Source organism: Vicia villosa, unplaced genomic scaffold (genome assembly GCF_029867415.1).
Source record: "Vicia villosa cultivar HV-30 ecotype Madison, WI unplaced genomic scaffold, Vvil1.0 ctg.000879F_1_1, whole genome shotgun sequence".
NCBI lineage: Eukaryota > Viridiplantae > Streptophyta > Magnoliopsida > Fabales > Fabaceae > Vicia > Vicia villosa.
In genome coordinates, this window is record NW_026705396.1 from 120,804 (window position 1) to 184,852 (window position 64,049).

At 33.7% G+C, this 64,049-nt stretch overlaps 2 protein-coding genes across 2 annotated transcripts; both read left to right on the forward strand.

Annotated features, from left to right (window-relative positions):
* The first annotated feature begins 25,193 nt into the window (after positions 1 to 25,193).
* On the forward strand, positions 25,194 to 26,297 carry LOC131631870 (uncharacterized). The gene has a single exon (XM_058902641.1). The coding sequence runs from the start codon at positions 25,194 to 25,196 to the stop codon at positions 26,295 to 26,297; it is 1,104 nt and encodes a 367-aa protein (XP_058758624.1).
* A 6,946-nt stretch (positions 26,298 to 33,243) lies between these two features.
* Positions 33,244 to 57,940, forward strand: LOC131631869 (rRNA biogenesis protein RRP5-like). The gene is made up of 40 exons (XM_058902640.1): positions 33,244 to 33,532; positions 33,648 to 33,850; positions 35,464 to 35,604; positions 35,713 to 35,883; positions 38,420 to 38,507; positions 38,621 to 38,739; positions 38,839 to 38,961; positions 39,499 to 39,570; positions 39,902 to 39,994; positions 40,844 to 40,957; positions 41,084 to 41,206; positions 42,405 to 42,590; positions 42,728 to 42,802; positions 43,029 to 43,165; positions 43,845 to 43,979; positions 44,363 to 44,508; positions 44,594 to 44,659; positions 45,762 to 45,868; positions 46,015 to 46,095; positions 46,204 to 46,278; positions 46,360 to 46,461; positions 47,275 to 47,443; positions 47,545 to 47,693; positions 48,297 to 48,380; positions 48,478 to 48,578; positions 49,288 to 49,426; positions 49,819 to 49,893; positions 50,168 to 50,318; positions 50,770 to 51,394; positions 52,752 to 52,812; positions 54,200 to 54,345; positions 54,422 to 54,605; positions 54,881 to 54,979; positions 55,239 to 55,606; positions 55,703 to 55,879; positions 56,512 to 56,608; positions 56,693 to 56,848; positions 56,928 to 57,158; positions 57,234 to 57,317; positions 57,407 to 57,940. The coding sequence occupies exons 1-40, from the start codon at positions 33,364 to 33,366 to the stop codon at positions 57,512 to 57,514; spliced, it is 5,730 nt and encodes a 1,909-aa protein (XP_058758623.1). The 5' UTR covers positions 33,244 to 33,363; the 3' UTR covers positions 57,515 to 57,940.
* The last annotated feature ends 6,109 nt before the right edge of the window (positions 57,941 to 64,049 follow it).

Genomic DNA, 64,049 nt, shown 5'->3' on the forward strand with positions numbered 1-64,049 from the left:
CGGAAGCCTATGGTGCACCTGCAAGTTGGTGGACGTTGGATCTGGCATTTGAAGATCTGACGGCTCTTGTACGGAGGCTGTATGGTGGGGGCGTACACAATGGCTGTACTGGATCTGAAAGAAAACTATGGAAAAAATTAAAAAGCGTTACCCTGGGTATCGAACCCTGGTTTTGGTTGATCAACCAAGTGCTCCTTCACCAACTACTCCAAATTCGCCTGCTGAATATACTTTGATCCATAATTAATAAATATTAAAAACAAAAGCAAATGAAATAGTCAAACTGTGGGGCCCAGTTATCCTGTCTAGACCAATCATCAAGAGAGAGAGGAAGCTCTGATTTTGACCATCCAATGGCGTTGCCCACAAGTGCCACGCATACCAGTCAAAAGGTCCACCATCTTCAACCTTTCGCCGGCCTAAAACAGCTGCAATTTTACTACCATTTTGCTACGGTTTCTGGGCACGAAATTCGTAGCAAAGTATCTAAAAAAATTAAAACTCAGAAAAACGTGTTAAGCGAAATCAAAAGTACCCAGATCCACTGAATTGACTGCTACGGAATCAACGGTGGCCTTGGTTTGAGTTCAAACGGCCTGGAATATGGGATCCGAAGCTTGGCAAGTATGAACCCTTAAATATGGTGGTTTACGATTTAGGGCCTCAAGCTCCGAGACAGTACGTTCAACCTGCTCTACTTAGCCTCATAAGCTTATTAGAATCATTAGTTCACGATAAAACATCATAACAATGCCATATATGAAAGTCACAATATGAATGCATATGGAAACCGTAATCTTTACATGATGAACGTAATCAAACTTAGTTTATGATCTCACCTTACCTTGCCATACCTCGGAAGTTGATTGGTGTGATTGGTTGTTCTTGAATCCCCTTCAAACTCGTTCTTTTCTTATGCCCTAATATTGAGATTTTTGGAGAGCTCCCTAGGGCTTTGTGAGGCAGGGTTTTTTCGTGGCTCTCATGGCTGTTGTGTTAGGAATATATAGCCCAAGCAATTAGGGTTGGAAATAAGGATTTGAATCATGAATTTTGTGAGATAAAATATTTGAAAAATTCGATTGGAAAATCACCATAAAATCTTTCTATAATTGATTCAATCTCCAAATATTTTATTCACTTGAGCCCCAAGAATGGTTATTTGATTGAAAAATTAAATCATGCATCAATTTGATTTTATTTTATTTTTCTTTGATTTAAATTGAATAAAAACTAAAAAAATAATAAAATAGAAATCCAAGCCAAGTATGAACGAATTTACATGGTCTTCAAGGTGTTTCTTGGACCTTCATATGATCCAAAGCAAAGCCCTACAATTTAATTTATTATTTTTGGTATTTTACCCAATTTATTTTGTATTTAAATGAATAAAATTCAAATAAATAAAAATAAAAATGCCAAAAATATGAAAATGGTTTTATAGGTCCTTATTTGGGTCATAAGTATGTTTGAAGTCCAAAACTTAGGCCCATTAGTCCAAAAATGTGAAATTACTCAATTAGGGTTTTGTGCATTTCTTGAAATTTAACCAACTTCTGGAGATCATAACTCACTCAATTTTTAACCTATGAAGGTGTTCTAGGACTTTTTGGAAAGCCCAAGATGTCCTCTACAAGCCACTTTGGAACATATTTTTCATTTGGAGATTTTATCTTGATGATATGGCTCCTGACAAAAAACAACTTTTTGCGATCTTCTAGAAGGACCTGTAATGTTTTGGCTCATATCTCCCAAATGAAGCATTTTTGGCCTTGGCTTGTGAGAGAAAAAATTGTAGAGAATTCAATTTCCTTCAAGATAGGCTTTGGTTGGGAAATTTTTGATGTTTTATGTGAAAGTTATGGCTGGTCAAAGTTGGGTTGATTTTCTCCTTAAAAACCCTAATTTAGAAACTTAGGTTTTTGATGATTTTGGAGCTTTCTTTGATGCATCATGATCAATCCTTGATCAAATGATGAATGATACTTCATAATGGGGATGTTGACCAAAAATCAGAAGTTTTGACTATGATTTGACCATAGTTTGACTTTTAGGTCAACTAGTCAATTATTGATCGTTCGGGCCATTAGGTGAACAATCTTTTGAATCAGAGCTTGAAAAGTGGCATGAGGATACTTTGAGGCATATGAGAGGTTATGAGGTCCACTTGAATTGTCAGAACTTTATTTTTCTTGAAGGGAAGCAAAAACCCTAATTATGGGTTGTTTGTTTAGGAGAGTGTGCATCCACTTAGATCTTGAGTTGTTGATACTTGGATGAGCTTGAGTATAAAAATGTGGTGGGCAAATTTTGGGGTATGACACTCTTGTTGTTCATGTCTATAGGGCAATATTTTCTATCTCGAAAAGAACTAATTGAATGGGAACTTTCGCTTTCGCGTATTCAAAACCAGATTTACTCTCTAAATTATACCATCCATTGTCACGGTAAATGGCGCTTATCGCATTGAAGAAATAAAACATGTTTTTAAGTAGTTAGATTATTTACTATTTGAAAAGTGATTTTGATTGGAAAATAACATTTTAAAGGGTTTCTGGTGTTCGCATTGGTAAACCGTACCTTAAACTTACAAACGCGTCCGGAAATGGGTTTAATAGTATTTTATTAAAATATTTATCTTCCTAATTAAATAGCAAATGGCTTTCGCAGTCCTTGTCAATTAATTACTAATTAACTTAATTTTTTTGTACCAGACGACTTTCAATCTTACCCGACTTATAAAGGGTTCTACTTTCGTAACAACCGACAAAATTACGTTTAGAAAAGTTATGATTAAAACCAAAACATCTCCAATAAAGATTTTTAATTAAACAACCATTTTGTGTACCGTCAAATCGATGGTCCTCACATCCCAACACTTATAATTTTAGTTAGACATAATTCTAACATAAATTAAGGTGGTTGACTCAATTATGCGATAAAAAACATAGTAAACATAAAACAATTAAAAGAAAGGTAGAAGATGAATATGCGATTAAATAAAAAGGTGATAAAGTAAAGATAATGCAATTAAATGAAGAACCTACTCCGTAGAGACTTTAATCTGGTACAACTGAAATAACTTGAAAATAACTTGGCTGAATGTAGATAACGGTAAAATAATTGCTTTCAAATAAAAGTGCTCCATTCTTCACAGCAACAAAAGTTTCAACATTGTTATAACCATCTGTGTGACGGATTATACCTTTTAATCGGTAATTTATGCTTAGAGTTGTGCTAAGGTTGGATAGCCAAAAAGGAGAATCTAAATGACTATTTATAATGGAAAATAAAACCTAAAAGGGTGGTGGAGGTTGTTGAATTCGTGTGAAACAAAATAGGAGAAAATTGAGGGAGTGGGCACACTTGGCCAGGCCCAATTCAACTGCAGTGTGTTTTTGCAAGTAGTGACCACCACACCTCCATGGTAAACGCCATGCTCTTAAAATGGGCAAGACTTGGTCTTCTAACCATTGAGACGTGGACCAATCATGGCCACCTACATGGTGAATGCCATGGTGGTCGCCATGAGTGCAAACTGCTCCATTTCCTCTGTTTTTCATTTGTTTCGCTTTGTTTCTTCACATATGACTCTTAAATAGCAAAATACTTGAAACATACATAGATACCAGCATAAAAGTGGAAATGTAAAACAAAATGATAATAAAACATGCACAAACTGAGTCAAATAAACGGTGTAACTATGTGTCATCAGACTCTCCTGCACTTGAACCATTGCTTGTCCTCAAGCAAAATAAAAGTAAACAGTGATACTTAAAACAACTTTAGGCTTGAAGACATTTTTGCTGACAAAATCATATCAATAGGTACTAAATTACAAAAATAAGAGCATCGTAATAACACATTTTGAATTTTTGTGGGCATAAGTCTCTCTCATATACAAACCAATCTGAATCATGTCATTATGCTTAAGCCTAACACTCATCCTTTTTACATCCTTTTTCATTCAGGAGCAATCACATTAAGCTCGTTATCCGTACATACTCATAGCAAGGTGGTCGGTTAGTGATTTTGATCTTTTTGCATGGGGCTCAGGTACTTTAAGAGGTGTAACCCCTTTGCTTACCCTATCGTAGTTGCGGGGGATCGGGCCGTAATCTGCCTTACCAAGTTCAACAACAGAAACATCTGAACCAAGTCTAACAACAAGTTTTTCTCTTTTTATGTAGATTTCACAACTGTTTGGTTAAGTGACCATGTGAAGGTCACCCAACTTAGAGGACGCATTCCCTATTTTCAATTAGTCATAGTAGAGAGGAAAAATTAAGATCATTCACTTATATTCATCGGCTTCCTTACGTAGAGCATGCTTAAACCAGAGCTAACTGCTAAAATAAACTACTCAAGGACATTGTTTTTGGGTAAGAATTTAAGGCTAAGGCATAATGATTATCCAGATCTATTTTTATAATTAAGAGACTTACAATGATAAAACAATAGTGATATTTTAGGAAATTTCCCAAGTTTCCATAACCTGTCCTAGATTTGTCTAATAGCCCACAAATTTAAAAGATACATTGTTTCTTTTTGCAAATCTTTTCATTATGGCTCAAGAAAAGGAGAATATTCAATAAACAACCATAAACCATGCATAAAGACTTCGTTATGGCTCAAGAAAAGGAGAATATTCAATAAACAACTAGAAACCACACATAAAGACTCGACAACACATGCAATGACTCGATAAACAAACTAAAAATATAAAAGATGCTAGAAAACAATAAATCTAAACTAGAAAGCAGGAAATCTAACTAGAAAGCAAGGAAAAGAAAACAATAAAATTCCTCCCCCACACTTAAACCAAACATTGTCCTCAATGTTTCGATAAAAGTGGAAAAAGAAAAAGGACATGATGAGAAGATCAAGTCAAGAAATCCATCTTTTTATTTTATGCAAATTCAAACAAAAGCAAAAACATTAAATTAAAAAGGCTTAAGGAAGAATTATCTAATTCTCTATTTGAGATTATGGAAAAAAAGATCATGATCTTCAAACAAGATTCAAGGAACTGAAAATGGTCCATGAATCTGTTTGTGAAGAACACAAAAGGCTTAAGGGAGAATTATCCATTTTTAATGAAGATTTTTTTCTTGAGGATGAAAACTCAGCCTTCAAAAGCATGAGTTCTAAACCTGAGAAGGAAATTCCTTCAAAAGCTTCTGAGAGTACTGATGATGTCTTAAAGAAGTATGACAAATCTTTCAAAAAAATCTTAGCTATAAGCATATGTAGAAGCATGACGGCTTCGATGATCTATGGCATTAGTAGAAACGGGACCAGAAGCATTAGTTATGATTTTGATGAAGAATTTGATTCTAAACAAAAAGCTAAACCAAATGTGCTCTACTCTCATTTCTGCTGGTTTTGTGCCTAGGGAGAAACTTCCTCCTAAATCTAAGACAAAACCAATAGCTAAACCTAGTAGCTTTAATTCTTGTAAATATGTTTACTCTACTCCCAAATCCAAAGTTGTAAAAAAAATTTAGGAAACTAACAAGAAAGCAACCAAGAAGTTATGAGTACCTAAGAAACAAATAATCTATATTGCAGATATCTTTAGCAGCAAAGTTAAGACACCAGTCATGGTACCTGGACTCTGGCTGCTCGCGACACATGACGGAAAGAATACATATGTTCCAAAGCCTGGAACTTAATCCTGAAGGCATCGTAGGTTTTAAAGGTGATCAGAAAGGGAAGATCATTTGAAGGTGTGAAAAACACTAGAAGGGGGTTGAATAGGGTTTTTAACAAACAAAACTTTGATAAAAAATAACTCCCCTATTTAAACAACAAACTTTTTACTCTTAATAATAATTATAAAGTACAAGAAGGAAAGAACAATGTATGTTTATACTAGTTCACTTGAGAAACCCTCAAGCTAGTCTAGTCCACCCGTCAAGGTGATTTCGCCTCTCTCAATCGAGGTCTTAATCCATTATAACCAAACTTATTACAATTGCATGGGCAGCCGCCGATGACTAACACTACACAAGCTACCTGCAAGTGACTAATAAAATAATGCACAAGCTATCCGCAAGTGACTAACAACAATGCACAAGCTACCCGCAAGTAACTAACAACAACGCACAAGCTACCCGCAAGTGACTAACACTCTTTAAGACACACTAGTTCTAAACTTCCCAAGAATACTGACCAACAGATCTCTTGAGGAACAATCAAACAACAGTTTGAATAAGAGTTTGTTTACAGATAAATGCTTCTACACAAGTTGAATGTAAATGATATTTCAAATTCTAGACTTAAGAGAATGAAGCTTTGAACAGTCTTTCAAGAATGGATATGATCGTGAATTAGCATCTTTATTTTTGAGTCTTCAAGCCCTTTATATAGCCAATATGATAATATATCTGTTGGAGGGCAGTTCTCGAATTTCTAGAAGTTTGGCGGCTTAAACATAGTGGGAGACAAGATAGTACGCAATGTTCGTCCTTTCATAGTAGTGGAACGAAACATTTCACTTGAAGATGCAGGAAAAAAAAACAAGAAACCTGAATACCAACTTTTCACTTGAAGGCACAGGAACCGTATGCAAACTATCTCTTCTACTGAAGGGACTTGCCACTTGCTAAGCCTCTGCTAAAAATAGGGATCAGCTTCTTCTTTAATCAAGGACGCTGCGTGAGAAAAGGAACTGAATGCAAACTATCGCTTCTGCTGAAGGAACTTGTTATTTGCTGGGAATTTTAATCAACAACTTTACCGAGAATCTTTACAAGAGATGCGAGCAAGTTGGATTCATAATAGACTTCTCAAATAAAGAGATGACATGTGTTCCAATAACAAGGAGTTCACAACCAACTTCTCTAACGCGAACATGCCGGAGAGATGCCATTTGAAGGAAAGGTCCAAGGCTTCATCTGATTGGATGTGAATCAAGAAGTTCACAAAAAGCCGCTCTGCTGAGGACAAAACCTGAGAGACTACCACTTGTTGTGAAGATAACATTGATATCTAGAGACACACAAGCTGCTTAAATAAAGAGGCTGCCATTTGTTATCAATCAAAACATGCTAGGGATAATACAAGTTGCTTAAATTTAGAAGGTGCCACTTGCTGTTAAGCACAAATTTCAAGGGAGTGTAGTAACAACACTATTGGGAAACAAATCCTTCATCGGCTGATAAGGAAAATCAATCATAAACAGATTTTCTGCCAAGGAAAACAAAATCCTGAAGAGGTGCAAAATAAATGCCTTCTCAACTTAGGTTTCTCAGCCTAGAGAGGTTCCAAAATACGGTTGCAACAAACCAAAGTTCAACTCCAGGAACAAACTGGAAAGAAACGGTCAAAGAAGACTCCACCCAATGAGGAATGAGCTCAATTGGGGTTTAGTTCCATCACGATAAACAAGTTGGGGAGGAAAACTGATGCAAAATTCTTCCACAAGGAACAAACTCAATGGGGAATTAGAAAGGATAAACACTTTTTGCTTAAGGTAGACACTTTATTTGGAGAAAGAACACACACTTTGGGGATAAACAACACCAAAAAGAGTGGATAATGCATAAATGAGCATGAGTTCTATTCAATTATACATGATGTATGTATGTATGAATGAACGGATGTCGTGCATATGTTGACAAAACAAACACAAAGATACTAGGAAGTGATAAGACATCACAGTATAACAGATACTCGACGAATCTTAATAAGTTGGAGATATCAAAGGAAGTCCTCCTGAAGACCTGTGCTGGGAATACTGCCGAGGATTCAATTGGAGATAAATAGAGGCCATTGAAGGAACAGAGTCCTGCTTCCAAGGCTCAAGAGAAATATACTGACTTAGGAGAAGACCCAAAGTCAAACTTCAAACATCCATAAATCCATTGAGGGGATAATAACATGAACTCTGCGGCGAGAAAGTGAACACTTGCTAGGAACCAAGCAAACTTCCTGGGAATTATCAACCTCTGAGAGGGATTACCAATCATCAACTTCTAACAAAAGGGATGGGAAACATCTTCTTGCAAATTCTTCTATGGGGGATCAGAGAAAATTTCCTTGGAGAAAATCACCATTCTGAACTTGTAGGGAAAATAAGAAGTTATCATCATAGCAAAAGGTTAACTTGCGGAAGATTTTAGTTCAAAACTCAACACGAGGTGACGGAGAAAACACAACAGTCAACAGATGTCTTACAAATTCTTAGTAGAGGATGACATACTTTGGATTGATCAAGGCGAAGACCTTTGTACTACAAGCTACTGAGCTGATCAAGGTAACTTTTAATTCACAACTTATCCCATACTGTATGGCCTATGAGAGGAATTGCTTCAATAGGATTCATGGATATCCTTGGCATCATAAAGACTTGAAATAATTTGCCCCAGATCAACAGATTCTTGGAGAGATTTGTCGAATCTCGATGTAACTGCCCCAGATTGACTGCACTTGACACATTCTTTTACTCGACTGAGTCTTCAAGATTTCCCCATAAGGGTAACCAAACTTGTAAAAGCAACATATTGGAATGAAAACAACTTGCCATTGACAATGTTTTAGTTTTCTCGTTGATGATCATATGTAAACTTCCTTGATGTCAAACAAAATGTTTACAAAATGTTTATTCAGAGAATGATAAGTCTAATGCAACAATTATGTAAGTCTTGAAGTTTTATTGAAAAGATGTCGCAAAACCTTGTGAATGAATCGTTGGTTAGGGTATGACATTGATTTTTGTATGCATATGATACCAACACAATTTTTCAGCATAACTAATGGGAGCCAAGAACACTATCTTGTTTGAAGTATGCTTTCAAAATAAACCCTGATTCAATTAGGACCTTTGAGGGTTGTAACGTGGCCTGGTTCACGGTTTTTAGAAAAATATTTTTAGGCTCAAAGTTTATTTAGCCCACCCATTCTCCGTGATGTTCTCCAGTCCTATGTTCAGTTAATTCAACATGAGTATTCATCTCTCAAAAATATTTTGTGTTATTAAGAGTTCAATGAAACTTTATTGGAGTAGCGGTCACCCTTTTGTCTTCTTATTTGCATTCACACATATTTGTTCTTTTTGCTGAGGACTTTTTCTTTTTCTTTTATTTTCCCTAACTTTTTCTTGGACTGATTCTTTTAAATTGGTCATCCAGCGAGATGCTCTAACTTTTGCCTAAGTCACTTGTTTTCAAGTTTTTGACTTAGCGAGCTTTGTCTTTTTTTTTTCTTTTTTCTTTTGATTTGAACAAATCGTGTGACATTGACTTTGTTTTGACTTGTTGAGAGGGTAGTGACTTCCTCGTTCCTTGGCAGATGAAGGATAACCATTGGGGTTTAACACTTTCCAGCCTTTTGATGCGTGAATGACAACCATTATGGCTTCATATATTCCAACCTTTGATGTGGATATGACATGATCGACCCTTGGATGCACAATCCTTTTTGAAATCTGAACACTTGGTTAAATTAACTAAAAACTACCCTGCCCCAGGTTAAAAATTAGGGTTTTTAGTTTAGAAAAGAAACTCCTACTTCAAGGCTCAAAGGGGTTAACAAGGGATTATCTTCCTTATATCTCTAGTGTTTGAGAATTTGAAACAATGCCTGTACATCATCAACAGAGTTTTATTCAAAAGCATACAACCATAAATTTATGTTTTTTAGATCATCATCCTCTCTCCAATCTCTGTCTAAGCGAGAGTTTGGCAAAATCAATTGGTATCATAATGCAGAAAAACAATTTAATATGAGTGAGACGAATGGATTACTTCAACACAAACATTATCATTGTATTATCATTAGCATTCAAAAACAAACAAGTATCTACATTCATACAGTGCATTGAAAAAAAAAAGAAATATTACAAATGAAAATCAGTAAGAATACTATAAAATTGAGAAGGCTCTCTCCATCTAGAATTGTGCTGAAGGAAACATCTTTCAAACTTGAGGGCTACCATCAATAGAGATTTATTCATGCTTTGGCAAAAAATTGACTTGAACATTAGGACCAACGTCTTCAAATGACAAGACACTGTTTCTGACCAACTTTTGAACTTTAACTTTCAAAGAAAAGGAACCTTCCAAATCATGCCCAGGAGAATCCTGTTGAAAAGCAAAGAAAGTATCATCCTTATATCGATATGGAAGTTTTTCAGGAACGACTGGCCGAGCTCGAACTTGAACCAAATTCATTTGCAAAAAAGAAGGATACAACTCTATGTATGTCATTAGAATTGGATCAAAATTCATTTTCCTCTAATTATTGCCTTGCTGATTTTGTTGATGAGATTGTTGATGATAAGTACATTGTTGATAATCTGGAGCAGCAGGAATTGAATTGGACACAAGGATGATGGAGGCAACACACTAGTATTGATGACAATTGTTTCTTCCTCTGGTTCTCTTCTTAGAAAAGTCACTACCAAACTTCTTCACACTACTAGCTGAGCTACCTTCTTCAGATAAATGTCCCTTTCAGACACCTTCTTCAAGAAGCACTTCCACATCCACCTCTTTATGGAAATCATTAGGTGCACTGACTACCATCCTCCTAGGAAATAATGAGTTCAGAGTTTCTAGAAATATCTTTGCCATATTCTCTTCCCTTATAGGAGGATTGACTTGGGCGACAACTAAAGCTTCAACCTGAGTAGTCAGATGCTCCATACCGGTCTTCAAATTAATCACCTCTTTACGGAGTTCAAGGAACTCTTGCTTAATGCTTTCCATTTCTTTTTAGCACGAGTGTTGTACTGATGTTACCAGGAGAAAGAAAATAAGGCTCTGGAAGAATCTCAGAAAGCAGGACTAAATGCAGAATGATGCATGGTATGCAAATGATTTGTTTTTATTATTTGAGTTTCAAGGAACTTAAGATATTAAATTTTAAACACTCAAGCATGAAGATAGAAAGTAGATCCCAAATTGGATCAAAGCGTCACTCAAGTTATCATCAAAATCAATCATCCATTTTGATGGATTAGAGTTTTCACCCCATCAACACCCAAGATCCATTGAATTTGATGAAACTTATGATGTTTACAAAGAAAGACCTCTAAGTTCCTTGAAAACCAAAAGAAAAAGAGTTTTCATGGATGTATGAATGCATGGTTTATGCATCAATCACAATCAAGATCACACATATCACACAAACAAGGTTCAAAGGTTCGACGTCACGAGCATGGAGTAATGGGTCTAACCAACCACAAGGTGAGTACTAAGGTGTTTTAGTACTTGTAGAATGAGTTCTAACAAAGTTCCCAGGGTTTACATTCCATCTTTCAGATATTATCAATTAAGCAATTACTTACCAACCAATAATATTCTCAAGAGAAACTCGCCCGAGTGTAGTATCGCGTGACAACTAATTAGGTCTACACCCAACTAGTCTCTGCACTACATCCTAAAAGGTTAAGATGGGTTAAGGGGTTCTAAGAAAAGCAAAGAAAGCATCATCCTTATATCGATATGGAAGTTTTTCAGGAACGACTGGCCTAGCTCGAACTTGTACCAAATTCATTTGCAACGAAGAAGGATACAACTCTATGTATGTCATTAGAATTGGATCAAAATTCATTTTCCTCTAATTATTGCCTTGCTGATTTTGTTGATGAGATTGTTAATGATAAGTACGTTGTTGATATTCAGAAGCAGGAGGAACTAAATTGGACACAAGGATGATGGAGGCAACACACTAGTATTGATGACAATTGTTTCTTCCTCTGGTTCTATTCTTAGAAAAGTCACTACCAAACTTCTTCACACTGCTAGCTGAGCTACCTTCTTCAGATAAATTTCCCTTTTAGACACCTTCTTCAAGAAGCACTTCCACATCCACCTCTTTATGGAAATCATTAGGTGCACTGACTACCATCCTCCTAGGAAATAATGAGTTCAGAGTTTCCAGAAATACCTTTGCCATCTTCTCTTCCCTTATAGGAGGATTGACTTGGGCGACAACTAAAGCTTCAACCTGAGCAGTCAGATGCTCCATATCGGTCTTCAAAGTAATCATCTCTTTACGGAGTTCAAGGAACTCTTGATTAATGCTTTCCATTTCTTTTTAGCACGAGTATTGTACTGATGTTACCAGGAGAAAGAAAATAAGGCTCTAGAAGAATCTCAGAAAGCAGGACTAAATGCAGAATGATGCATGGTATGCAAATGATTTGTTTTTATTATTTGAGTTTCAAGGAACTTAAGATATTAAATTTTAAACACTCAAGCATGAAGATAGAAAGTAGATCCCAAATTGGATAAAAGCATCAATCAAGTTATCATCAAAATCAATCATCCATTTTGATGGATTGGAGTTTTCACCCCATCAACACCCAAGATCCATTGAATTTGATGAAACTTATGATGTTTACAAAGAAAGACCTCTAAGTTCCTTGAAAACCAAAAGAAAAGAGTTTTCATGGATGTATGAATGCATGGTTTATGCATCAATCACAATCAAGATCACATAAATCACACAAACAAGGTTCAAAGGTTCGACGTCACGAGCATGGAGTAATGGGTCTAACCAACCACAAGGTGTGTACTAAGGTGTTTTTGTACTTGTAGAATGAGTTCTAACAAAGTTCCCAGGGTCTACATTCCATCTTTCATATATTATCAATTAAGCAATTACTTACCAACCAATAATATTCTCAAGAGAAACTCGCTCGAGTGTAGTATCACGTGACAACTAATTAGGTCTACACCCAAATAGTCTCTGCACTACATCCTAAAAGGATATTATGGGTTAAGAGGTTCTAAGGTCCTCAGCTTTACAGACCCAACTAAAAATAAGAGTGCTTTCATGACTGACTCGTTCAACACTATCACCTTTAACCAAGCCATTCTCCACTGAGTGGTGGGTCTCAAGTCAGTTCATTAAGGATTAACTCCACATAAGCCAAAATGACTATACCACCTCTTATCTTAATGTACACTCAATCCTGGGTATAAGACTTATCTCACACATGGGATGTTAAGCCCTTTATCACCAAGCGCCGAGAAAAAGAAAAACAAACAAAGCAGACAAACTGCAAAAGCATACAATAATAGATACAAATAACAATATACACAAATGACAAAACCAGGCTTAACCCACTTAGAGGACTACTCCCCAGTGAATTTTCCAATTTTCTGTAGCGGGAAAATTTTGAGACCAAAGCCATTGACTGAATTGACTCATTATTTTAGTGAAAGTCTCCACCGCGCTTTATTGTTTCCAAAGGAAAAGGGAAAAGAGCGAAATAAAACCCAAAGATGTTTTTTAAAACAAAGCAGAGATCTTAGGTACGGGGGTTGATTATGTGAGGCATAGGAACCTTTTTGAAAATTTATGTAAAAAGAGTTGTATGCAAAAGAAAGTTTGTTTGATTTTAAAATTATGCTCGATAAGATGTTACATCTTGTGCCTACATACCTCCTTAGTGAAATGGAGAAGTCAGAGCAAATGTAGTTCCACTTAAAAGGGAAACAAGAGTTTGTTTTAAAATCGGATAGACACTTTGTCGTCTCATAGGAGAAAACTCAGCCAACCATACTTGAACATGAGAACAAGTGAATTCTTTGTGTCACAAGTGAAAGAAGGGCTCCAACTCGGATAGAGATCGACGAGTATGCCACGAACTCTTTCAAGTGGAAAATAATCAACTATTTCAATCAATATCAAGGGGATAGGGTATTACATCTCAACTATGACGATTACTCATGCCTAATCTTTAGAGAAGTATTTTTAAGATAAAGCCACAAATGGCAAAAAGATTTTTAAGAAAGTTTTTATCAAGAGGGTTTAAAAAGAGTCTTACAAACATAAGAAGGTTTTGAAAAAGGGAGATGATTTTGGAAATTAAAGAAGATGAGAGGAGATGAAGAGACTATTCTAAAGTATAAAATAAAAGATAAGGTAAAAGAAAAATCTAACCCAACAAGAAGCCAACACTTGACATAAAGGAGTCAAGGTTGACTTTCCATCCTTTGGATTAACGAATCAAGCTAACTCAATATCAAGTACCAGATGAAATAAGTCTCATATGAACATAACATCTCTATATGTATAACTTGCACAAAGCTTTGGAAATGCACCATAAGAACTTGAGACAAAAAATGGGCAGAGTAACAGTTGCGTTCAGATGAATTTCTTATCACAATGCCTTGGAATTAACCATCAAGGACTTTCAAAGAATCACCTGCATACACAAAGAGAAATAATCCAATGTCTCTCCAAGGACTTCTAGACAAACAAACATAATACAATCAAAGTATCAAGAAATCAAATGAAAATCCAAAGTGCTAGGGTCAAGATTCTAAATCTAAGTCCGTAGGTCCAGATCTCTAAAGTGCTCAAGATAGTAACCAATAGTCCAAGAGAGCTTTAAGTCTTGTATGGTTCAAGTTGATTATTAGTGTTTTAAGAACAAAATAAAAGTCCAAATAGACAAAGAAAAAGTGCATAAGCATAAACATAGGTCCAAATGGACAAAGAAAAAATGTACATAAACATAAATATGATAATGAATGAGAAATAGTAGAATAAAGCATAAAATAAAGGCAATATAATAAAGAACATAAAGTAAAGTTAGTTGTTAATTGTCAATTATTAGTAATTAGTGATCAATGGTGAGTGATTAATAAACTTGGATTTAAGGTCAATGAAAACTCATCAGAAGATTGATAGAATCAAAACTTATACACGATAAGCTTTCAAAAATCTTGAACCAATTGCCATACAATCTCTGCCATTTGATCTGTTTCCGATTCGAGACAAATTTAGCGCTATGTTAAGCAATCGCCAAGTAACTTATATAGAAGTCACCATACAACGAGAGCGGTCAATAACAATTTATGTGTTTAAGAACAAGTTAGAGAGATGACATAGAAGATCATCCTCCTAAAACTTGCAACACATGTAAAACAACAAACAAAAACAAAAATGAGATTTAGATGAAGAAGGAGGGGGAAGAAAACTCAAACTATCATTAATATCATTCATCTAATATTATGGATTTGGTTCTTTCAAACCTATCAACATCCTATATCCAATGATATTAATGAAGTCAAGTTGAAGAGATCAAAGAATTTTTCACCAAAAATGGATCACCAAAACTCAACACAAATAAACAAGTCAAACCATATTTTTGAGATTTTTATATGTGAAAATAAAGATAGAAATAACAAAAATGAATCAAAACTTCAAACAAAAATAAATAGAGATCACCATAGGTCATAAACAAATTTTCAAGTGGTAACCAGGTACGCATATACTAGTAACCGATTACCACTGAACCAGAGTCAAAGAATCACATTTTTATGCTACGAAACTCAATCCAATCCACCTAAAAACACCATTTTTAGAGCAAAACAATTTATTTTTATTCTACCACTTATACACTAACATCATCCATCAATCTAACTCAATTCACATCATCAATTTCACCAATTTACACACAAAATGCATAAAAAATTTATCAATAGATAAAACCCCATAAAGCAAAATAGTGATAATTCAAGATCACACAACCATGGAACCTAATCACTACCGTTCCTCATCATTATGCAACCCGTTATAGAGTTAGAACCCCACCATTATCTTGGTATTCCTAGCAAAGCTTCTTCACCTCTAACAATGGAGCTCTACCTTCTTCATCCTCAAGCCCTAACTCTCTTCCTCTTCTCTTTTTAAGTATTGTTTGTTCTACCTCCAAGTCCCTAACTTCTCTTATTATATATTATTATTATTATTATTATTATTATTATTATTATTATTATTCCCAACTAACTAAAAAAATTAAAATCCAAAACTAAATAATTATTAAATTTTATGATTACTAACATTATTTAATCCATTTAATTTAAATAATACCAATAACAACATTCTCCCACCACCCTAATGTTTCTACACATTTGCTCACACACCCCAAACACTTCTATTTTTACTCTTAAGGCCACTACCCCACACAAAGGTAGCTCAAAACATCAAAACACCAATAATACCATCAAATAAATCATAACCCACAGATTAAAATAATAAATAAAATATTCAGGGTGTTACAACTCTCCCCGACTTATAATATTTTTGTCCTCGAAAATTCTCTTGATACTAACAACTCCGAACACTTCGATTACCACTATACCAGACATAATGATAACACAACACGATTCAACCAGATACACATGCTAATCACCCAACATCTTCGCAACCTAACATTTAACAAACATAGAAACCACTCAACAACATTTCAACGTAACAACATTCCAAAGTAGTAATAACAACACACACATAGATTCGCCCTCGGCTAGTCAGGTGTGTTCTCCACCATATAATAATCATTAATATATCACCTTTATACTTGGATGTGCAACATTATTGATAAGTCATCACATTATCATCATAACAACATCATCAAAAACAAAAACACATACACAATGGCACTCCCATGTCCATGTATGTCAATTATCAACAAAATATCAACAACGTCATTCATATCGTCATATCATCTTCATAGTGACATCAACATAATTAAACTTCGTCATAATATATAGTATTACTCATTATTCCTAATAATCATCAACCAACCAACAACCGCAACAACCAAACTATTATAACAGCACATAACATCAATCCAATATCAACGTTTATTTTACGATCACAAATACTTCACAACGAACACATTCAAAGTTAGAGATCACACCACACGATCTTACAATTTTATAACACCATGATATCAATAATCCACCAATTCAACATGTAAACAAATACATCTATTGACATAGCAGCAACACGAATAATATATAAACCTTTCACATATCACTTCCATTATAAAATGTCCAATGGTCTACATCAGTCCTGCAGGCTTCTATCGTTAACCCTTGACTCCTAACAAGTCACACCATATAACAACTATGTCACATCAAGCTTCAGCTGCGCCACTCTGATCACCTATCTCAAATCAATGTCCTCATTTGATTTTCGTCAACTACCAAAACTACAAGTTTCACATCTAGCTTCTGGATCTCTTTACTATCCGCCAGAAAATCATTGCTCACCATTGATATCCTCAATCTTCCATTATACAGGGTTAGCTCGCATACAACTCAAGTCTCCGAACTATTGAATAAGTCATAATTCTCTCATATCCATTTTCTTGTAGGTTCACACGAAATGGTGAACGACCATCCTGTAACTCGGTGAACTGACTTTATAATCGGAATGTCGCGGTTAAGCATGAGTCGCCACCGACTTTTATTTTATCCAATCGGAAAGGCTAAAAGAACAGGAAAGACCTTTTTGAAAAGATTTTGAGTTCGGGGGGTAAGTTATACAAAGGGAAGGTGTAAGGCACCCTTTGCATCCATGGTTATCCATGGGCTCTTAATTGCTTAGCTTACTTTGTTTGAAATGTTTGATCTATTTGAAAAGCAGTGTGCGAATAGTAAAAGATTTTGTTTAAGGACTTTAGCTTGTAAATAAGCGTAGCCTTGTTTGAAATTGTTTTGAAATAGGAAGTGTGAAAAGTAAACCTTTGAAGAAGAACTTTAGCTTGTAAATAAGCGTAGTCTTTTGGAAAGTATTTGAAAATTAGCGGGAAAAAGAGTTTTGAATTTTGAATTTGAATTGAGCAAGCAATTAAGAGCAACTTACCCTAAGTTTAAAAAATTTGTTCTTTTAGCTTTTCGAGGCGAAAGGATCTATCCATACCATAAGAGGGCAGGAAGCCTTTCAATTGGATTTGAAGGGTCATCGAGTAATCGTTCACCACAAGACTATCCCATGCCATAAAGAGGGCAGGTAGTCTAAGGGAAGGATGTAATAGTCATTAATCTTTTTAGGCATCATGCGAGGATACCTTAGCAATTGGGACAATCATCATGTTTTTACCGAGGCAACTTCGAGGGACAGAATTGATGATAATGAACTTAGGGCAACGTTTTGTTTTGCTTTAGGTATCCTCGGAATCGAGGGACTTGACTATTTAGTACACTTAAAGGCAACAAGGCAACAGGCAACAAAGGCAACCAGAGGGATTACCCTAAAGGTGTGTGGGTGCAACATTCACGTGGTTAACTTCGATTACATTTATCTTGTAGTTAGGTGATCTATCGCTTGATTAATTAATCTTGTCACACCCTATATTACTAACCACGCAGTAAAAATAATGATACAATATCACAATTTAAGTGCCTTCAAGGCCAAACAATACAACCAGTAAACAGTTACATAATAATGGGGGAAGGGGACAATGAAACCAGCGGATCCCTTAATAGGGTTTGACATAAGTAATAATAAAACAAGGTTTTAGGATTACCGACATTCGTAGCTCTGGCGACTTGATGAACCTTTGGCTTTGAATGATGAAGGCTGATGGGCGGAGGTTTGCCTTGAGCAAGAAACATTGACTTTTATGAGAGGCGTGGCACGTAATCGGAGGATCTTGAAGTATCCCTGAAAATAGCACAAAGAAAAGGAAATTTTAGTGTATGAATGTTCTACAAACCCTTAGAAGGTTTGCAAACCCTGAACCTAAAAGGTTTGTTTAAGAAAACTTATCGTGACCCACAAGGTTTATAAGGCATAAAATGCCGTTAATGTAAAACACCTACCAGTAATCCTAAAAACTACTAAAGTTTATAAATGACTCGAGGTTAACAAACCAAAAGAAAACAAATGGTCAATATTATATATAAAGATAATAATTTGTCGGTTTAAAAATAAAAATCGAGTTTAAAAATAAAATATTTATAATATTACTATATAGAATTAACTCATTAACATTGATAGAAATAAAAAAACTTAATCTTTATTAAATAGAAAAAAAAGTATTTATTAGTATGTAAAAAGATTTAGAAAAAATAATAGTTTGGGTAAAAAAAATATAACAAATAAATAGTTAAAACCAAATTAAATGATAAAAAATAAAAACAATAAAAGAAAAGGAAACTCAGCTGGGCGTGTGATCCGGTGTGTTGCCTTCTTGAGGGTCCATGATGGGAATTCACGCTGGGACCTTTAGATCTGGAATTAAGAAGATCCAATGGCATGAACTGGCAGGTGTATCACGGTCCTATGTAGCCTCAGCGCACTGGATCATGCAAGCCATTTGTTATTATAAAAAATAAATAGAAACGGGGGCCACTGGGATTCGAACCCTTGCCTCGAGGGTCACCAATGAAGTCTCTCACCACCTGCACCGAATTGCTAATTTGAAAGAATAACATCCAGATAAATATAAGTAGCAAAACAAAATTTAAATGAAGAAAGTCAAAAGCGCTGCACGTGGGGCCCATGGCTGGAAGGCGGAACGAATCAACAGCGGAGAGAGAAGGGTCCTTTGTTTGACCAGCCAATTGGGATAGGAGGGAGGAATAAAATTTTTGACCAGCCACTAATGCTGCAACATGCGCATAAGCCAAAAGCCTCCTTACTGTTCATCTTCTTTGTGGAGCTCACCTGCGGATTTTATTGGGAATTTTCCTGCGGATTTACCCGCGGAAAAATCCTTCGAATCCCTGCAAAATCAAAAAAAACTCCAAAACGATATTAAACTAACGACATGGGCGCCCAGATCTACCATGTCGAGTCCCCTGAATCCAATGGTGGCCTTGTTTTGATCAGAAACACGCTACAACCATGAAGACGCGAGAGAGTTTCCTTTATGCCCTAACTATGGCAAATCTTGTCTCTGACGTCAAACCTCCAAACAAATGATTCTAAATGACTCTAATCATGGTTATGAACACATATATATGCATAGAATTCATTTAAATTGCATGTATTAAGAATTTGAAATTTGAAAAGTATGAACAAACCAAGGAAGGTGGACACGCAGGTTCTGAATCGTGAATGGCTTCAAGAATGACTGGGAATCGCTGCTGGTATCCTCAGGAACACGCTGCAATTCTTGAGGTTGTTTGAGATTGGCCCTCGGAGAAAATACGTTGTACCATAGCCTTTGAGATATTTTATTAGCTTTCAAACCCTAGCTCTTTGGCAGCCAATTTTCGTCCCCTTTGATGTGTGAATGCTAAACTTATATATGAATGGTATTAGGGTTTGAAAAAGGAACTTGAATCATGAGATTGATGAGAGAAAATATTTGAAGATAATTTGATTGGAAAATCAACATAAAACTTCCATAATTGGCTCAATCTTTCTTTAAGCAAAAATATTATATTAAATTGACCCCCAAGAATGGTTATTTGATTGAAAAATCAAATCATGCATCAATTTTGATTTTATTTTATTTTTCTTTGATTTAAATTGAATAAAAACCAAATAAATAATAAAATATAAATCCAAGCCAAGTATGAACGAATTTTGCTAGTCTCCAAGGTGAATCTTGGGCCTTCATATGATCCAAAACAAAGCCCCATAATTTATTTCCTCATTTTTGGTATTTTACTTAATTTATTTTGCATTTAAATGAATAAAATTCAAATAAATAAAAATAAAAAGCCAAAAATATGAGAATGGTTTTATACGTTCTTATTTGGGTCACATATATGTTTGAAGTCCAGAACCTAAGCCCATTAGCTAAAAAACACAAAATTGTTCGATTATGGTTTCATGCACTTCTTGACATTTGACCAACTTTTGAGCCTCATATCTCCTTCAATATTGATCATGTGAAAGTGTTCTTGGATTTTTTAGAAAGCCAAAGGAGTCCTCTAAAGGATCCTTTTGGTTTCATCTCAATTGAGTCTACCATGTCCAAGTTATGAGCTTTGAGAAAAAATGACTTTTTGCGATCTTTTAGAAGGACCTGTAATGTATTGGCTCATATCTCTCAAATGGTGCATTTTCAGACTTGGCATGTGAGAGACAAAATTGTAGAGAATTCAATTTCCTCCGAAATGAGCTTTGGATGGAAAATTTCTGATTTTCCATGTAGGAGTTATGGCTGGTCAAAGTTCAGTTGACTTTTCCTATAGAAAACCCTAATTTAGAAACCTTTTGATTTGTTGATGATTTTTTTTATCTTTCCTTGATGAACCATGATCAATTCTTGATCAAATGATGAATTATACTTCAATATGAGGATCTTGACAAAAATTAAGAGTTTAGACTTTATTTTGACCATAGTTGACTTTTTAGGTTAACTTAGTCGACTGTTGACTTTCTGAACAATTGGGTGACCAATCCTTTGAATTGAGACTTGATACTTGGTATGAGGATCATTTGAATCATATGGGAGGCCATGGAGTCCATTGGAGGCATCAGAACCTGACTTTTCTTTGAGAAAGAGAAAACCCTAGTTGGAAGGCTGTTGTTTAGGAGAATGTATACTCAGTCGAGTATTGAGACTTTGATATTCGAATGAGCTTGAGTACGAAAATGTAATGGGCAAATTTTGGGGTATGACACATCCTCACGATAAAACATCAATCACCTTTCAACCTATCAAGCTAGCAAAATAGAATATCTTATCCAACATGATTCTGTCTACTACCAACTAGAGATTGAGGGTGATCAGTTCCTCAATTTGTCAATAAATAGTCGATAACCATAATGAGGTATAAATCATCGTTACCAAACTATAATAATGTTCCTTTAGAACTTGTACTCAAGTCACCTAAACCACCATAATCCAATAATCTCCAATGAGGTTTACAATTCTTTCACATATTCCTTCTTAGTCGATCATGTCGAAGAGACACTGTAACACCCTTCTAAACCCCACGAATATTCATGTAATATTAAGAATTTAAATCAGAGTAATTCATAAAAAGGGTGCAACATTTCTTCATAAAACTTCTTAATAAAAACATCCTGCTCCGTAACACGGGTTCTCAAAATTTATACTTCAACATCTCAGAGATATAATTTATTCAAAAACATCTTTATTAAAATACTTCTATTTAAAATGTATCGTCAACTTCATAATTCATAAATATTGTTTAAATCATTTTTAAAACAAGATAAAACACTTCAAATACATCATCATCAACATATAATTTAATTCAAACGATCCCCAATGACCCGATGTTACATCTATCAGAGCAAGACCCTCTTCACTGCGGAATAAGAACTAGACTTCACTGAGGACTATCTCAAACTTCCACTGCTATTCTTGAGTACCTACCCATTTCCCATGGTAGGGGAAATATCAGCAGAAAGGGTGAGAAATCACAATCATTATAAAAAGTGTAAGGAATAAATATAGTAGGACAACAGTATATTCATATAACCCACTTATCAATACACATATCAACATTTACAACATGATCACTAGAATCAACCTAATCAACATAACCAACTTCAACTATAAAATCATCATAAACACCTTCATCAACTTCAACAAATATACATAACATATTCAACTTCTTCAACATCAACATAATCATATAAACAACTTCATCAACATAAACCATATAAATAACTTAATCGACTTAATCAACATAAAACAACTCCATCAACTTAATCAACATGAACAACTTAATCAACTTAATCAACAGAACGACTTAATCACTTCAACAAACCCATTCAACATAAACATCATAAATAATATGACACAACATGCGACTCAACTATGCATATGCATGTGGTAGCATCGGAGTAAAACTCCCAATTTAAACATATGCCAGGTTATTGAGGCATTTTCAACTTAATCAGGTGCCATCAAGGTCAACTTAATCGGATGCCATCAAGGCCAACTTAAACAATGCAATGTATGCGATATTATGAATGACATATAATCAACAATATCAACAACAACAAATGCAACTCAGAATAACATAATCAACATTTCAACTTTGGCTATTTAAGCCTCCAACCAAAACTTGCTCATAATTAGGACAAAACAACATATTCAACTTACGAGAAAATCCACACATTCCCAAAACTTAAGTAAAATTACGCACGGAAAGTCGTATCGATTTACCAAAAATTATGCTACTGGTTTTGAAAATAGTTTTACAAGATAGAAAATAACTTTAGCTTTTCAACGGTCCAAACCCGAGTTAAAAGTTACGAGTTTTCTAAGTTTTCGAAAAGCGCAAACACCGACATCATACACTGACACAACAAAACCTCATTACACACCAATTAAATTTATTTTTAGAACATGAAACTATTTTTTTAAGAAAATACACATTATTGGCTTCCTAGCGCTTTGAACGGGGACTCAAACGGACTTACGAATCAAAAGATATGAATTTTTGAAGTTTTCTCCAAAACCAGATTTTTGCCCAGGAACAGCTACGGGTTTTATGCATCTTTCCATTAAAATCCATCCAATTCAATTATTTTTCATGAAACAAACACATATTCATTCATACCTAACATATAGTAGTGAATTGGAACCCTAAAACATGAATTTTAACACATTGATTTTGATCCCAAATCTCAAACCCCAACATACCAAATCCCTATAACTCAATCCAAAACTCCCCAAATCATACCAAATCAAATTTCTTCATTGAACCAATTCCATACATAGATTATACAACAATCCAAACAAGATTATAACATCAATTATGATCAATTTTCACAAATTAACTCAAAACAACAAACAACCAAAACCTAACCACAAAACCCACAACAATCTAAACCTTATACCAATTATAATAATCAAGATAACTCCCCTTACCTTAGATTGATGAGCTTTTTCCTCTTCCTCAATGGGTTCCTCCCTTCTTCTTGCCCTGGCCTCTTCTCCCTTTTGCTCTCACTTTCACATATGATTAAAACTCCCTTCTCATTCTCTAATTTTTTTTCTTTATAAAGTCCCTCATTATGGATTACCTCTTTTACCCTCACTTACTCTTCTACAATTGGCTATTTTTCCCTTATTATCTCTAACACCAATAATACTCCATTCTACTAATTAAAAATAATTATCTTAATTATCTAAAATCATTTAAATAATCATCATAATTATTTCATTTCACTCTACCCCACAACACGTCACCTCAAGACATCATATTCATCAAAACACCACAGAATTTCACCAATAATTCACGATTAACACAATAACTAAATCCACTAAATAAATAGTCTTATATAATTATAATATTATTAATAATATTATTTCTACAACTTAATTAATTAATATTCTCCGAAAATTAATATTATTTCTAATATTAATTTCTCCCGACTAAATCGACTCTTTACCCGCTTATCAACTTATCAGCTCAAACAACAAATTCAACAATTATTCGGAAAATACTTAATAATGTTTCAAAATATATTATTCCTAATATAATTTTACGACTAAACCGACTTAAATACCGACTTAGCAACTTAAATCACCGTAACACAATATCAGCCAATAAATCACGAATAAATAATTAAATATTTAATTCAATAAATAGTCCAATATAATAATATTATTTCTAATATTATTCCTCTGATTAAACCGACTAGTTACTCGACTATCAACTTACCAGTTCCAATCAACATATTAATCCAATTACGTCTCTTAGAGTAATACCGATAACTCTCAACTTCGACTAATTCCAACAAATAAATCCTTAATTAATTTAATTAAATAGCTAATTAAATTCGGGGCGTTACAGACACCATCACTCAAACCAATAACATAGTCTATTTCTCACTCACTTAGCATCATGCAAATGTTAACTATCCTCCAACTCAAAAATGATAATATACCAAACACATTACAATTCGTCTCGTTCCAATTGAAGTCTTTATCCATGTAAAGGACTTCAACAACATTCATAAATCCCTAGTTTTTCCTTAAATCTCACAACAATAATGAGCCATATATTTCCACATTATATCTCATTCCAATTGCAATCTTGGTAATACCATCCCCACATTCAGTTGGTGATAGAAACTCTCCAAGTATTCTCTGACACATGTCAATACCTTATCATGAAAAACATAGTTCCAATATCTCTTGAATTTATTTTTCCTTTACCACTTGTACTAAGGACAAGATCAACAATAACTACACCACTCATTAAACACCACCACATGATAAATAAATCCATTCCAAGTACTGCAACCATTTTTAACACAAAGTTCATTCCGTTAGCTTCCAAGGGCTTCGAACGAAGCTCGAATTAGACGTCCAGAACTTCAGTTATGAATTTTCAAAGTTTTAGAAAACTATCAGATTTAGTGGTACATAACTGTACGCCAATTCGTAATATGCTGTCAGCCTTAGCAAAAAGTTTACCGAGTGCGGAACAAGATACTTTCTACTTGAGAAAACTTGTTGCGCTTTAGTGCGGGTTGCTCGCCGACTGAGGCAGTATATGTTGGTTCACACCTTCTTGTTGATTTACAAGGTGGCTCCAATTAAGTATATCTTTGAAAAGTCTGCTCTCTCAGGACAAGTTTCCCGTTGGCAAATGATTCTAACAGAATATGATATACAATATGTGACGCAAAAGGCCATCAAAGGGAGTGTTTTGTCTGATTATCTTGCTCACCATCCTGTGGATGATTATCAACCGATGAAGTTTGAATTTCTGGACCAGGATATCATGTGTATCAGAAACGACTGGATGTCGGGTCCAGAACCTGGTTCTAAGTGGACGTTTGTGTTTGATGGTGCCTCGAATGAGCTGGGACATGGCATTGGGGCAGTGATTACCTCCCCTACGAGTTTCCATATTCCTTTTACGGCAAGGATTTGTTTTGATTGCAATAATAATGTTGCCGAATATGAAGCCTGTATATTTGGAATCCAAGTCGCGATTAACTTGAGGATTAAGATCCTAAAAGTGTATGGAGATTCAGCTCTAGTAATTTGCCAAGTTAATGGAGATTGGGAAACACGTCACGAGAATTTGATCCCTTATAGGGATTATATCTTAGAGTTGATCCCATTCTTCGACAAAATTACTTTCAATTATATTCCGAGGGAAGAGAAACAATTAGAAGATGCTTTGGCTACCCTGTCTTCCTTGTTAAAGGTGTCTTGGACTAATGATGCACCTCGTATTACAATTGAACGATTGGATGAGATAGCTCATTATGAAACGACATACAGTTATGCAATTGATGAGGCTGATGATGAGAAACCATGGTTTTATGATATTAAAAGGTACGTTGAAAGTCAAGAGTATTCTAAAGATGTGTCTGTGACAGACAAAAAGACTTTGAGAAAGTTGGCAACGAAGTTTTTCCTTAGTGGCAGAGTGTTGTACAAAAGGAATTATGATTCTATGTTGCTCAGATGCGTGGATAGACACGAAGTAGTAAAGATCATAGCAGAAACATACGAAAAGGCATTCGGTAAGCACTCTAGTGGTCACCCGATGGTAAAGAAAATTCTGAGAGCAGGTTATTATTGGTCCACTATGGATTCAAATTGTTGTGATTATGCCAAAACTTGTCATAAATGTCAAGTATAAGGTGATAAGGTGAACGTACACGTCTTCTCCTTGGCCTTTAACAATGTGGGGCATCAATACATGATTGGAAGAATTGAGCCAACTGCTTCCAATGGTCATCGATACATTCTGGTAGCCATCGAGTACTTCACTAAGTTGGTCGAAGCAACGTCGCACGCAAATGTCACCAAGCAAGTGGTAGCCCGGTTTATCAAGCACAATATCATATGCTGGTATGGAATTCCCGAAAGGATAGTCACTGATAATGGATCCAATCTTAATAACAAGATAATGAAAGAGTTATGCGAGAGCTTCAAGATCAAGCATCACAATTCTTCTCCTTACAGACCAAAGATGAACGGTAATGTTGAGGCTGTCAAGAAGAATATCAATAAGAATGTGCAGAAGATGGCCGTGACTTATAAGGATTGGTATGAGATGCTTCCTTTTGCTTTACATGGGTATCGAACTTCAGCGCGTACGTCGACTGGGGAAACCCCCTTTCTCTTGTGTACGGTATGGAAGCAGTTCTACCGGTGGAAGTTGAGATTCCTTCATTTAGGATTATGCAAGACGTGAAACTGGACGAAGCGGAATGGGTTCAAGCCCGATACGATTAGCAGAATCTTATTGAAGAAAAGAGGTTAGCGGCCATTTGTCATGGTCAGATATATCAGAAGGGGATGAAAGCTTCTTTCAACCCCAGAGTCCGTCCTCGCATTTTCGAAGTTGGCAATCTGGTGCTGAAGATGATTGTGCCTCCAAATAGTACAGATCCTAGGGGAAAATGGGCTCCAACTATGGACGGTGAAGAGTTTCTGCTCACCGTGAACGCCGATGCAGTCAAAAAATACTTCACATGAACTTGGTCAAAAAAAAGAGACCAAGTAAAAGAATGAAAAAGAAAATAAGTACTCCCGCTAAGCTGAAAACCTGAGAAGGCGACTTAGGCAAAAAAAAGGGTCCTGGCGGATTGAAAACCCGAAAGGCCGGTCCGGGCAAAAGTTAGGGACAAAGCAAACGACTGCGTCTTGCGTGGGATCTGTGTCTTTCTATCAGTAGAGAATTCTGAGGGATATGGATCAAGCCAATCATTTTTCTCAATCAGCCGAAGTATTGAGACTAGTCGAGGGAGTGCGAGTTATAGTAGACTCGGAACTGATGGAAATCCGAGGGCGTGTTGCCATACTTTGTTTTTTCGTTTCTTTGTGCGATCACCTCTTTTTAGGGATTGCTTCCTGATGTACTTGCCTATTCATGGCTTTTTCAATCAATAAAGATGTCTTTCATTCCAAAAGCTTGCATATGTTTTCTTTTACTGTTTTGTTTGCAAAAACGTCCAATTTTCGTTTCCGGACGGACCGACCTACTCTGATACCACTAATGTAACACCCTAATTCCCTAATGGTAATTTAATAAAATCATAGTAAATTATTTTTATACAAAATACAACATATTAGGATGCTACACTTCATCAACAATAAAATCTGCGCAAACATGCATATATAGATATATAACACACTTTTCGAATGAACCGACAAACAACTTCAACTTAGTCTTCAAGTTCAACTTTATTTAAAACATCGGAAAGAAATCACGTTTATCATAAAAGTATTCTCAATCGGCATCAAACAATTTTTCTTCAAAACCAAAATAGAGTTTATAATACTCCAACATAATCACCAAAATAAAAGGGTTAAAGGCCTTTTACCCCCTGCCATATAGGCGTGTTTTGATTTTCTCCCCCTTAAAAAAATTTTTTTTGTAACAAACCTCACAAAATATATTACCATCATTAAAGACCTTGTTCCATTTTTTTGTGCAAAAAATGCCTACATGGACGATAAAAAAATGCTGACTGTGCATATGCTGCACACGTGACATTTTTTTATAGTTCCACGTGGAATTTCGTAATTTTTTTTAAATTTTATTTATTTTTTTTTATAAATTTTTTTATAAATTTTTTTAATTTTTTTTAAATTTTTATATTTAATATTTCTTTTTATTTTATATATATTTATTTAATATAACAATACTTAAATTAAATGACATATAAATAGATGATGTGTAAAATAGAATTTGATGGTACATATATTTCTTTTGATGTGTAAAATATAACAATACTTATATTTGTTTTTTTTTAATATTTTTTTAAATAAAAAAACTATGTGTTAGGTTTTTTTCCACACATTTTCTCAGCAGTTTCTCACATTTGCTTCCATATTTGCTGACCTAGATGACTTGCCGATTTTTAAGAGAGTTGGCTGCCGGTTTTCTCTGCAGTGAAACCGCCGATTAAAAAGAATTTTTGGTACATTCACTCCATGAACTTAATCGGATTGTTGTCACGGAAAAAAAGATTTTGATAGAAAACATTCATTCATTAATTAAAAGGTACATTGAAAGTCATTGACAGAAAATAAGAAAGCATAAACATCTAAGAAATTACAATGGTTAAAACAATGTCATCTGTTCCATGCATTATTCGAGTGCAATCCACGTCGTATTCCATATTCTCCCACCAACGTTCCCTTTCTCCGATGACAACACCACCCCTTGTTCTAAGCCTCTTGATACTTCTTATCTCTTCGCCGGGTTCGTACTCCTCTTCCAAAAACCTCAAGAGAGTCCTCTTCAGTTGGGCCACGGAATTGATATTCCAAAACATTACAGGAATGGGGGGTTTCACTACAGAGTATATGACATGCCCGCTCCTTCTAGGGTAATCTGGTTCATAGTCGAGACGTTTCTTTGGTGGCGGGGGCTCTGATTTCCGGTGCGATCCGTCTGGCCTAATGCGAGCTTTCATTGTTGTGTTTGTGTTTGGTGTTTGTGTTTCTGTGTATGCATTCAACCCTAGGAACCCCTAATTTATAATAGTTGTGGGTAGAAAAGGAGTACAGTTGCGTACTGTTTACAAGCACGCCTAAATTGAATGATAAATGCAAGCACACTGATCAACACCTGAATTGAGGTGACTAGACGAAAGCATACGTATTTGACTGTCCAAAATACAGACTGATAGTATGGGTCATTAAGACAACTTCACTACAAGACAAATACATGAGTAGTTGATTTAATTAAAGATAGTACAACTACACAACTAGTTGATTTAATAAAAAATAATACAACAATATAATTTTGATTTTTCCTTTTGCTTTAATATATATATATATATATATATATATATATATATAGGACGTATCAAATGAGAACTTTGACTATAATGAGAACTGAGAACTTTTAATAATAACCATTGGATTTGAATTAATGGCTCAAATTTACCTTATATTTTATAATATTTAATTAATGTTTAAGTGAACAAGATATTTATGTAATATATATTTAAAATATAAGGTAAATCTGAGCCATTAATTCAAATCCAATGGTTATTATTAAAAGTTCTCAGTTCTCATTATAGCCAAAGTTCTCATTTGATACGTCCTATATATATATATATATATATATATATATATATATATATATATATATATATATATATATATATATATATATATATATATATATATATATAGGGCACATCATATGAGAATGTGAGAATGAATCTGAACCATTGGATTTTAAAATAAATGGTGGAGATTATGGGTGAATCTTTTTATTCTCTCTCCTGCATCATTTATTTCAAAATATAGGAGAGAGAAAAAAAGATTCACTCATAATCTCCACCATTTATTTTAAAATCCAATGATTCAGATTCATTCTCACATTCTCATATAAATATGTCATTCTCATATGATACGCCATATATATATATATATATATATATATATATATATATATATATATATATATATATATATATATATATATATATATATATATATATATATATATATATATATATATATACCATCAAATTCTATTTTATACATCATCTATTTATATGTCATTTAATTTAAGTATTGTTATATTAAATAAATATATATAGAATAAAAAGAAATATTAAATATAAAAACTAAAAAAAAAAATTACGAAATTCCACGTGGAATTATAAAAAAAATAAAAAAATGTCACGTGTGTAACATATGCACAGTCAGCATTTTTTATTGTCCACATTGACATTTTTTGCACAAAAAAATGGAACAGGGTCTTTAATGATGGTAATAGATTTTGTGAGGTCTGTTACAAAATTTTTTTTAAGGGGGGGGGGGGGGGGAAATCAAAACACGCCTATATGGCAGGGGTAAAAGACCTTTAACCCTTGCGTTACATATCAGAGCACTGACACTAAACCAAGTGTTACATATCAGAGCACTGACACCAAACCAAAGGAATAAGAAGAGCTACTTATTCTAAACTTTGCGTCTTAGTTACTTCGGCTCATCTGCACGTTACCAATATAAAGGTAACATTCAAACATAAGGGGTGAGATATCATAACAATATAAAAGGAAGCATAATAATGAGTAGACAACAATTTAAGCACACATAATTATACTTCTTCTACATCAAACATTAAATCATACACAGTGTAATGCAATGGGACTGACACCAACTCAAATGCATGTGGTACCATCAGGGCATAAGCCCTTATCATTTCGCCAATACATGCCATCTTACGCCAATACATGCCATCTTAAGGAACCCAAGTCCTAACCATGAATGCATGCGACATTGACATGCAACAACATAGAATGCAAAAACATTTTGTCTCACCAATATCACGTCAATACAGGCCCTCATCATCATCATACAATGTATTATGCAATTCATTCATACCTCATTCATACAATACCATCACGTCAAATCACAATAATATGCATCACACTTCATATAACTATAACACACAAGACTCAAGCCTCCGACCAATACAATAATTTTTTTGTTACCAAAATTATTATCATATTACTGCAAATATCTTTAGCTTCTCGTAGGTTTAAACGACGCGTCAAACGGACACATGAGTCAAAAGTTATCAATTTTCAAAGTTTTAACCAAACTACAAACATCGACATAATACACCGATGCCACAACAACTCATTACACACCAACTAAATTTATTTCTAGAACCTGAAACCATTTTTATTTAAAAGAATATCGTGTTAATCGGTTACCGTCAGATCTATAACCGGTTACACCTTGTTAAAATGTCCAGAAATGCTATTTTTCAAGTGGTAACCTGGTACGCATATACCGATAACCGATTACGGATTACCACTGAACCAGAGTCAAAGAAACAAATTTTTATGCTACGAAACTTAATCCAATCCATCTAAAAACACCAATTTTGAGAGCAAAACAATTACTTTTTGTTACCACTTATACACTAACATCATCCATCAATCTAACTCAATTCACATCATCAATTTCACCAATTTACACACAAAATGCATCAAAAATTTATCAATAGGTAAAACCCATAGAGCAATATAGTGATAACTCAAGATCACACAATCATGGAACCTAATCACTACCATTCCTCATTATTATGCAACCCGTTATAGAGTTAGAACCTCACCCTTACCTTGGTATTCATAGCAAAGCTTCTTCACCTCTAACAATGGAGCTCTACCTTCTTCTTCCTCAAGCCCTAACTCTCTTCCTCTTCTCTTTTTACGTACGGTTGGTTCTACCTCCAATTCCCTAACTTCTCTTATTATATATTATTATTATTATTATTATTATTGAAACAATTAAATATCAAAACTAAATAATCATTTAATTTTATGATTACTAACATTATTTAATCCATTTAATTTAAATAATACCAATAACAACATTCTCCTACCACCCCTGTTTCTAGACATTTACTCACACACCCCTAACACGTCTATTTATACTCTTAAGGCCACTACCCCACACAAAAGTAGCTCAAAACATCAAAACACCAACAATACCATCAAATAAATCACAACCCATTAATTAAAATAACATAAAATATTCGGGGCGTCACACTTATACTCTGGATGGTTGGCATGTGAGACCAACATCATGTGCAAGTATCTGCCTGAGCGGTGCATGCGGCAGTTTTGGTACATGTAGTTCATTCCTAAGTCACCCTTCCAAGCTGCTTCTATCCATAATGTCCGTAGAGACCTGGATGACATTCTCGCGAATTTTGAGAATCATTTGGTACTAGTGATGTATAGGGTTACATGACATAATTCTATAAAGTGTCACAACCTTACATGAAACATGACACTCTTGGACGTCCACCTAGGCCCGCTCACGAGGAGCTCCTTGAAGATCACCAGACATTGGACGACCATGCCGTTGATGTGTTGCCAAACAATCATAACATTATACGACTTACACGTTAGGATTAAGAATATACGTTAGAATATTTTTATTGTATTTTGTTTAATTTTAATAGACTTTGAGAACAATGGTTGTACTAATATAATCAGTTTCTATAACATTTAGTTTTATTAAAGCTTTACGTGATTCTATAATATTCGTTTTTATTAATTTTTGAAACAAATAACGATATTTTTAATTAAATTGAAATTAGGTTGGATTGAAAATACCTCAATACTTGAAAATTGATGTTGGATAAATTACACAGACGAAAATTCGAAGATGCATCTCCAAACAAATTTCCTTAAGAAACATTTTAAGGACAAAAGATAGGTGACTTGGGAGAGACATCTTCGACGTTTTCCTAAGGATAATTTTGGAGATGTATTTCCGAACCTAATTTTGACAAAAATGGTACTTGATACGTTTAGAGATGCATCTTCGAATTTATCCAAGAGCATTTTCAAATTTTTAGAGATACGCCCATATAGCAAGGGTGGGATGAGGAGTTACCTTAAAAGAAATACATTAGAAAGAAGAACAATACATTAAAAAGAAAAACAAAGTAAACTATTTAGATGAGAAAGCTATCTTTAAGTTTGTATAAGTAAAATTAGCGGGTGCAAATAAAAGTTCTCTAATATTTCGACCTATATTATCGAGCCCGTAACAAATCTAGCCCATTATTTACAACTCAATTGGTTCATAACGTTCATCTTCACTCCCCAACCTAAAACCCTTGCAAACCCTTCTTCTTCAACCAGCCTCAACTCACGAAGCGAAACCACCTTGTTACCATAACAAGGTAAGAACTAAGCAACAACAAAACCATGGCGCCGCGCTCAGAAAAATCGCAGAAGAATAAGAACAACGACAAACCTAAAATCGATAAAGCTTCTAAGAAAATATCCAAACCAAAACGGGAACACAACGGCGCCTCCGGGAAGTCAGAATCGCTTGCTTTGCAGCTCGAAGACGAGGTTCCCGATTTTCCCCGAGGTAAGCATTGCTCCTTCTATCGTTACGTTAATTTCAATTCAATCTTTGTTATTTATATTTGATTGAGTTTTAATTTGAATTTGAATTTGTTTGTTGTTGTTGTTGTTTGATTTAGGTGGAGAATTTTCTGTGAAAAGAAGTAGTAATGATTATGAGAAATTTGGCGATGAGGATCCGTCGAAGAAACTGTGGAAGAATAAGAAGAAAGGGAAAAAAGTGTTTAGTAAGAGTGAAGACACTGAAAGTGATTGGGGCTTGCTTTTTGGTGCTGGTATCACTGGAAAATTGCCTCGGCGTGTGAATAGAGTTACTCTCAAGGTAATGTTTAGTGATTTGTATGATGGAATGTTATTAGTGGTTACATTTATAAATTTGAAATTTAGCAAGGAACTTCTAGTTAATAAGACTTGATTTATGACCAGTGTGTTGCATGGTAAAAAATTTATAGGGAGAATAGTTTTAAATTTGTTGTGGAAAATTGTAGGTGTAAATTGTGCCTGGGGAGTACAGTTGTAAATAAAATTTTCACTTCAAAGGGTAATTGATAGGAAACATATTTTTACTGCGAAAGTTTGGCAGCAATGAAGCACGGATACTTCAAAAACCCTGCCGAATCGTATCCGATACGTCCCGATACGCCGATACGCTCCGATACGGCTCCGATACGTATCGGAGGAGTATCCGAATTTATTTATTTAAAAAAAAATTAAAATATTTCCGATACGGCGGCGATACGTCTCCGATACTCCTAGATACGTGACTCTTTATTTTTTTCAACAAATTCTTCTTTTTAATCATCCTTTATTACCCTATTAATGAGTATTCATTCCCCAGTCATTCTGTTTATATCCTAATTAATTCTACCATTTTTCAAAATTGATTTTAATTCACGTAAGTTCTTATGATTAGTTGATTACTAGTAATATTTAAAATTTAATTCATACAGTATTAATTATTATTTATTAATAATATTTATGATGAGATGTTTTTGACTAAGAATGACACGATGCTTGCATAATTTCTTTTATTTCAAAGTTTTTTTCTTCTTGTACACCTTGATGAATTGGAAGCTGCTCTATTTACCTATGAGATGTAGAAAGAGATGACATTGATACTATTCCAATATCTTAAATTTAATGTTTTTAACTAATTTAGTAATGTTAAAAATTGTCTTATGAATATGGTTTTTTTAAACTATCATTGAACTAAATGTTTAATTATAGTTTTTATATACGTATCTTCAACGTATCGTATCATGTATTTTTCAATTAGTGACGTATCGCCGTATCGGATACGTGTCGTATCCGATACTCGTATCGTGTCCGTGCTTCATTGTTTGGCAGTGAACATTTTAAAGTGAATACTGTTTCAGTAAGTAGATTGCAGTGCACAGCATAAGTGTGTTGGGTGTATTATTTATTTCCTTTTCTTCGATACATGTTTCAAAGTTTAACAAAAATTAAATTAGAAGAGGAACAATGAATTATATACATGCTAGATTGCTGAAGCAGTATTCTCATGATAATATAGTTCTATAGATTATCCAAACAAAAGCTGTAATTATGTCCCTATTAGTACGTTTTAAGTGTGATAAAATAATAACAAAGAAATACAAAAATATACTGAAATATAGTAACCTGTAATACAAACAGGGGATCACTATTAGGAATTTGGAAAATAAGAGATTTTACTTTTCATGGTTGAGTGCTTAGTTTGTATACTTATTTATTTTATTCTAAATCAATTAGCCATTAAATAATACTTTTATCCTAATTTTACAAGCCAAAATGTTTAAAATGGCTTTGCATTACCTTGAGTGCTTGTCATCTTATTTATTTTCATGTTTTTATTTGGGTTATTGACGTCATACCTTGAGATTCTTTGAGTGCATTGTGCCATGCTTAAAGTTTTTGCTTATTCATGAATGCCAGAATTTAACTCCTGGAATGAAGCTGTGGGGAGTTGTCGCTGAAGTAAATAATAAAGACCTTGTAGTTAGTTTACCAGGGGGTTTACGTGGTATTGTTAATGCTTCAGATGCACTAGATCCTATTTTGAATGACAAAACCGAGGTGTGTAAGGAGCTTTTTTGTAAATTTGCCTAACTTTGCAATATTGTTTCTTGTATTTGTATGCATATGTTTTAGCTTACCTCTTTGTTTCTCTCTCTGTATCATCAGATTGGAGAAAGTTTTCTTTCTAGTGCATTTTCTGTTGGGCAGCTAGTTTCTTGCATTGTGCTTAGATTGGACGATGACAAGAAAGAGAAAGGACACAGGAAAGTTTGGCTTTCTTTGCGTCTTTCATTGTTGCACAAGAACTTCAACTTAGATGTTGTTCAAGAAGGCATGGTATGTCATTATTATATATGTTTCAAACTATTTGTATATTGTAATTCTTTTAACTTGTATTTTTCTCTCTACAAATGTAAGACCTAGGGCTGGAAATGAGTCGATTCGAGTCAAACTCGCCTCAGTTCAGTTCAACTCGTTAAGAATTGATCGAGTTCGAGTTCATCACGAACTTTTTTTCCAGCTCAAACTTGACTCATTAAGAATTGGTTGAGTTCGAGTTCATCACGAACTTTTTTCAGCTCAAACTCGACTCGTTAGAAGTTCACGAACAACTTGGTTCAACTCATTAGGTTTATCTCGTTAGGTTCAACTCATTAGGTTTATCTCGTCAGGTTCAACTTTTCACGGACTTAAAAGTAATTTTAAAGTCTATTTTTGTATATATATTTGACATTTTAAATTAATATTTTTTAAATAAAAATAACATGAAAGTATTAGATTGGAATTTATACGATGTTGATTTTATTTGTATAATTATTTGTAGAAATATTTTGCTCACTTGAGAATATAAATTATCCATTAAAGCTTTTAGACTAAAATAAAATATGGGACTGAGATTTGGAGCAAATCTTTAAACCTACTCTTAAAGACAATATAATATATAATCTATCTCATATATAATCGAGTTGACTCATGAACCTAACGAGTCGAATTATGTATAGTTCAAGTTCAACTCATTTAGTTAACGAACTTAGTTTTTAGCTTATATTCAGCTCATTTGGTTCATGAATCTAGTTCAACGATTTAATTTTCGAATCGAATTTTGAATTATTTTCGAGTTGGTTCGGTTCATTGCCAGCCCTAGTAAGACCTATAATGTTGTATGAAATGGAGCGTTGTGTACTAAAAGAGGGTTGCTATTCTTACACTAAATAACTTACACTAAGTATTTACGCCATCTAAAATACAACAAATATGTGCTTTTTTGTATTGGAAAAGGTGAAGAATAATTATTAAACATAATAAAAGGAATCAAACCGTATTTTCATACGGTGTAGTCGTAAAATGTAGTGTAGGATTATCATTCCCTGTACTAAAAAGCCAGGACAAGAATAACCACCTTGTAGTAGAGATGATAATTGTATGAGTGGAAATACTCAACGATATAGGACTAGTAATGATAAAGTTAGAGAGATGGGGTAGCATCTACTTGTAGAAAAGTGGTTAAATATCAACTTGGGTGGTTTGGACACGTGTGGAGAAGACATGTACATTATATAGTAATGAGAGTTGATCAGATGGACGGTAGCCCAATCACTAAAAGTAGACGAAAGCCAAGAAAAATTACGGAGAATTTATTAAGAAATACTTAGAGGAGGTCTATGATTTTGCTATCAATGTGATTTATCATAGAGCATTAAAAGCGTTGTTTGATCCATGTAGTTGACTCTAACTTGTGGGATAATACTTGGGTTGTTGTGGTTAATCATGGCATAGCTACCAAGGAAAAAAGCTATTAAAATTTTATGTTTAATAATGTTCTCAATGACATTTGCGAAATCCTATGCTGATGTTATGCCCAATGAGAAAGAAGTGGGTCCATGTGAGCCTCTGGTGCATGATGAGAGAAAGGGGGTTAGAGAATGGAAGGTTTACTCTAGGAGGGGTAGGAAGGGAATAGCTGGTACTAAATGAATGACGTGGCATGGAGGGTTGTTAGAGGCTGTTAGCAGATTCCAGGATATAGGAGAGAATTGTAATTGGAGAGAGACATTCTTGAGTTTGTGAATTCAGTTATGGTTAGGAGGCACTAGCTTCCTAAGCGAAGCAGAGAGCTCTAGGCAGTTAGGGTGTGAGCTAATCTGTAAATCTCCCTTTAGTTAATCAGTAAAATACAGATTCCTCTTTTTCATACTTGCTGCATTATTATTGTTGAAACTTTGTTTCTGTTTTCTCTGGTACGAAACAGCTGGCCCTTCAGCTTATATTTTTTGAGTATATTAGAGGCAAGATGTACTCTAGTTTCTAATATTAAAACTCCTATATTTTTTCTGATTAGGCCATCTGTATTTTTATCTCTAATATACTGATGGAAATGTTTTAATTTATATGGATCTAGGATTTAACACAGTGCATGCGCTTAAATCATGATTCATTTATTGTAGATTATGTATTCATAGCTTATTGTGTTGTCTTCTCTATAGTGCTCCTGTTTGCTCCACAAAATAAGTTTTGGATGAAAAATATGAGTTTGATGTTTTTTTCTGAAAACAACCCCTTTAAAGCAGTTATACTACGGTTTTGCTAATTTAAGTAAGGAAATATGCAACTTATGTGTATTGAGGTCCAAGGCTCTAACATATTCTGTACTTCTAAATCAGCTTTCATAATTAATAAAAACTTCTCTGCTGTCCGTAACTTATTCATTCTATTATGCTATTTTTATTCATAATGATAATTGCTATGCATTTATTTAATAATGTAATTTGTTGCTCATGATTCATATGCCATTTCAGCTGCCTGAGTCTCATTAGGACTTGGTGAGAAATGCAATTTTTGATTTGTTGTACTATATATATATATGCATATTCAGGTCCTTGCTGCATATGTGAAAAGCATCGAGGATCATGGTTTCATTCTTCATTTTGGTTTGCCTTCTTTCACGGGATTCTTACCTAAAGGTAGCTCTACAACTAAACATCAGTGAACTGTTGCAAATGTTGTTGATTCATCTTGCTTTGCATGGGCTTAGTATATGATTTTCTCTTCCTTTTTGTTGTTTAAATACTTGCAGAAGGCTGGAATGGAGAAGTTAGAATTGGGCAACTTGTGCAGGGATTGGTCAAGAGTGTTGATAAAGCTCATAGAGTGGTTTACTTGAGTTCCAACTCTGATAAAATGTCCAATAGTGTGGTATGATTTCTTTCTATTAATTATGTCGTCTAATGGTGTCTCTTTTATGGTTCTCATTTTCCATTTTGATTGGTTATTTTCTTTGTGCATTTGGTACAGACGAAGGATCTCAAAGGCATGTCAATTGATCTTCTAGTTCCAGGAATGATGGTTAATGCCCGTGTGAAGTCAATCCTTGAGAATGGTGTAATGTTATCATTTCTCACATACTTCACTGGAACGGTAAGTGCTCCCTGCAATTCTATTAGTAGGGGTTCATACCAGAAAGTTGTAAATACTAGAGACTATATTAGGAAATGGGACATCAAGCTCCTTACAAGCAGAGTTAGCCCCTGTTAATGTAAATTAGAGAAGAACATATAGCCAGATTTCCAGAACATAACCATGGATGTGCTATTATTCTACAGTGAAAAGAATAGTTCCACCCACCATATTCCTTACTTAAATATGTTTTCCCCTCCTGCCTTTCCCCACTCTTTTTTCATTTCTATATCTTCAATTCTCAATTCTAGCATTATAACATATTTCTGCTTTTCACTCAGCACATGTAGCTGTCCATGTTACTGCCTTCTCTCTCTCCTGAAACCATTTCTCACTCTCCCTTCTTTCTTACATGACCCAGTGTTTCCACTTAGCCCACTCTACTTCAGCCTATTCTTCTTTTTTCAAGTATACACCTGTGTTATACAGTTTGAGTAAATAATTTCTTCTTGCAAACCAAACATGCTCACGACTAATTTTTGGGTCTTCTAATTGCAGGTTGATCTGTTTCATTTGCAAAATATATATCCTGCAGCAAGCTGGAAGGATAAGTACATTGAATCTCAGAAGGTACTGTTGAATGCAACAACCTGCACCACACTCAATGTTGGAAATCCTATCTCACTACTTGTCCTAGTTATTTGCTTGATGCACCTTAATACTTTTGGTTCAAACTCTTCATGTACTATTTAGCAATTTAATTTCTGTACTATGTAGATTGCGTTGTTTTTACCTCTGCATTAATTTCTGTACCTTGACAGATGTTCACACATTTAGAGTTTGAGATACTGTTCATGTCTTCTCAGCTGATGCTGTCTTTTGTGCTATTATGTGGGTTTTGATTTCTATGTTTGTTAAAAAGTTACATTTCTATGTTTTAAGCTTCTTTCATGTTATCTAGGTTGTTTGTCGGATATTATTCATTGATCCATCAAGTAGAGCTGTTGGTTTGACGCTGAATCCACATCTTGTTCAGAACAGGGCCCCTCCTTCAGTAAGTTTGGCTGTCTTAAATTGGTACTGCTCTAAGTTTGGGATATTTCATCCCTTGAAATAGATGATACCTCTTTTTTACTCTTGTTCTCAGTAGTAACCACTAACCATTAAATGTGGCTACAATTTATGCATATCCTGTGTCTAATGCTTCTGAAGTTAGATTGTTGTTGAATATGATTTGGAGAAACTCCTGTTGGCGAAAAACAGAAATTAATAATATGACCTAAATTCTATTAGCTGAAGGAAATTCTCCAATGCTTTTGATAGATTCCTTGCACAAATCTCTTTTACAACAATATGTCGTATCCCTTGAACTAGTTTATGCAATACATAAATTCCTTGCACACAAGTACTAACGATAAAGTCTCAACTCTTTCTGTTAAGTCACGGGGAAGCCTAAAAGGATGAGCTTTCAGATAAGTGGGTGTCTAGTAAAATATTGTTGTGTCTTACAGAGATTCTGATTTTAATTATCAAATACACATAGGAATTCCGAATTCCAACAATTTAATTAGTTTGCATTCTGTTATTTTACTGGTGTCTACTAATGCACTCTACCTTACTGGTGTGAAGACATTCCACTGGTGTTTTCATTGTAAGATTAAAGTCTGTTAAAATTTATTTTCTTGGTTTTTGTTAGGTTTAGCTGCTCTGTTATAAGCAGTAATTTAGTTCTGTGTTGCTAAGTTTGCTAGTTTCTTTCACATAAGCTTTTTTATTTTATTAAGGTTTCTCTCACTCTATTCAACAACTGTTTTTTGGATATTTAGTTAAGGCGGTATTCTGTTTACTTAAGTTTATAGTCATGTATGCCGTTTTAGTTTGAGGAATCAACTTTGTTGTGCAGCATGTTAACATTGGAGATATATATGAGAATTCAAAAGTTGTCAGGGTGGATAAAGGATCAGGACTATTGCTCGAGGTTCCATCAATTCCAGAGTCAACTCCAGCTTTTGTCAGTGTATGTAGCTTCTGGATAACTTGTAATGTCAGAAATTTATATATGAAATTTGAATGGTCTACAATATCAGTCAAGCCTTACCCAGTCAGGACAAATGAGAATAATTACTGAGTTTATTGGTGACAGATATCTGATATTGCTGAAGAAGAAATTCAAAAGCTTGAGAAAAAGTACAAGGAAGGAAATCATGTCCGTGTTCGGATTCTTGGGTTAAGGCATTTGGAAGGACTTGCTACAGGAGTTTTGAAGGTTGTAACTGTACTTCCATTTAATTTGATTTAAGTTAATTTAATTCAATCTCGTAAAGATGATAAATTGATAATTGCCATAAGCTTTTTTTATATTTTAATATTACACTTGCTGCACACACTTTTGTTGCCCGACCACCTTTAGTATATGCTCAACTGTTTTATTATCTATTAAAAATACTATCAAACTTATATGATTATCTTTTCGTTTGTTTATAGGCATTTGAACTTCTAGTAGCTTGGTATTATATGGAATATAGGCATTCTTTTTATACCCCCTCTTGACTGCTGGTTGAATTATTTTTATCGTCACAAGCATTTGGAAATAGCTGCATATTATATTAATCTCTTGTGGAAATCTAAGTAGATAGTTGTTAATGTTGATGCTCCTGCTAGTTATTTTAGTGCTCTCTATATGCTATAATGAATTTGGTCCATATCATTTCTTTTCAAAGTTAGTTTTTTCAACACGTTTCTTTATAATCCTATATTTGATTGCTGCCAGCCTCATCATTCATTTTCTGCTCTTATGGTTTGTTTTGTTTCTGTAATCATTATTTGTTTTCATTTCTCATTTTCACCCATAATTAGAGAAATGTCGCCTTGCTTTATTTTGAATCTTATTTCCAAAACTTTGCATATGAAAAATGAAACAAAAAAATTTGTGTCATTGTTCCCTCTATACCAAACTTTGAAAACAATAAACAAAATGAAAACTAGTTGTTGTATCTATGTATAATAATATTTAGTGAGGATATCATGTTAAGGGAGATTTCCTCTAGAATATTGTAGACTTAGTATCTTTGTTTTCAATAGCGTCTGTAGCGGCTCTTAGTCTGCGATTGTGAATAGAAGGAATCATGCTGGCCATATAGTGAGATCATTTATGAATTCATTTGTATTTATTTTAATTTTTTATACTTAGATGAGTTATTTTAAGCTTTCGAGGCTAAAACTGATTTGATTTATATTGGACTTGGATATTGGTAACTTTAAACTTTGATTATTGTCTTTGAACATGTCTTTAATTTTGTGTATTCTGTTTAAGAGCTTTTATATGAATATGGTATAAATTTCTTGTATTGTTTCCCTAAACGTCGACACAGCCACTATACTGCTACTCCCTGCGCTCCACCATTGACTACATAGCTCTGTAGGATGCTTTCGTTTCATTATATTTATTTTTTCACATCATACAGGCTAGTGCTTTAGAAGAGGCAGTGTTTACTCATTCTGATGTCAAACCTGGGATGGTGGTGAAGGCTAAGATTCTTTCAGTTGACAGCTTTGGTGCTATTGTACAAATTCCTGGTGGTGTGAAGGCACTTTGTCCTCTTCGACATATGTCTGAATTGGAAATTGCAAAGCCCGGGAAAAAATTCCAGGTTATACTGTAGCTACATGTGCATCTTAGAATTGTCAGGTTTTTGTTAGTATAGCCCATTGACTTGTTTTGTCTCAAGTCTGAGATGAGACTGCTGAGATACTTCATGACTGAAGTCTTTGCTGGATTGTATAACAGGTGGGAGCTGAATTGGTGTTCCGTGTGCTTGGATGCAAGTCAAAAAGAGTTACAGTTACACACAAGAAAACCCTTGTATGTTTCTCTACTTGCTAACTTTTTTTTCCAGTTTATTCATCCTTTACATGTGAATAAATGAGAGTATTTTTTAAGATTTTTTTCCAATTATCTTTGAATATGCTTTTTTTCTTTCTCTTCATTGCCCTCATCGAATAATATTTTTTGAGAGTATTTATTATTATTTTTTCTCACATATTACTTCCATATTAAATATTGAACCAGATATATGCTATTTTTTCAGGTGAAATCAAAACTAGATATTATTAGCTCGTTCGTAGATGTGACCGATGGTTTGATAACGCATGGATGGATAACAAAAATTGAAGATCATGGGTGCTATGTACGATTTTACAATGGGGTCCAAGGATTTGCTCCCAGGCAAGTCTAAGTTGTCTGTTCAAACAATCTTTAACTATTAATAATCATGTCATGATCTCAATTATATTTTATGTTTGCTTAAATTACGAACTTTTTGAAATTAGTACTATACTTTTGCTTGCTTATTAGTTCTCTTGGAGGAAAGTTAACAACTGTGTTTAAATTAAGTTTTTTGTATAGATGTTCTGTGTCTATACACACTATTAGTTTGTTATTGGAATATAATATGCAGCAAAGTCTTATTTTCTGCGGTTGGTTTTGCCCTCTTAAACAATTTAGTAATCTGTAAATAGCATATTGTAATGAGGGAATGTTGACAAACTAATTTATTGTTTTTGTTATGATGTATGAAGTTGAGTACTTCTACTTTAGTGATAACAATAGTATTCTTCTTCTCCATGGTTAACGGGGCGAATTTCTTGCATTTTTGGTTTACTCAATTTTAAAGTGGAAGAATCTCCATCTGTTTTAGCTCGTTTTTCTTTATCCTTTGCATGCATTATGCTCCATTTTCTATTTGGCATTTTGAAAACCTGTTGACTTTATGATGTAACATGTTTGACTACATTCCACAGTTGATTTAAATATTATTGGTATTATCACTTCATGTATGATTCTACTTTCCATTCTTACAAACCTTGCTAGAACTATCTTATTTATTGTTTTGATTTAAGAGCAGATCTGAACTCGGACTAGAGGCTGGTGGTGATCCAGGTGCAGTGTATAATGTTGGACAAGTAGTAAAATGCCGGGTCGTTAGTTCCATTCCCGCTTCCCGGAGGATCAACCTTAGTTTAATCATAAAGCCAACAAGGTTTGCTTATTTTTTATTTTCTGTTTTGCTTGTTTCCTGAACCATTAAATTGTTGCTAAAGTTTCTAGTGTATAATTCATTTGAAGTCTTTTTATGGTTGGATATCTTAGGCGTATAGGCGTTGATTAGTTTGAGATAATAGTGTTTTGTTTCTATTTTTTAATTTCTATTTTCACTTTTCCTTTTAGAACTAAAACATTGTTTTCAAAAATTTGTCCGGGAACGGGAAGCACCAAAATCGCTTTCATTAGTGTTTTTGCTGTATCCTATACAAATATTTGAAGATGTTAAATAAAATGAAACAACTAGTTGGGTTGAGGTAGGGTTTCTGAAGATGATTTATACATTTGTTAGAAGTTATGCTAATCCATTGTCTATGACAGGGTTTCTGAAGATGATGTGGTTACACTGGGTAGCATTGTTTCTGGAATTGTTGACCGAGTAACATCTAATGCTGTAGTTGTTTATATCAATAGTAGTGGTTTCTCCAGGGGTACAATATCTATGGAGCACCTGGCAGATCATCATGGTAAAAATTCCCTTATGTTTGATTAAGCCTGTCCTATTGTTGCTTCCTCTTAATGGAATGACTAATTGTAGCCACTTACATGCAGGTCAAGCTACTTTGATGAAGTCAGTATTGAAACCTGGGTATAATTTTGATCAACTACTGGTTCTAGGTACATTCAAATACATCTAGTCTGCTCTCATTGTGCATGCTTCTAATCCCCTCTACCCTATATTTAAAAATGACTGTTAATTGATCCCGCTTCTGTCTCTACACCATCCTTCCATGTTTGCTTACATATCCTGATACTTTGTCACAATTTTGTTTGTTAGTTGTTGTTCTATTACGTGCATATCAGCAAACAGCTATCTCCTTTAATTTACCTTTACCATGCCAATCACTCAATAGCATTGTAGAGTTTATTCATCATGCATTTTAACTCTTATTACCCGATACATTCAAGAACGCAATACATATGCAATGCTGTTAAATAGGGGTGTTTTTTTTATTAATTACCTGTTTGGTTTTCCTTTTTATTGGCATTAGAAACTTTATTTTTTTTGCCTTGTATTTTCCAATTATGTTCATTATCTACAATGTGAGAAGTGCCCCATACATATAAATAAACTTGAAATGCTAAACTAACTAACTCAGTTACAGTTAGTTAGGGACCCGCGAGCAATCTATTTGGACTCGGACTACTACAATATTTGTAGTAGCTAGGATTACTTTGCTATTCAATGCTATACTCCAATACTATGCTTGTTGTTATAGAGTTATTATTTTGTATCGTTGATCAACTTTTATTCTTTCTTTAAGTGATGATAAGTATTAATGGGTGATTATGTCTTTAGTTTTGACTTTTATTTTTTTTTAAGTTTGAACATATCTGGGTGGTATCATAGCAATTATTTACTGAAAAGTGCTATTTTAGTATTTTTGATGTAGCACTCACTCTGGATTCCATTACTGGGATCATAATTATTGATGTGCTTCCTTTTTGTACTAAACTCGTGTACTAGACCTAGAGTATAAAAATAAACCAAGACATCAGTGTTTTATGTCAAGGCTTCATATGATTCCGAATATTATTTCTTCCATCTTATCCTGTTTAATTTGAACCGGTTTCACTAAGAAATGCATGTACATAGTGTGAAACAGAAACTAATTTTTTTTATTCTATTTCCTTGATAACTGCAAGGTTTCGTCTCGTTATTCTCATTGTCTTTTTCTTTTCCCAGTCATATATAAATGTCTTGTTTTAATAAATGTAGATTTTAAGGGGAACAATATGATTCTGTCTGCCAAAAGTTCGCTTATCAAATATGCTCAGCAAATTCCTGCAGAGATTAGTCAGATGCATCCTAACTCAGTTGTACATGTAAGCGATGACATCAAACATATGAACTGCTTCCAGTACTTTATTGATGGAGCATATGTCCTTTTATTTATTTTTGTTGGTTGCCTGTGATACTATTGGTGTATTTTTATTCTTTTCTTTTGATGTTAAATTCATGTGTGGAACAGGGTTATATATGTAATTTAATTGAGACAGGATGCTTTGTTCGTTTCCTTGGTCAATTAACTGGCTTTTCTCCGAGAAATAAGGTATTCAGTTTTTCCATATTATCAGTGGTTCACTCCTTTCTCTCTCAACATTATCTTGCTTCATGTTAGGCATATTATTTAATTTGGTATAATCATACTCTTGAATAGGCTGCAGATGACCAGAAAACCAATATTTTGGAAGCCTATTTCATTGGGCAATCAGTTCGCTGTAATGTATCCAATGTTAGTATATTTTCAGCTTGTAAATTTGTCATTGCATTGTTCAGGTTGAAACAAAAATTTAAACTCATTTTTCCCTGACAGATTAACGGTGAAACTAGCAGAGTAACAGTCTCTCTAAAGCAGACATCTTGTTCTTCAGCAGATGCATCATTTATTAACGAGTACTTTCTTATGGATGAAAAGGTATGGACAATTATCAAATATCTATATGATGTTATTGATAGTCTAATTTTCATCCTTCTACTTATTTTGTTTAGAGGAATGCTAGCAACACTCTCTTTTCAACACTCTCTCTACCTCTTGCTTTTTTATTGGTTGAAACACATGTGAGTCCTACCACTTTATGTGGGATCCATTTTCCAAGTGAGGGACCCACATGTGTTTCATCCAATAAGAGAGTGAGTATTGGAGAGAGTGTTAAAAGAGAGTGTTCCTAGCACTCCTCGTTTGTTTATGTCTATAAATATTGGATGTATGCACATGTGACACGGGTAAATCTATCCTTGTACTATTTGTAAACAATCAAAAGGACAGGCCTCTAGGATGAGCATTATATGCCATGTAAATGTGTTAGCACATTGTTGGTTTAATCATTTTCTGACCGGTCCAATTCCTTGATATTTTGCTTTCATTTGGTTCATTTATTCTAATTAGAAAATTGTCTAGGGATTACTTTGTTCAGCAATTAGATAAAGGATTGAAGTTATCATCTGGTTATACCACCTATTTTTATATGGTATTTTTGAAAGGTGATGTATATCCAGCATTACAAATCCAGATCTGTAGATTTTTATTGTTACCCTTTTAATCATCCAACAAACCCCATTGAATTTTGGCAAATTCTGGCAATTTTTCTTATGGCTGCAAGAAACATAATTATATTATTTAATGTAGAAGAACATTTATGAGTTTTTATCATTCCTGCGTGTATATTTTGTTATTTGGTACCCTCCTATTATCCTCTATTAATTCTCTTCTGTGAATCTTTGAATCTAGATTGCTAAGTTGCAATACAAGAACTCCAGTGAATCTGATTTGAAATGGGATGAAAAATTCAACATTGGCACAGTTACTGAAGGGAGAGTTGAGGAAATTAAGGATGTTGGAATTGTTGTTTGCTTTGAGAAGTACAACGATGTTTTTGGTTTTATTACTAATTACCAGTGTAAGTTCTCTCTTCATGTGTTATTTAACTATTAATAAATATATTGGGATGATACTTACTCAAGTGCAAGTATTAATTCTCATTGTGACATGACCCCTCAGTAGGTGGAACTGTTGTGGAGAAAGGCTCTCTAGTGGAAGCGTTTGTTCTTGATTTCGCAAAGGCAGAGCGGCTTGTTGATTTAACTCTAAAACCCGAGTTCATTAATATATCTAGAGATAGAAGTTCCAAGAGTCTTACCAAGAAAAAGGTTGATCATTTGTTTCCTGCATGGCACACAAAAACACACACACACACACAGATTATATGCCATGCAGCTGCATTTTTAATTACATCCTACATTTCCTAACTGGTGCTGCTTTACAGTTTTAGCCTTTATTATTTGTTTAATAACTATTTATGTTTTAGGTTTCTATTTAATTACTGTTTTTTTCCAAGTATACCCTAAAAAATCTGTAATGCAGTCAATTGCTGATTGTAGTAAACTAAATAAAGATATTTTAGTTGGACTACAAATTTATTTATTATTTTTAATCTATGTGCAGTAGCTTTAAATTTAGTAGTTAAGGAATTAACTGTTGGGTATTATCTTATTTCAATCTTTTATTCTCCACTCTAAGAAACTGTTATTTTTTAATGAAAGCAAAAAATTGGAAATTTGATTATGTTATGGTTAAGGATTTATTTCTGGCATTCACTCTTCTCTTAAGAAGGATGGCCTTTTGTTATGATTAAGGATTTATTCCGGGCATTCATTCTTGTTTTAAGAAGGGGATGGCATTGTGAATTCCGCTTACTCCAGCTTTCATTCTTGAACCATTTTGACCAAATCAATATCATATCTTGGTTCCAGAAACGTCAAAGGGATGCTCTGAAGGACTTGGTGTTGCATCAGACAGTGAATGCAGCAGTGGAAATTGTGAAAGAGAACTACTTGGCAAGTGTTCATATCTCTTCAATTTAGCCACCTGTTGGTAAAACATTTTCTTACACATATTTAACATTTTTTTTTTACCTTCTTGTCTGTGATGCAGGTTGTATCTATTCCTGAGAATAATTACACCCTAGGATATGCACAATTATCTGACTATAATACTCAAAGATTTCCGCGGAAACAATACCTAAATGGACAGAGGTGAACAAAAAATTAACTTATCAGTATTTTCCCTCCTTATCACATTTATTTCATCTCATATCGCCAAACCTTTACTCAAAGGTTGGGTCTAAGTAATATGGTGTCAAAGAATGCCAATGTTCATTAATGCCACTCTGTAGAACAGCTGCTACCTGGGAGCTGCCAGACCTGTGCCATCTACATGATACCTTCGTTAAACTAGAATTCTTCCTTTAGTATGTTATAGAGTTGATTGTATTGACTTGTTATATTTTCCTTTTGGGAAAGATTTTTTATTGGAATTCCTGTTTTTGTTACAAGGAAATGCTCCTTATTTTTAGTTTATTTCATATTTCATGTTTTCGTTGACCAACAAAGTCTTGTTTTGGAGTTATGAGCTTGATTTGTTTATTTGTAATCTGTTTTCATTTGTATGAAGGTCAAATTTATTTACCTTGATAAATATCTCAATTTTTTCTTATTTCGTAGCAAAATATACAGCCATTTATTTTATTGTGTTTCATAGGTTACTGAACATGATGTTTATGCTTTTTGAACATTGTTGGCAGATATTTCGTGTTTCTGAATTATACTTTTTACTTCTTTTTCTTGTAATAAATATTATTTTTATTTTGAAGAAGATAATTTGTTTTAAAAAATTTATAGTGGCCTTGTTTTCCACAAGTCATTGCATCACATTTGACTTACACACCGTGTTTTATTTGGTCAGTATTGTTGCAACTGTTATGGCTCTTCCAAGCCCTGAAACATCAGGAAGGTTACTTTTACATCTGAATGAGGCCAAAGGGACATCTAGTTCTAAAAGAACCAAGTCTAGCTATAAAGTGGGATCACTGGTTGAGGCAGAGGTATGTGGGTTTATATGGTACATTTTATTATGTATATGTATATCTATGTTGATTGTTATGTGAGTTTTTATTTATTAGAAGGTCTTAAGTACATGTAACATGTAAGGTTTATTTATTGGAACAAGCAAGGCCATTTAGAACTATGATTAATTTCAATCTATATTTTTTTATTTATTGTTTGTTTTTTAAGAATGTAACATTGTTGAACATGCAAGGTTTCTCCCTGCTGCTTTTTTCTTTAAGCTAATAAAATGTCTCCTGATTATGATTAATTTCAATCTATATTTTTTCTTTAGTCTAATGGATATAATAGTTTTTATGAGAACGCACATCTGAAAATTATTATGCACTATTGATCTTGTTCCATGGATTTTATTCTTGAGTTTGTCCAGATTACTGAAATAAAAACTTTTGAGCTGAAACTGAAGTTTGGATTTGGCTTACACGGCAGGGTTCACATAACAGAGGTAACTCTACTGCATTTACTGGGGCCAATATTTGAGCTAGCATTTTAAATTGTAGATTTGATGTATAAAATGAGCAGGCTCTGTTGTTTTGTGGCTTTGAGTGTGTAAGATATATGCGGCGTTACTCTGGTATCCCGTGCTTTTTCTGGAGCAGGAAGTTGTGACCAAGGCCACATGGCCGCAACCTTAATAATGCAGCAATGCTTCTCTTTTATTTTGGCCATTTAACTATTTTAATATGTTCCTCAATAATTTGGTACCTACTTATCGACAGGTACACGATGCAAATGATTTGGAAAATCCATTTTCTGGCTACAAAATTGGGCAAACAGTGACGGCAAGAATAGTTTCAAAGCCTAATGAGGCTGATAGCAGTAGAAATGGATCACGGTGGGAGCTTTCAGTCAGACCTGAAATGGTTACAGGTAAAGGGCACTACTAGCTCGAGCAAGATTTTAATGATTTAAATACTCGTAATATATGCGTTGAAATGCATGTACAGAGAGACTGGTGAATGGTGTAGATCGGTAATATGTTTAATAAGTTTGTAGCTATGGATTGTTCACATTCAGAGTTATTTTTACTGTTAAATTTTTTATTCTAATTATATATTGACAAATTATATGTTCATTACAAGCAAGGGTTGTTAAAATATATGTTCATTAGAAACAAGGGTTGTAATAAGGGTTGTTAAATTTTAAAAATAAAAATGTTTGATAAAAGAACTCACTCTTGAATGGACTTCATCTAGGTATTCATTTATGTTTGGTTTGTCCTAGCTTTCCTGACTTTGCTTTACTAATGAAAATCATCAAAATATTTTAATTTTATCATGACAGTATTACTTGTTCATTATGAAAATCAATTTGAATTCAGGTTCCAGTGACATAGGAGACAATGTATCAGAGAAACTGGACTTTAAGATTGGGCAATGTGTGGCTGGTTATATATATAAAGTCGAAAGTGAATGGGTCTGGTTAGCAGTTTCTCGGAATGTTAAAGCTCAGCTACATATTCTTGACAGTTCTACTGAACCCAATGAGCTCAAGGATTTCCAAAATCGATATCATGTTGGAAAACCTGTTTGTGGTCATGTTCTGAGTATCAACTTGGAGAAGAAGCTCTTGCGGTTGGTTCTACGCCCCTTCTCTACTCTCCTTCTCAGAACTGATGAAGAGCCACAAACTAACCTTGTGAATAAGGAGTTGACAGCACATATTCATGAAGGAGATATTTTAGGAGGAAGGATTAGTAAAATACTTCCTGGTGTTGGAGGACTGCTTGTACAAATTGGTCCTCATACATATGGAAAAGTGCATTATACTGAACTTACAGAGGAATGGGTGCCTGATCCGTTGTCTGGATATCATGAAGGGCAGTTTGTCAAATCTGTAGTTCTTGAAGTTAGCAACACTGTCAGGGGTACTGTTCATGTTGACTTGTCATTACGTTCTTCAAATCTAAGGCCTTTGAAGGATTCAGCAGAGGTTCACAGCAACATGTAAGTACTGATACTTATTGATTGATCTATCTATATACAAGTAGTACACATAGGCCTTTATGTACAGTTGCTATTTTGATCTATCTATATACAAGTAGTACACATAGGCCTTTATGTACAGTTGCTATTTTACTCACATTTTTAAACCTTAATGCGTATTGCTATTAACTAATATATCTAAAATGTTTCCTAGTTTTTAATATTTTATCATGTGTGACACTGTGACTTGACACAACAGTTTCCAAGAATTGAAAATTTTCCTGAAATGTTTTTGCCATATTAAAGTTGTACTGTTTAATTATTATTGGTGTTTCTTTCCATGGGCTGATTTGAAACATCAATATTCCCCATTCTTATTCAGCCAACCAATCATGTCTTTTGGTCCGACTTTGTTGCCTGTGAATAACATTGTTGTGGGCAATTCTTTATAACACAACATAAATGTATTATAAGAAAAATTCTACTATTCTAGTACTCCTCCCCAAGCTAAATATTAGTAAGCTTTAAGCTTGTTGGAAATATACCCTTTGAAAGATAGGATATTACAACCAGCCTTCAAGAATTGCACTTCCATAATATTAGCCTAAACTAATCATAAGAGATAATCTAACGTATTAAAGTTACAAATTGATATTACGAGATAGACTAAGATACTATATCATAACATAAATAAACTTAAATTTGTATTTAGCCCTAACTCATCCCTACAATCCCGGCTTGCAAGATGAGGATTGTCTCCACTTATAAACATATTTTCATGCCATACATTGTCCTCACGTTCAACACTATTGTGCTAGGTTCGTGGATATAAATGGTGGTGGCTTGATAACGGAAACCTAGATAAATTTAAGATATTGAAGCAAAACATTAATATATTATGAGAAATAAGATATTTTCTAATATTCTAACTTCCAACTTCGAATGCGATGTCCTGAAAATGTCAGTTTTGTAAAGATGAATTGACCCAACTCAAAATAGTCCCTCACGTCCAACACTATTGGGCTAGGTGCGTGGATATAAATGGTAGGTGATTTGTAGCTGAAACTTAGAAAAATTTAAGATATTGAAGCAACACGTTAATATATTATGAGAAATAAGATATTTTCTAATATTCTTACTTCCATTTCTGAATGTGATATGTCCTAAAAAAATCGGTTTTGTACAGATGGATTGACCTGACTCAAGTTTGTCTCTTTTGTCTATGCTTTTTATTTATTTTAATTGCATTGAATTTGTAGTTTAATTTAACTGACTGATTTATAACCTCTAGATTGTGTTATACAATAGTATGATTGTGTCTTTGTGTTATACCCAATGGTTTATTTACTAATAAGATTTTAATTACTGATATTTTTAGGCGTGCTATTGACAAATGTGTGGAGAAGATTGAGGATCTTCACCCTAATATGGTTGTAAAGGTACATAGTTTATTTTTCTTCAGTTACCATTGTTGTTTCGGTTTTGCAAAAGCTGCCAAAATGAGAGGTTTGTACAGACTGGGATGTTAGATAGAGTTGAACTGTTAATAAAGTATCACATTCGTCACATATTTTAACAAGCAGTCGTACTTTTTGGAAATCTACAAAACTTCCCTGATAGTTGATATGATGAATCTTGTAATAACTTAATAGGCCATACCATCTCTATCTTTTTTTTACCCGATAGCAAGTGGTCCAGTAGATCTTGAAGTAAGCTCTGATACCATTTTAGAATTGTAGTTGAGCTTACTCAACCTAACAAAACCAGCTTGAAAGATAATGTTTTCCCCCACTTATAAACATATGTTTAGGCCATATATTTTCTGATGTGAGACTCTTTACAATATTAAAGTCTGTCCTAGAATTTTTATTAAGGCAGCTGCATTTGTCTAGTCATGGGCATGAGGAGTGTGATAAGATATTCTTTTTTGGGCTCAATAGTAGAAACCTGTGGATATAAATGGTGAGTGACCCGATAATGGAAATCTGATAGCAAGTGGTCCAATGAATCTTGAAGTAGACTCTGATACCATCTTAGAATTGTATTTGTGCCTAATCAACCTTACAAAACTAGTTTGAAAGATGAAGATTGCCCCTCGTTATAAATATATGTTTAGGCCATATATTATGTGATGTGAGACTCTTAACAGTATCGAAGCCTATCATAATTTTTTCACTGAGGTAGCTGCATTTGTCAAATCATGGGCATAAGGAGTATAGTAAGATATTCACTATTGGGCCACCTGCAATTGTCCATACATCATAAGTCCAGTCCTGTTGGGGTCTGGATGTAAATTTATGAAACATTTTTACCTGAAAAGAGTTGTAAATAAATGTGGTTGAGCCTAATTCATCCATACAAAACCGGTTAGTAGGGTGAGGATTGCCCCCACTTATAAGCACATGTTCAGGCCATATATTGTCTGATGTGGGACTCTTAACACACCCCCTCACGCCCAGGACTAGACAATTGGAGCGTGAAAATAAATGGTGGGTGGCCCGATAGCGGGCGGAAACCATAATAGGTGGCCCACCGGATCTTAAACGAGACTCTGATACCATGTAAATTGTAAAGAAATGTGGTTGAGCCTAACTCATCCCTACAAAACCGGCTAGTAGGGTGAGGATTGCCCCCACTTATAAGCACATGTTTAGACCATATATTGTCCGATGTGAGACTCTTAACTAGAGATTCTTCCGTGATGGGTTGCCTTATTGAAATTTTATCGTTGGTCCTCAAATGCATTAGTTGCATTTTTTTTCTTTCCCATCTAATTATGGAATTTTGATTGTTTGTATTTATTTAAGCAAGTATTATTTTGGACAGGGTTATATTAAAATTGTCTCACCTAAAGGATGCTTCATTTTGCTCTCACGGAAGATTGAGGCAAGAGTTCTTCTATCGAATCTATCCGATCAATTTGTTACAGATCTTGTGAAAGAATTTCCTGTTGGAAAACTTGTAATTGGCAGGTAACCATCATTCTATTGTTTCTCTTCATTTTTTAATGAGCTAATTCATAATATGTGCTAAGGAAGTAAGTAACAGGGTTGTAAGTGTGGAGCCTCTCTCAAATCGTGTTGAAGTTACATTGAAGACATCAACTGTTTCCAGTACATCAAAATCTGAGATCTCTGATTTGGGTAAATTTCATGTTGGAGATGTGATAAGTGGCAGGATTAAGCGGGTTGAATCATTTGGTTTATTCATTGCAGTTGACAACACAAACATGGTAACTTTACATCCTTTGAAGCCATTGGCGAACCATGTTTCTTTATCAAAATAAGACTTGTATTTTTTTCTATACTTTTAAATTTTAACTTTCTAAGCATGTACATTGTGAATTCCTTTAATTTCATGGTTTTACCTATTTCTGAATTTGTATGAATCAAATGGTTTTTCCAGCTTCTTCTGTTGTATTTATGTAATATTATGATTATCTGCCTCGCGAATCTGAATTTGATTCAGTGAGCTCACTTGATTATTATGAATTTTTCAATTGCCTAGGTTGGATTGTGCCATGTTTCGGAGATTTCTGATAATCATATTGAGAACATTGAAGCAAAGTTTGGAGCTGGAGAGAAAGTAAATGCAATAGTATTGAAGGTAATTCTAGTGCAAGGTGTTTGATATTTTACTGCTTTATATCATCTCTACCAGAGGAAAATTATTTGCTGAAGTGCAAGTTGCTTATATATCTTTGGTAAAGAACAAATTAGTTATTATTTGGTGTATTTTCATGGTCCCTTTTAAAACATTACAGTAATTTGTTAATATTTTATCTTTTTAATGGATCATTATCTTGAATTCTTAATTGTCTTCCTAAATTACTAATTACTTGCATTTTCCAAATATGTGTTATCAGGTAGATGAAGAAAAACACAGGGTTTCTTTGGGAATGAAGAACTCATATTTGATGGGAGAAACTGTTGTCCAAATACCTTTAGATGAACGGTCCAATGAACCTAATGGAGATGGAATAAAATCTATGTCTACTACAAATAGTAGTTTGCTTGGACCCTTAAATACAGAAGTTGAATATGAAACTGATCAACTCCCAATTCTTTCACAAGCAGAAGAAAGGGCCTACATTCACCCACTTGATGTTGTCCTTGATGACTTTGATCAACTTGAAGAAAACAACACAAATAGTACTAGTAAAAGTGGAAATAAAAAAGACGCTCTAACTGAAAAGCAGATAAGGCACGAAAAGAAAAAGGCAAAGAAGGAAAGGTTGATATATGATGCTTGTATTTATTTTTCTTTTGTTCTGTAAAATTATGTCATTTTTTATTGTTTTTAAAATATAGCACAATTATGGTTGTACAGGAAGGAAGCAATAGACAATGAAGAGAAAAAATCACAGGAGAAGGGTGTACCAAGGACTGCTGATGAGTTTGAAAAGCTGGTTAGAAGCTCTCCCAATAGCAGTTTCAACTGGATAAAATACATGGATTTCATGATTTCTTTGGCTGATATTGAGAAAGCCCGCTCAATTGCTGAAAGGTACATCTTAAAGAACATGATTTTGAGTTTGGAGGATGCTTAAATCTTATGAAATGAAAAAACCTATAGTATTATTTAAACAATCTTTCTTGAGTATAGAATTTGATTGAATTAGAGAGAGACTGAAGTGTAAAACAAAGGGTAGGTAGGAGTTGATTTTCCTCCAACAGAAAATAATAGAAACAGCACCACGGTCAGGGGCCAAAGAGGGCCATACTCTGAATGCCATTCTAAAGCTAATCCTTGGCCAAAAAGGCTCTTGATTTTTGTATATTTGTTTATTTTTGCCATTGGTTTGGTCATTTATTGTTTGAATATTGAACCTTCAGCTGTTGGAGAAATAGAGAACTGTATTATTTAAGCATGTAATCTTGTACACCAAGTTCTAACATTAAAATCATGTCAGTTAAGAAGATCTTGGAAGTAATTATTCATATGACAGTGAAGTTAATTGATTTTTTTCAGTTTTTTTTAAGCATTCTTTCATACACCGTGTTTCCTTACTTTTGAAGTGAAAAGACAAGTTTTTTCCCCTGTTCCATCAGATTCTTTTTACCCTTAACTTCTTACAAGTATTCGATCTTTGTGAATATCAAATAACTCTTTATCCTCCTGCTCTCTTGAATTTGAAGGGCTTTGAGAACAATAATTATCCGAGAGGAGAATGAGAAGTTCAACATCTGGAAGGCCTACTTTAATTTGGAAAATAAGTATGGAAACCCTAAGGAGGTAATAATAATAAGAACATGTAATTTAAGCTTTTGCTTGCCACTATTCTTGTTTTGTGTATAATTATTCCAAATGTTTGTGTAGGAGGCTGTTATGAAAGTATTCCAGAGGGCCATACAGTACAATGATCCCAAAAAAGTTCATCTAGCACTTTTGGAAATGTTTGAGAGGACTGAGCAGCATAGTTTAGCCGATGAACTTCTAAATAAAATGACAAAGAAGTTCAAGCATTCTTGCAAAGTATTACTTCAACTTATAAATATATATCGTACCTATGCATGTATATGTATTATGGAACTTACTTTACAATGGGCTGTAGGTTTGGCTAAGGCGAGTACAAAATCTTTTGTTGCAAAAGAAAGATGATGATGTTGCTGTTGTTAAACGTGCTCTGTTAAGCCTTCCACAACGAAAGCATATCAAGTTCATAACTCAGACAGCAAAACTCGAATTCAAGATTGGGCTTCCAGATAGGGGGCGATCTTTGTTTGAAAAACTTCTACAGGAATACCCGAAGAGAACAGACCTTTGGAGTGTTTATCTTGATCAAGTACACATTTTGCCATTGTATTTACTTTGTTTTCCTTTTGCACAAATGATCATAACATTCTTGTTTTCTTGACAGGAAATTCAACTTAAAGACAAGGACTTAATTCGGGCACTTTTTGAAAGGGCAATCAGTCTGAGCCTCCCACCTAAAAAAATAAAGGTGTGTGCATATATCTATATATATCACCGGTTTTGTTGATATTGTATTCTGTTAAAACTTATTTGGGATTTTCCTGTCTTGATTTGCAGTTCTTATTTAACAAGTATCTTAAATATGAGACGGATCATGGTGATGAGGAACAAATAGAATCTGTGAAGAGGAAGGCAATGGAATATGTTGAGAGTTCTATGGCTTGATTTAAAATTTCTGCTGCATTTGGAGCTTGCTGCCATATTTTTGAATCTAGTTGGTTATAACAAAGAATGCATGGATGTGAACTTAAGGTAAGCATCAAATGTGCACAGCAAGAGAAAGACACGCCCTTGACAATTTTGGTTGCATGTTAGGGGTGAGTTTGAACATTAGAGCAGAAAACATAAATTAATAGATTCTTTTCCTGACTTTTGCCCATTTTTTTTATAATAGTGAAAACATTCTAAATTATTTATAGATTAGACAATGTTGTAATATTAGATTTTGTTTTATTACGGTTAATTTTATGAATGAAATCAAAATGAGTACCCGCATTTGTTCTGGTATGGGACGCGCATTTGTTTTAAATGTATATTTTTTTAATAGAAAATGTCTGGTACCCGTAAAAAAAAAATTGAATGTATAGAAAAAAATCTGATACCCGTAAAAAAATATTAATTGAATGTATAGAAAAATGTCTCGTACCCGTAAAAAATAATAATTAAATGTTTAGAAAAAAGTTTGGTACCCGTAAAAATATTTAGATCAATAAGACTATGGTAATATATCCAAAAATAAATACTAAAAAATTTAGTAATATAAATAATTATAAAAACAACAAAATGTATTTCGTGTTTGGATTGATACATTAATTTTAAATATATTTAATTTAGGATATTACAATTTTATATTATTAATATTTATTATAAATCTGAAACATATTTTTATTTATTAATTATGTACAATTGTATATTATTTTTCTCATATGATTGATTTGTTAAGTTAAGAGTCTTTGTTAAGAAAATTTGTATTAACTACTTAATTGAATGTGTAAAAAAATTGATATAACATACACTTATGAGATTACATTGTATAGGTCAAATCATAGCATAGCTAGGTTGAAAAGAGAAAAGAAAGTGTAAAAAGAAAAAGAAAACATCATTGCTTGGTTCCATCTTTGTCACTATTTTGTCTCAATCTCAATCCAAAGATACTTTAGGTTGGAAAGAGAAAAGAAAGTGTAAAGAAAAAGAAAACATCATTGTTTGATTCCATCATTGTCACTATTTTGTCTCAATCTTAATTCAAAGATACTCTAATTTTACATTCAAGTTTAATTTGTGAGTTGAAGATCTTGTAGTGTACTTGTAGCTTACCCTGACAAAGTACAAAAATAGTGTCATGATTACAAAGGTAATAATTTTTGAAACGATAAATTATCATCATATTAAATTCAATAAAATTATTCTTAATATTAAAGAATTAATAGTCAATAAAGATAATATATTTCATCATTATTTAGTCATACATTGAATTTAAGTATTCCATTATTATTTTAATGAAAAATAAATTAAAAATAGTAGTTTATGAACGAATTTACCACATAATTATAACATTTATTGTGCATTTCTTAACGGTTCCACAATCCTTTTATTCTTATTCTTAAAAATATTAAAACATTTACTTCAAATTTGTGTCTAAGAATATAATAGAGAAACGTTCCTACATGCATTAATTTATTTTAAAAATAGAAAAAAATAAATTAAAGTATTTAATTTAATTTAATTACATTCATTATTTTTAAACTTTTCATGTTTGATATGATACTACTATTAGTTCAATATTATTATTGTTATATCAAAAAAATTATTTCACACAACATTCATTTCTATCATAAAATGGTCAACCCTTTTTTCTCTTTCTTCTCTCTTAAGAGATCAACCCATAAACATATCCAATCAATTTCTACTGCATCATCTATTACATTGAAGATGATGAGGTCATCACAAATTTAAATTAAGAATTATTCTTCCATGAGAACTTTCTCTTCCACCACTTTATTCATATCCTAAGCCACTTATTTCTTTTATATATATATATATATATATATATATATATATATATATATATATATATATATATATATATATATATATATATATATATATATATATATATATATATATATATATAATGTAAATTCAATTGTGAACCATTATTAAATTAAATAAATCAACAATAATATAACAACCAAAATAGAAACATGAAAATAATGGAGAATAAAAAAGCGAAGAGAAAATTGTATATGAGGCATTGTGTGTTGTTGTTTGTGTTTCTGAAAAAAGTTAAAAATTAAAACATAAAAAAATTTGTTCATGAATATGGACATATGATTTTCATGATAAGCTTTGTAATATGTGTGAAGTATATTATTGACTTGTCAAACCAAATAAAATTTTTCACAAATATTAATAATCATAACCATTCACAAAGTAAAAATACATACAAGAGATTTAAAGGAAACTCGGTATCCGTCCATATCTTTCTTTCAGAACATACTACCTTTTATGCTTTTAAGATTCATTGATTTAAGACTATAATTTTATTTTGAAATTATTTTTAATTTAAAATACAATAATTTTATTGATGTCTTTCTTTAAAAATTTAAAATTTGAAACAATTTTATTTTTATTTTAAAAATATGTCTTTCAGTTGTGGACTGCGGAATTGTCACCAGTTTATCATGAGAATTCAAACAAATTAGAAAAGATTAAAATATAATTGGAAAAAGTAAAAAATAAAAAATGGAGAATTCAATCAAATTAGAAAATATTAAAACATTATTAGTTATTTTTATAATTTTAAACTTATTGAAAAACTATTTACAATTCTAAAATATAAAAAAAATAATTTGACCAATTATTACTTTCAATTCTTAATATTTAGATATTATTTTTGTTTGATTATTCATAAAAGTATTAGAATCAATACTTAATTTATCCCCATATATAAATTTAAATATTTTTTTTTTTTAAGATCTAGTCAAATTTAATTTAAATATTAGGATCAATAATTTTTTACCAATAGTATATTTTTTTCATTTATAAAACTATTTGTATCAGCAATATAATTTTTCCATTTATAAAGATATTTGTATCGGTAATATATTTTTTCCGTTTAAAAAAATATTTGGTTCAACAATGCATTTTTAATTGTTATATAATATATGTCAAAATATTGAAAAAATATATGTTATTTTATATAAAATTTTAAGTTATTGTATTACAATTGAAAAGAAAAAAAAATCCATTTTCAAAAAATAAATTTTATGACAACAATTAATGTTACGTCGTTGATGTGTCAGCTTGCAAATGCATCATGGACATATTGCATATTTTTAGAATTATCTATTAAGCAATCTTGATTTTAAAAAAATCAATCTGTTTAAGATGCAAAATTATGTATTACATTATATTATCATAATTAAGTATTTAATATTTACTTTTTCTAGTTTCAAAATTTTTAAATTGAAATCCTTTAAATAAATTTCTTTTAGTACAAATAATACAAAGAAAAAAGTAAGTTAAAAAAATAATATAAATTAAAAATATAAATATGATGAAAGATATATTGTTGAAGGAAGTGAATATATAAAGAAACAATGTTGAATTTGAAATAAGAAAAGAGAGGGAAAATATAACATTTAAATGTCTGGGTGTGTAAAAAGAGATGATGTGATAGAAACTTTATGCATAGTGCAGTAAAAGTGAAATAGGTGATGATAACTTAGTCTGCCTATTTTGTTTTCATCATCAATTTTTATAGACTTTTATTATAGGCAATTAATTCCTATAAGACTATGTACAATGGGGGTGTTGAATTTTTTTTTCAACTGTTGAATTCATGCAATGATATGTGTTAGAACAAGATTTGTTCTTATCAATTATCTTAGTTTTGATGATAACAATAATATGAATTTTGCTTAAGATAATATGGTACTCTAATCCAATGCAATTTCCCTTTCAGGAAATATATAAAGAGTACGCATAATTCAGCGCTCAGAAGATGTGTCTCAAATGGTTCAGCATGCAACATCAGAACATGGTCTGGCAAGACATCAGAAGATGGTCGAAGCAGAATCAGAACATGGGTCTATGGAAGCATCAGAAGAACATGAGATCAGAAGCACTGAAGATCAGAAGATGGTATCACGCTCAGAAGCACTTCAAGGTCAGAAGATCAGAAGATGCTATGCACCAAGCTGTTTGACTCTGATAATATTCAAACGTCGTATTCACAAACATCAGATCAGAAGGAAGTACACGTGGCAGACTACACTGACTGACAAAAGGAACGTTAAAGCTACTAAAGGCTACGTCAGTAGACACAGCGTGAACAAGGCTCGAGGTAGTTGACAAAAGCGTATAACATTAAATGCAAAGCTGTACGGAACACGCAAAGCATTAAATGCATTCAACGGTCATCTTCTCAACGCCTATAAATATGAAGTTCTGATGAGAAGCAAGGTGAACGATTTCGCACCAATACAATTCAAATTAACTTGCTGAAACTCTGTTCAAATCAAAACTCAGAATCTTCATCTTCATCAAAGCTCACTACATTGCTGTTGTAATATCTTAGTGAGATTAAGCTTAAATTGTAAGAGAAATATCACAGTTGTGATTATCGCTTTTAAGAAGCATTTGTAAACTCTTGAATAGATTACATTAAGTTGTAAGGAACTAGAGTGATCAGTTGATCAGTATACTCTAGGAAGTCTTAGCAGTTGGCTGAGCAGGAAGTCTTGGCAGTTGGCTGAGCAGAAAGTCTTAGGAGTGAACTAAGCCTAGAGTGATCGTGTTGATCAGTAGACTCTAGAAAAGTCTTAGGAGTGAACTAAGCAGTTGTTCCTGGAGTGATCAGTGTGTGATCAGAAGACTCTGGAAGACTTAGTTGCGGACTAAGTGGAGAACCATTGTAATCCGTGCGATTAGTGGATTAAATCCTCAGTTGAGGTAAATCATCTCTGCGGGGGTGGACTGGAGTAGCTTCGTTAACAGCGAACCAGGATAAAAATAATTGTGCAATTTATTTTTATCGTCCAAGATTTAAAGTCACACTTATTCAATCCCCCCCTTTCTAAGTGTTTTTCTATCCTTCAATTGGCATCAGAGCGCCGGTTCTAAGGTGCAAGCACTTAACCGTGTTTAGAAAAGATTCAGGAAGAGAAAAACGCTTCATTTAAAAGATGGTTGATGAAAGTGAAAGGACTACACCTACACCTGCATCTACATCTGGCTCTGCTGAGCAATACAACGGTAACAATGGTTATACTAGACCGCCGGTATTTGATGGTGAAAACTTTGAATACTGGAAAGATAAACTGGAAAGTTACTTTCTGGGTCTAGATGGTGATCTATGGGATCTTCTGATGGATGGTTACAAACATCCTGTGAATGCCAGAGGCGTAAAGCTGTCAAGGCAAGAAATGAATGATGATCAGAAGAAGCTTTTCAGGAATCATCATAAATGTAGAACTGTTTTGCTGAATGCTATCTCTCATGCTGAGTATGAGAAGATATCTAACAGGGAAACGGCCTATGACATATATGAGTCCTTGAAAATGACTCATGAAGGAAATGCTCAAGTCAAGGAGACAAAAGCTCTTGCCTTAATCCAGAAGTATGAAGCCTTCAAGATGGAGGATGATGAAGACATTGAAAAGATGTTTTCGAGATTTCAAACTCTGACTGCTGGATTGAGAGTTCTTGACAAAGGATACACCAAGGCTGATCATGTAAAGAAGATCATCAGAAGCTTACCCAGAAGATGGGGTCCGATGGTGACTGCATTCAAGATTGCGAAGAATCTGAATGAAGTTTCTCTGGAAGAGCTTATCAGCGCCTTGAGAAGTCATGAAATTGAGCTGGACGCAAATGAGCCTCAAAAGAAAGGTAAGTCTATTGCATTAAAATCTAATATCAAGAAATGCACTAACGCTTTTCAGGCTAGAGAAGAAGATCCTGAAGAATCAGAATCTGAAGAAGAAGATGAACTGTCCATGATTTCCAGAAGGCTAAATCAACTCTGGAAGACCAAGCAAAGGAAGTTCAGAGGCTTCAGAAGTTCAAGGAAATTTGAACGTGGAGAATCTTCTGATGAAAGAAGATTTGACAAGAAGAAGGTCATGTGCTATGAATGCAATGAGCCTGGACACTACAAGAATGAATGTCCAAATCTTCAGAAGGAAAGTCCCAAGAAAAAGTTTCATAAGAAGAAAGGTCTTATGGCAACCTGGGATGAGTCAGAAGATGATTCAGAAGATGAGCAGGCCAACTGTGCGCTGATGGCGACAGAAGATGACGGATCAGAATCTACATCAGAATCAGATTCTGAAGAGGTATTTTCTGAACTTACTAGAGATGAGTTAGTTTCCGGATTAACTGAACTTCTGGAATCCAAGTCTCAGATTTGTATTAAATACAAAAAGCTGAAAAAGCTATTTGAATTTGAAACAAAGAGGCTTGAATTGGAGAATTCTGAATTAAAAGAAAAACTTTTAAAACTATCCAATAATGTTGGATCTCCTCCTGATTCAGAAAAATCCACTCCCAGTCTAAACCATATTCTGAAGGAATATGATTTAAGTTTCAGGAAGTTCCTATCTAGAAGTATTGGCAAAAGTCAACTAGCTTCTATGATATATGCTGTATCTGGAAACAAAAGAGTTGGCATTGGTTATGAGGGTGAAACCCCATA

Excerpts from the sequence above, each read along its gene's own strand:
- LOC131631870 (XM_058902641.1), top strand. The coding sequence starts at position 25,194 with ATGTTGGTTCACACCTTCTTGTTGATTTACAAGGTGGCTCCAATTAAG.
- LOC131631869 (XM_058902640.1), top strand. The coding sequence starts at position 33,364 with ATGGCGCCGCGCTCAGAAAAATCGCAGAAGAATAAGAACAACGACAAA. Across the intron at positions 48,381-48,477 it reads TTGTGAAAGAGAACTACTTG|GTTGTATCTATTCCTGAGAA; the intron begins GCAAGTGTTCAT and ends TCTGTGATGCAG. Across the intron at positions 54,980-55,238 it reads TAAATGCAATAGTATTGAAG|GTAGATGAAGAAAAACACAG; the intron begins GTAATTCTAGTG and ends ATGTGTTATCAG.